Here is a 72089-nt window from a genome sequence, read left to right as displayed (position 1 = left end):
ACATATGTCAGCTGGCATCAGATAGGAGAGGGTCCTAGGTCAGCTGGCATCAGGGAGAAGAGAGTGTCATATGTCAGCTGGCATCAGAGAGGAGAGGGTCATAGGTCAGCTGGCATCAGAGAGGAGAGGTTCATATGTCAGCTGGCATCAGAGAGGAGAGGGTCATAGGTCAGCTGACATCAGGGAGGAAAGGGTCATAGGTCAGCTGGCATGAGAGAGGAGAGGGTCATAGGTCAGCTGATATCAGAGAGGAGAGGGCCATAGGTCAGCTGGCATCAGAGAGGAGAGGTTCATATGTCAGCTGGCATCAGTGAGGAGAGGTTCATAGGTCAGCTGACATCAGATAGGTGAGAGTCAGCTGGCATCAGAGAAAAGAGGTTCATCGGTCAGCTGGCATCAGAGAGGAGAGGTTCATAGCTCAGCTGGCATCAGATAGGTGAGTGTCATAGGTCAGCTGGCATCAGAGAGGAGAGGGTCATAGGTCAGCTGATATCAGAGAGGAGAGGGTGATAGGTCAGCTGGCATCAGAGAGAAGAGGTTCATATGTCAGCTGGCATCAGAGAGGAGAGGGTTATAGGTCAGCTGGTATCAGAGAGGAGAGGTTCATATGTCAGCTGGCATCAGAGAAGAGTTCATCGGTCAGCTGGCATCAGAGAGGAGAGGTTCATAGGTCAGCTGGCATCAGATAGGTGACTTTCATAGGTCAGCTGGCATCAGAGATGAGAGGGTCATAGGTCAGCTGGCATCAGAGAGGAGAGGGTCAAAGGTCAGCTGATTTCAGAGCGGAGAGGGTGATAGGTCAGCTGGCATCAGAGAGGAGAGGTTCATATGTCAGCTGGCATCAGAGAGGAGAGGTTCATAGGTCAGCTGGCATCAGATAGGTGAGGGTCAGCTGGCATCAGAGAAGAGAGGTTCATCGGTCAGCTGGCATCAGAGAGGAGAGGGACATAGGTCAGCTGGCATCAGATAGGTGAGGGTCAAAAGGTCAGCTGGCATCAGAGAGGAGAGGGTCATAGGTCAGCTGGCGTCAGATAGGTGAGGGTCATAGGTCAGCTGGCATGAGAGAGGAGAGGTTCATAGGTCAGCTGGCATCAGAGAGGAGAGGGTCATAGGTCAGCTGGCATCAGAGAGGAGAGGTTCATATGTCAGCTGGCATCAGGGAGGAGAGGGTCATAGGTCAGCTGGCATCAGAGAGGAGAAGGTCATAGGTCAGCTGGAATCAGATAGGTGAGGGTCATTGGTCAGCTGGCATCAGAGAGGACAGGGTCATAGGTCAGCTGGCATCAGAGAGGAGAGGCTGGTAGGTCAGCTGATATCAGAGAGGAGAGGGTCATATGTCAGCTCATATCAGAGAGGAGAGGGTCATAGGTCAGCTGATATCAGAGAGGAGAGGTTCGTAGGTCAGCTGGTATCAGAGAGGTGAGGGTCATAGGTCAGCTGGCATCAGAGAGGAGAGGGTCATAGGTCAGCTGGCATCAGATAGGTGAGTGTCATAGGTCAGCTGGCATTGGAGAGGACAGGGTCATAGGTCAGCTGGCATCAGAGAGGAGAGGGTCATAGGTTAGCTGGCATCAGAGAGAAGAGGGTCATAGGTCAGCTGGCATCAGAGAGGAGAGGGTCATAGGTCAGCTGGCATCAGAGAGGAGAGGTTCATATGTCAGCTGGCATCAGAGAGGAGAGGGTCATAGGTCAGCTGGCATCAGAGAGGAGAGGGTCATAGGTCAGCTGGCATCAGAGAGGAGTTGGTCATAGGTCAGCTGGCATCAGAGAGGAGAGGTTCATATGTCAGCTGACATCATAGAGGAGAGGTTCATAGGTCAGCTGGCATCAGAGAAGAGAGGTTCATCGGTCAGCTGGCATCAGAGAGGAGAGGTTCATAGGTCAGCTGGCATCAGAGAGGACAGGGTCTTAGGTCAGATGGCATCAGAGAAGAGAGGCTGGTAGGTCAGCTGATATCAGAGAGGAGAGGGTCATATGTCAGCTCATATCAGAGAGGAGAGGGTCATAGGTCAGCTGGCATCAGAGAGGAGAGGTTCATATGTCAGCTGGCATCAGAGAGGAGAGGGTCATAGGTCAGCTGGCATCATAGAGGAGAGGGTCATAGGTCAGCTGATATCAGAGAGGAGAGGGTCATAGGTCAGCTGGCATCAGAGAGGAGAGGTTCATATGTCAGCTGGCATCAGAGAGGAGAGGTTCATAGGTCAGCTGGAATCAGATAGGTGAGGGTCAGCTGGCATCAGAGAAGAGAGGTTCATCGGTCAGCTGGCATCAGAGAGGAGAGGTTCATAGCTCAGCTGGCATCAGATAGGTGAGTGTCATAGGTTCAGCTGGCATCAGAGATGAGAGGGTCATAGGTCAGCTGGCATCAGAGAGGAGAGGGTCATAGGTCAGCTGATATCAGAGAGGAGAGGGTGATAGGTCAGCTGGCATCAGAGAGAAGAGGGTTATATGTCAGCTGGCATCAGAGAGGAGAGGTTCATATGTCAGCTGGCATCAGAGGAGAGAGGTTCATCGGTCAGCTGGCATCAGAGAGGAGAGGTTCATAGGTCAGCTGGCATCAGGTAGGTGAGTTTCATAGGTCAGCTGGCATCAGAGAGGAGAGGGTCATTGGTCAGCTGGCATCAGAGAGGAGTTGGTCATAGGTCAGCTGGCATCAGAGAGGAGAGGTTCATATGTCAGCTGACATCATAGAGGAGAGGTTCATAGGTCAGCTGGCATCAGAGAAGAGAGGTTCATCGGTCAGCTGGCATCAGAGAGGAGAGGTTCATAGGTCAGCTGGCATCAGAGAGGACAGGGTCATAGGTCAGCTGGCATCAGAGAGGAGAGGCTGGTACTTCAGCTGATATCAGAGAGGAGAGGGTCATATGTCAGCTCATATCAGAGAGGAGAGGGTCATAGGTCAGCTGGCATCAGAGAGGAGAGGTTCATATGTCAGCTGGCATCAGAGAGGAGAGGGTCATAGGTCAGCTGGCATTGGAGAGGACAGGGTCATAGGTCAGCTGATATCAGAGAGGAGAGGGTCATAGGTTAGCTGGCATCAGAGAGAAGAGGGTCATAGGTCAGCTGGCATCAGAGAGGAGAGGTTCATAGGTCAGCTGGCATCAGAGAGGTGAGGGTCATAAGTCAGCTGGCATCAGAGAGGAGAGGTTCATATGTCAGCTGGCATCAGAGAGGAGAGGGTCATAGGTCAGCTGGCATCAGAGAGGAGAGGGTCATAGGTCAGCTGGAATCAGATAGGTGAGGGTCATTGGTCAGCTGTTATCAGAGAGGACAGGGTCATAGGTCAGCTGGCATCAGAGAGGAGAGGCTGGTAGGTCAGCTGATATCAGAGAGGAGAGGGTCATATGTCAGCTCATATCAGAGAGGAGAGGGTCATAGGTCAGCTGATATCAGAGAGGAGAGGTTCGTAGGTCAGCTGGTATCAGAGAGGTGAGGGTCATAGGTCAGCTGGCATCAGAGAGGAGAGGTTCATCGGTCAGCTGGCATCAGAGATGAGAGGGTCATAGGTCAGCTGGCATCAGAGAGGAGAGTGTCATAGGTCAGCTGATTTCAGAGCGGAGAGGGTGATAGGTCAGCTGGCATCAGAGAGGAGAGGTTCATATGTCAGCTGGCATCAGACAGGAGAGGTTCATAGGTCAGCTGGCATCAGATAGGTGAGGGTCAGCTGGCATCAGAGAAGAGAGGTTCATCGGTCAGCTGGCATCAGAGAGGAGAGGGACATAGGTCAGCTGGCATCAGATAGGTGAGGGTCAAAAGTTCAGCTGACATCAGAGAGTAGAGGGTCATAGGTCAGCTGGCGTCAGATAGGTGAGGGTCATAGGTCAGCTGGCATCAGAGAGGAGAGGGTCATAGGTCTGCTGGCATCAGATAGGTGAGTGTCATAGGTCAGCTGGCATTGGAGAGGACAGGGTCATAGGTCAGCTGGCATCAGAGAGGAGAGGGTCATAGGTTAGCTGGCATCAGAGAGAAGAGGGTCATCGGTCAGCTGGCATCAGAGAGGAGAGGGACATAGGTCAGCTGGCATCAGATAGGTGAGGGTCAAAAGTTCAGCTGGCATCAGAGAGTAGAGGGTCATAGGTCAGCTGGCGTCAGATAGGTGAGGGTCATAGGTCAGCTGGCATCAGAGAGGAGAGGGTCATAGGTCAGCTGGCATCAGATAGGTGAGTGTCATAGGTCAGCTGGCATTGGAGAGGACAGGGTCATAGGTCAGCTGGCATCAGAGAGGAGAGGGTCATAGGTTAGCTGGCATCAGAGAGAAGAGGGTCATAGGTCAGCTGGCATCAGAGAGGAGAGGTTCATAGGTCAGTTGGCATCAGAGAGGAGAGGGTCATAGGTCAGCTGTCATCAGAGAGGAGAGGTTCATATGTCAGCTGGCATCAGAGAGGAGAGGGTCATAGGTCAGCTGGCATCAGAGAGGAGAGGGTCATAGGTCAGCTGGAATCAGATAGGTGAGGGTCATTGGTCAGCTGGCATCGGAGAGGACAGGGTCATAGGTCAGCTGGCATCAGAGAGGAGAGGCTGGTAGGTCAGCTGATATCAGAGAGGAGAGGGTCATATGTCAGCTCATATCAGAGAGGAGAGGTTCGTAGGTCAGCTGGTATCAGAGAGGTGAGGGTCATAGGTCAGCTGGCATCAGAGAGGAGAGGTTCATCGGTCATCTGGCATCAGAGAGGAGAGGGTGATAGGTCAGCTGGCATCAGAGAGGAGAGGTTCATAGGTCAGCTGGCATCAGAGAGGAGAGGGTCATAGGTCAGCTGGCATCAGAGAGGAGAGGTTCATATGTCAGCTGGCATCAGAGAGGAGAGGTTCATAGGTCAGCTGTCATCAGATAGGTGAGGTTCAGCTGGCATCAGAGAAGAGAGGTTCATCGGTCAGCTGGCATCAGAGAGGAGAGGGTCATAGGTCAGCTGGCATCAGAGAGGAGTTGGTCATAGGTCAGCTGGCATCAGAGAGGAGAGGTTCATTGGTCAGCTGGCATCAGAGAGGAGAGGGTCATAGGTCAGCTGGCATCAGAGAGGAGAGGGTCATAGGTCAGCTGGCATCAGAGAGGAGTTGCTCATAGGTCAGCTGGCATCAGAGAGGAGAGGTTCATTGGTCAGCTGGCATCAGAGAGGAGAGGGTCATAGGTCAGCTGGCATCAGAGAGGAGAGGGTCATAGGTCAGCTGGCATCAGAGAGGAGTTGCTCATAGGTCAGCTGGCATCAGAGAGGAGAGGTTCATATGTCAGCTGACATCATAGAGGAGAGGTTCATAGGTCAGCTGGCATCAGAGAAGAGAGGTTCATCGGTCAGCTGGCATCAGAGAGGAGAGGTGCATAGGTCAGCTGGCATCAGAGAGGAGAGGGTCATAGGTCAGCTGGCATCAGAGAGGAGAGGTTCATAGGTCAGCTGGCATCAGAGAGGTGAGGGTCATATGTCAGCTGGCATCAGAGAGGAGAGGTTCATCGGTCAGCTGGCATCAGAGAAGAGAGGGTCATAGGTCAGCTGGCATCAGAGAGGAGAGGTTCATAGGTCAGCTGGCATCAGAGAGGAGAGGGTCATAGGTCAGCTGGCATCAGAGAGGAGAGGGTCATAGGTCAGCTGGCATCAGAGAGGAGAGGGTCATAGGTCAGCTGGCATCAGAGAGGAGTTGCTCATAGGTCAGCTGGCATCAGAGAGGAGAGGTTCATTGGTCAGCTGGCATCAGAGAGGAGAGGGTCATAGGTCAGCTGGCATCAGAGAGGAGAGGGTCATAGGTCAGCTGGCATCAGAGAGGAGTTGCTCATAGGTCAGCTGGCATCAGAGAGGAGATGTTCATATGTCAGCTGACATCATAGAGGAGAGGTTCATAGGTCAGCTGGCATCAGAGAAGAGAGGTTCATCGGTCAGCTGGCATCAGAGAGGAGAGGTTCATAGGTCAGCTGGCATCAGAGAGGAGAGGGTCATAGGTCAGCTGGCATCAGAGCGGAGAGGTTCATAGGTCAGCTGGCATCAGAGAGGTGAGGGTCATATGTCAGCTGGCATCAGAGAGGAGAGGTTCATCGGTCAGCTGGCATCAGAGAAGAGAGGGTCATAGGTCAGCTGGCATCAGAGAGGAGAGGTTCATAGGTCAGCTGGCATCAGAGAGTTGAGGGTCATAGGTCAGCTGGCATCAGAGAGGAGAGGGTCATAGGTCAGCTGGCATCAGAGAGGAGTTGGTCATAGGTCAGCTGGCATCAGAGAGGAGAGGTTCATATGTCAGCTGACATCATAGAGGAGAGGTTCATAGGTCAGCTGGCATCAGAGAGGAGACGGTCATATGTCAGCTGGCATCACATCTGACCCCTGATGTGTTATTTAGTGATAGCTTTTACTCTTTCTTTCAAGGGCCCTATTCACAAGCGCCTGGAGTAGTAGTGTGGGGTTGAGTTTTGCCTTTCAAGTCATAATATATGAGAAGGTGGACCTGATCCGAGATCAGTACTCATAGACTGAATGAGAAGGTGGACCTGATCCGAGATCAGCACTCCTAGACTGAATGAGGGTCACATCTATCCACATCGATGGAACAGTAGTGGAGAGGGTAGCAAGTTTTAAGTTCCTCGGCATACACATCACAGACAAACTGAATTGGTCCACTCACACAGACAGCATCGTGAAGAAGGCGCAGCAGCGCCTCTTCAACCTCAGGAGGCTGAAGAAATTCGGCTTGTCACCAAAAGCACTCACAAACTTCTACAGATGCACAATCGAGAGCATCCTGGCGGGCTGTATCACCGCCTGGTATGGCAACTGCACCGCCCTCAACCGTAAGGCTCTCCAGAGGGTAGTGAGGTCTGCACAACGCATCACCGGGGGCAAACTACCTGCCCTCCAGGACACCTACACCACCCCATGTCACAGGAAGGCCATAAAGATCATCAACGACATCAACCACCCGAGCCACTGCCTGTTCACCCCGCTATCATCCAGAAGGCGAGGTCAGTACAGGTGCATCAAAGCTGGGACCGAGAGACTGAAAAACAGCTTCTATCTCAGGGCCATCAGACTGTTAAACAGCCACCACTAACACTGAGTGGCTGCTGCCAACACACTGACACTGACTCAACTCCAGCCACTTTAATAATGGGAATTGATGGGAAATGATGTAAATATATCACTAGCCACTTTAAACAATGCTACCTTAAATAATGTTACTTACCCTACATTATTCATCTCATATGCATACGTATATACTGTACTCTATATCATCGACTGTATCCTTATGTAATACATGTATCACTAGCCACTTTAAACTATGCCACTTTGTTTACATACTCATCTCATTTGTACATACTGTACTCCATCTCTGAAATTTGTGGTTAACCATGTCTGCTCTCTGCCTCTCCTCTGTTCTGCTTTCTGTCTCTCCTCTGTTCTGCTCTCTGTCTCTCCTCTGTTCTGCTCTCTGTCTCTCCTCTATTCTGCTCTCTGTCTCTAATAGCCTCTGTTCTGCTCTCTGTCTCTCCTAGCCTCTGTTCTGCTCTCTGTCTCTAATAGCCTCTGTTCTGCTCTCTGTCTCTCCTAGCCTCTGTTCTGCTCTCTGTCTCTCCTAGCCTCAGTTCGGATCTCCGTCTCTCCTAGCCTCTCTTCTGATCTCTGTCTCTCCTAGTCTCCGTTCTGCTCTCTGTCTCTCCTAGCCTCTGTTCTGCTCTCTGTCTCTCCTAGCCTATTTTCTGCTCTGTCTCTCCTAGTCTCTGTTCTGCTCTCTGTCTCTCCTAGCCTCTGTTCTGCCCTCTGTCTCTCCTAGCCTCTGTTCTGCTCTCTGTCTCTCCTAGCCTCTCTTCTGCTCTGTATCTCCTAGTCTCTGTTCTGCTCTCTGTCTCTCCTAGCCTCTGTTCTGATCTCCTTATCTCCTAGCCTCTGTTCTGTTCTCTGTCTCTCCTAGCCTCTGTTCTGCTCTCTGTCTCTCCTAGCCTCTGTTCGGATCTCTGTCTCTCCTAGCCTCTGTTCTGATCTCTGTCTCTCCTAGCCTCTTTTCTTATCTCTGTCTCTCCTAGCCTCTGTTCTGCCCTCTGTCTCTCCTAGCCTCTGTTCTGCTCTCTGTCTCTTCCAGCCTCTGTTCTGCTCTCTGTCTCTCATAGCCTCTGTTCTGCTCTCGGTCTCTCCTAGCCTCTGTTCGGATCTCCGACTCTCCTAGCCTCTGTTCTGATCTCTGTCTCTCCTAGCCTCTATTCTGTTCTCTGTCTCTCCTAGTCTCTGTTCTGCCCTCTGTCTCTCCTAGCCTCTGTTCTGCTCCCTGTCTCTCCTAGCCTCTGTTCTGCTCTATGTCTCTCCTAGCCTCTCTTCTGCTCTGTCTCTTCCAGCCTCTGTTCTGCTCTCTGTCTCTCATAGCCTCTGTTCTGCTCTCTGTCTCTCCTAGCCTCTGTTCGGATCTCCGACTCTCCTAGCCTCTGTTCTGCTCTCTGTCTCTCCTAGCCTCTATTCTGTTCTCTGTCTCTCCTAGCCTCTATTCTGTTCTCTGTCTCTCCTAGCCTCTGTTCTGATCTCTGTCTCTTCTAGCCTCTGTTCTGATCTCTGTTTCTCCTAACCTCTGTTCTGTTCTCTGTCTCTCCTAACCTCTGTTCTGTTCTCTGTCTCTCCTAGCCTCGGTTCTGTTCTCTGTCTCTCCTAGCCTCTGTTCTGCTCTCTGTCTCTCCTAGCCTCTGTTCTGTTCTCTGTCTCTCCTAGCCTCTGTTCTGCTCCCTGTCTCTCCTAGTCTCTGTTCTGTTTACTGTGATTGGTTACTGTGTCTGGTTACTGTGTCTGGTTACTGTGATTGGTTACTGTGATTGGTAACTGTGTCTGGTTACTGTGTCTGGTTACTGTGATTGGTTACTGTGACTGGTTTCTGTGATTGGTTACTGTGACTGGTTACTGTGTCTGGTTACTGTGACTGGTTACTGTGTCTGGTTACTGTGATTGGTTACTGTGTCTGGTTACTGTGATTGGTTACTGTGTCTGGTTACTTTGTCTGGTTTCTGTGATTGGTTACTGTGTCTGGTTACTGTGTCTGGTTACTGTGATTGGTTACTGTGACTGGTTACTGTGTCTGGTTACTGTGTCTGGTTACTGTGTCTGGTTACTGTGATTGGTTACTGTGTCTGGTTACTGTGATTGGTTACTGTGTCTGGTTACTGTGATTGGTTACTGTGATTGGTTACTGTGATTTACTGTGATTGGTTACTGTGTCTGGTTACTGTGTCTGGTTACTGTGATTGGTTACTGTGACTGGTTACTGTGTCTGGTTACTGTGATTGGTTACTGTGATTGGTTACTGTGTCTGGTTACTGTGTCTGGTTACTGTGTCCGGTTACTGTGTCTGTTTACTGTGATTGGTTACTGTGATTGGTTACTGTGTCTGGTTACTGTGTCTGGTTACTGTGACTGGTTACTGTGTCTGGTTACTGTGATTGGTTACTGTGATTGGTTACTGTGTCTGGTTACTGTGTCTGGTTACTGTGTCCGGTTACTGTGTCTGTTTACTGTGATTGGTTACTGTGATTGGTTACTGTGTCTGGTTACTGTGTCTGGTTACTGTGACTGGTTACTGTGTCTGGTTACTGTGATTGGTTACTGTGATTTACTGTGTCTGGTTACTGTGACTGGTTACTGTGTCTGGTTGATGTGATTGGTTACTGTGATTTACTGTGATTGGTTACTGTGATTGGTTACTGTGATTTACTGTGATTGGTTACTGTGTCTGGTTACTGTGATTGGTTACTGTGTCTGGTTACTGTGATTGGTTACTGTGATTTACTGTGATTGGTTACTGTGTCTGTTTACTGTGTCTGCTTACTGTGATTGGTTACTGTGTCTGGTTACTGTGATTAGTTACTGTGTCTGGTTACTGTGTCTGGTTACTGTGTCTGGTTACTGTGATTGGTTACTGTGTCTGGCTACTGTGTCTGGTTACTGTGATTGGTTACTGTGACTGGTTACTGTGTCTGGTTACTGTGTCTGGTTACTGTGATTGGTTACTGTGTCTGGTTACTGTGATTGGTTACTGTGTCTGGTTACTGTGATTGGTTACTGTGATTGATTACTGTGATTTACTGTGATTGGTTACTGTGTCTGGTTACTGTGTCTGGTTACTGTGATTGGTTACTGTGATTTACTGTGATTGGTTACTGTGTCTGGTTACTGTGATTGGTTACTGTGTCTGGTTACTGTGATTGGTTACTGTGATTTACTGTGATTGGTTACTGTGTCTGTTTACTGTGTCTGCTTACTGTGATTGGTTACTGTGTCTGGTTACTGTGATTAGTTACTGTGTCTGGTTACTGTGTCTGGTTACTGTGTCTGGTTACTGTGATTGGTTACTGTGTCTGGCTACTGTGTCTGGTTACTGTGATTGGTTACTGTGACTGGTTACTGTGTCTGGTTACTGTGTCTGGTTACTGTGATTGGTTACTGTGTCTGGTTACTGTGATTGGTTACTGTGTCTGGTTACTGTGATTGGTTACTGTGATTGATTACTGTGATTTACTGTGATTGGTTACTGTGTCTGGTTACTGTGTCTGGTTACTGTGATTGGTTACTGTGACTGGTTACTGTGTCTGGTTACTGTGTCTGGTTACTGTGATTGGTTACTGTGTCTGGTTACTGTGATTGGTTACTGTGATTGGTTACTGTGATTTACTGTGATTGGTTACTGTGTCTGGTTACTGTGTCTGGTTACTGTGTCTGGTTACTGTGTCTGGTTACTGTGTCTGTTTACTGTGATTGGTTACTGTGATTGGTTACTGTGATTGGTTACTGTGACTGGTTAATGTGATTGGTTACTGTGTCTGGTTACTGTGTCTGGTTACTGTGACTGGTTACTGTGTCTGGTTACTGTGATTGGTTACTGTGATTTACTGTGGCTAGTTACTGTGACTGGTTACTGTGTCTGGTTGATGTGATTGGTTACTGTGATTTACTGTGATTGGTTACTGTGATTGGTTACTGCGATTTACTGTGATTGGTTACTGTGTCTGGTTACTGTGATTGGTTACTGTGTCTGGTTACTGTGATTGGTTACTGTGATTTACTGTGATTGGTTACTGTGTCTGTTTACTGTGTCTGGTTACTGTGATTGGTTACTGTGTCTGGTTACTGTGATTAGTTACTGTGTCTGGTTACTGTGTCTGGTTACTGTGTCTGGTTACTGTGATTGGTTACTGTGTCTGGTTACTGTGATTGGTTACTGTGATTGGTTACTGTGTCTGGTTACTGTGATTGGTTACTGTGGCTGGTTACTGTGTCTGTTTACTGTGTCTGGTTACTGTGATTGGTTACTGTGTCTGGTTACTGTGACTAGTTACTGTGTCTGTTTACTGTGATTGGTTGAGTGTCATAGGTCAGCTGGCATCAGAGAGGAGAGGGTCATAGGTCAGCTGGCATCAGAGAGGAGAGGTTCATATGTCAGCTGGCATCAGAGAGGAGAGGGTCATAGGTCAGCTGGCATCAGAGAGGAGAGGGTCATAGGTCAGCTGGCATCAGAGAGGAGTTGGTCATAGGTCAGCTGGCATCAGAGAGGAGAGGTTCATATGTCAGCTGACATCATAGAGGAGAGGTTCATAGGTCAGCTGGCATCAGAGAAGAGAGGTTCATCGGTCAGCTGGCATCAGAGAGGAGAGGTTCATAGGTCAGCTGGCATCAGAGAGGACAGGGTCTTAGGTCAGATGGCATCAGAGAAGAGAGGCTGGTAGGTCAGCTGATATCAGAGAGGAGAGGGTCATATGTCAGCTCATATCAGAGAGGAGAGGGTCATAGGTCAGCTGGCATCAGAGTGGAGAGGTTCATATGTCAGCTGGCATCAGAGAGGAGAGGGTCATAGGTCAGCTGGCATCATAGAGGAGAGGGTCATAGGTCAGCTGATATCAGAGAGGAGAGGGTCATAGGTCAGCTGGCATCAGAGAGGAGAGGTTCATATGTCAGCTGGCATCAGAGAGGAGAGGTTCATAGGTCAGCTGGCATCATATAGGTGAGGGTCAGCTGGCATCAGAGAAGAGAGGTTCATCGGTCAGCTGGCATCAGAGAGGAGAGGTTCATAGCTCAGCTGGCATCAGATATTTGAGTGTCATAGGTCAGCTGGCTTTAGAGATGAGAGGGTCATAGGTCAGCTGGCATCAGAGAGGAGAGGGTCATAGGTCAGCTGATATCAGAGAGGAGAGGGTGATAGGTCAGCTGGCATCAGAGAGAAGAGGTTCATATGTCAGCTGGCATCAGAGAGGAGAGGGTCATATGTCAGCTCATATCAGAGAGGAGAGGGTCATAGGTCAGCTGGCATCAGAGAGGAGAGGTTCATATGTCAGCTGGCATCAGAGAGGAGAGGGTCATAGGTCAGCTGGCATTGGAGAGGACAGGGTCATAGGTCAGCTGATATCAGAGAGGAGAGGGTCATAGGTTAGCTGGCATCAGAGAGAAGAGGGTCATAGGTCAGCTGGCATCAGAGAGGAGAGGTTCATAGGTCAGCTGGCATCAGAGAGGTGAGGGTCATAAGTCAGCTGGCATCAGAGAGGAGAGGTTCATATGTCAGCTGGCATCAGAGAGGAGAGGGTCATAGGTCAGCTGGCATCAGAGAGGAGAGGGTCATAGGTCAGCTGGAATCAGATAGGTGAGGGTCATTGGTCAGCTGTTATCAGAGAGGACAGGGTCATAGGTCAGCTGGCATCAGAGAGGAGAGGCTGGTAGGTCAGCTGATATCAGAGAGGAGAGGGTCATATGTCAGCTCATATCAGAGAGGAGAGGGTCATAGGTCAGCTGATATCAGAGAGGAGAGGTTCGTAGGTCAGCTGGTATCAGAGAGGTGAGGGTCATAGGTTGCTGGCATCAGAGAGGAGAGGTTCATCGGTCAGCTGGCATCAGAGATGAGAGGGTCATAGGTCAGCTGGCATCAGAGAGGAGAGGGTCATAGGTCAGCTGATTTCAGAGCGGAGAGGGTGATAGGTCAGCTGGCATCAGAGAGGAGAGGTTCATATGTCAGCTGGCATCAGACAGGAGAGGTTCATAGGTCAGCTGGCATCAGATAGGTGAGGGTCAGCTGGCATCAGAGAAGAGAGGTTCATCGGTCAGCTGGCATCAGAGAGGAGAGGGACATAGGTCAGCTGGCATCAGATAGGTGAGGGTCAAAAGTTCAGCTGGCATCAGAGAGGAGAGGGTCATAGGTCAGCTGGCGTCAGATAGGTGAGGGTCATAGGTCAGCTGGCATCAGAGAGGAGAGGGTCATAGGTCAGCTGGCATCAGATAGGTGAGTGTCATAGGTCAGCTGGCATTGGAGAGGACAGGGTCATAGGTCAGCTGGCATCAGAGAGGAGAGGGTCATAGGTTAGCTGGCATCAGAGAGAAGAGGGTCATAGGTCAGCTGGCATCAGAGAGGAGAGGTTCATAGGTCAGCTGGCATCAGAGAGGAGAGGGTCATAGGTCAGCTGGCATCAGAGAGGAGAGGTTCATATGTCAGCTGGCATCAGAGAGGAGAGGGTCATAGGTCAGCTGGCATCAGAGAGGAGAGGGTCATAGGTCAGCTGGAATCAGATAGGTGAGGGTCATTGGTCAGCTGTTATCAGAGAGGACAGGGTCATAGGTCAGCTGGCATCAGAGAGGAGAGGCTGGTAGGTCAGCTGATATCAGAGAGGAGAGGGTCATATGTCAGCTCATATCAGAGAGGAGAGGGTCATAGGTCAGCTTATATCAGAGAGGAGAGGTTCGTAGGTCAGCTGGTATCAGAGAGGTGAGGGTCATAGGTCAGCTGGCATCAGAGAGGAGAGGTTCATCGGTCAGCTGGCATCAGAGATGAGAGGGTCATAGGTCAGCTGGCATCAGAGAGGAGAGGGTCATAGGTCAGCTGATTTCAGAGCGGAGAGGGTGATAGGTCAGCTGGCATCAGAGAGGAGAGGTTCATATGTCAGCTGGCATCAGACAGGAGAGGTTCATAGGTCAGCTGGCATCAGATAGGTGAGGGTCAGCTGGCATCAGAGAAGAGAGGTTCATCGGTCAGCTGGCATCAGAGAGGAGAGGGACATAGGTCAGCTGGCATCAGATAGGTGAGGGTCAAAAGTTCAGCTGGCATCAGAGAGGAGAGGGTCATAGGTCAGCTGGCGTCAGATAGGTGAGGGTCATAGGTCAGCTGGCATCAGAGAGGAGAGTTTCATAGGTCAGCTGGCATCAGATAGGTGAGTGTCATAGGTCAGCTGGCATTGGAGAGGACAGGGTCATAGGTCAGCTGGCATCAGAGAGGAGAGGGTCATAGGTCAGCTGGCATCAGAGAGGAGAGGTTCATAGGTCAGCTGGCATCAGAGAGGAGAGGTTCGTAGGTCAGCTGGTATCAGAGAGGTGAGGGTCATAGGTCAGCTGGCATCAGAGAGGAGAGGTTCATCGGTCAGCTGGCATCAGAGAGGAGAGGGTGATAGGTCAGCTGGCATCAGAGAGGAGAGGTTCATAGGTCAGCTGGCATCAGAGAGGAGAGGGTCATAGGTCAGCTGGCATCAGAGAGGAGAGGTTCATATGTCAGCTGGCATCAGAGAGGAGAGGTTCATAGGTCAGCTGTCATCAGATAGGTGAGGTTCAGCTGGCATCAGAGAAGAGAGGTTCATCGGTCAGCTGGCATCAGAGAGGAGAGGTTCATAGGTCAGCTGGCATCAGAGAGGAGAGGGTCATTGGTCAGCTGGCATCAGAGAGGAGAGGTTCATTGGTCAGCTGGCATCAGAGAGGAGAGGGTCATAGGTCAGCTGGCATCAGAGAGTAGAGGGTCATTGGTCAGCTGGCATCAGAGAGGAGAGGTTCATATGTCAGCTGACATCATAGAGGAGAGGTTCATAGGTCAGCTGGCATCAGAGAAGAGAGGTTCATCGGTCAGCTGGCATCAGAGAGGAGAGGTTCATAGGTCAGCTGGCATCAGAGAGGAGAGGGTCATAGGTCAGCTGGCATCAGAGAGGAGAGGTTCATAGGTCAGCTGGCATCAGAGAGGTGAGGGTCATATGTCAGCTGGCATCAGAGAGGAGAGGTTCATCGGTCAGCTGGCATCAGAGAAGAGAGGGTCATAGGTCAGCTGGCATCAGAGAGGAGAGGTTCATAGGTCAGCTGGCATCAGAGAGGAGAGGGTCATAGGTCAGCTGGCATCAGAGAGGAGAGGGTCATAGGTCAGCTGGCATCAGAGAGGAGTTGGTCATAGGTCAGCTGGCATCAGAGAGGAGAGGTTCATATGTCAGCTGACATCATAGAGGAGAGGTTCATAGGTCAGCTGGCATCAGAGAGGAGACGGTCATATGTCAGCTGGCATCACATCTGACCCCTGATGTGTTATTTAGTGATAGCTTTTACTCTTTCTTTCAAGGGCCCTATTCACAAGCGCCTGGAGTAGTAGTGTGGGGTTGAGTTTTGCCTTTCAAGTCATAATATATGAGAAGGTGGACCTGATCCGAGATCAGTACTCATAGACTGAATGAGAAGGTGGACCTGATCCGAGATCAGCACTCCTAGACTGAATGAGGGTCACATCTATCCACATCGATGGAACAGTAGTGGAGAGGGTAGCAAGTTTTAAGTTCCTCGGCATACACATCACAGACAAACTGAATTGGTCCACTCACACAGACAGCATCGTGAAGAAGGCGCAGCAGCGCCTCTTCAACCTCAGGAGGCTGAAGAAATTCGGCTTGTCACCAAAAGCACTCACAAACTTCTACAGATGCACAATCGAGAGCATCCTGGCGGGATGTATCACCGCCTGGTATGGCAACTGCACCGCCCTCAACCGTAAGGCTCTCCAGAGGGTAGTGAGGTCTGCACAACGCATCACCGGGGGCAAACTACCTGCCCTCCAGGACACCTACACCACCCCATGTCACAGGAAGGCCATAAAGATCATCAAGGACATCAACCACCCGAGCCACTGCCTGCTCACCCCGCTATCATCCAGAAGGCGAGGTCAGTACAGGTGCATCAAAGCTGGGACCGAGAGACTGAAAAACAGCTTCTATCTCAAGGCCATCAGACTGTTAAACAGCCACCACTAACACTGAGTGGCTGCTGCCAACACACTGACACTGACTCAACTCCAGCCACTTTAATAATGGGAATTGATGGGAAATGATGTAAATATATCACTAGCCACTTTAAACAATGCTACCTTAAATAATGTTACTTACCCTACATTATTCATCTCATATGCATACGTATATACTGTACTCTATATCATCGACTGTATCCTTATGTAATACATGTATCACTAGCCACTTTAAACTATGCCACTTTGTTTACATACTCATCTCATTTGTACATACTGTACTCCATCTCTGAAATTTGTGGTTAACCATGTCTGCTCTCTGCCTCTCCTCTGTTCTGCTTTCTGTCTCTCCTCTGTTCTGCTCTCTGTCTCTCCTCTGTTCTGCTCTCTGTCTCTCCTCTATTCTGCTCTCTGTCTCTAATAGCCTCTGTTCTGCTCTCTGTCTCTCCTAGCCTCTGTTCTGCTCTCTGTCTCTAATAGCCTCTGTTCTGCTCTCTGTCTCTCCTAGCCTCTGTTCTGCTCTCTGTCTCTCCTAGCCTCAGTTCGGATCTCCGTCTCTCCTAGCCTCTCTTCTGATCTCTGTCTCTCCTAGTCTCTGTTCTGCTCTCTGTCTCTCCTAGCCTCTTTTCTGCTCTGTCTCTCCTAGTCTCTGTTCTGCTCTCTGTCTCTCCTAGCCTCTGTTCTGCCCTCTGTCTCTCCTAGCCTCTGTTCTGCTCTCTGTCTCTCCTAGCCTCTCTTCTGCTCTGACTCTCCTAGTCTCTGTTCTGCTCTCTGTCTCTCCTAGCCTCTGTTCTGATCTCCGTCTCTCCTAGCCTCTGTTCTGTTCTCTGTCTCTCCTAGCCTCTGTTCTGCTCTCTGTCTCTCCTAGCCTCTGTTCGGATCTCTGTCTCTCCTAGCCTCTGTTCTGATCTCTGTCTCTCCTAGCCTCTTTTCTTATCTCTGTCTCTCCTAGCCTCTGTTCTGCACTCTGTCTCTCCTAGCCTCTGTTCTGCTCTCTGTCTCTCCTAGCCTCTGTTCTGCTCTCTGTCTCTCCTAGCCTCTCTTCTGCTCTGTCTCTTCCAGCCTCTGTTCTGCTCTCTGTCTCTCATAGCCTCTGTTCTGCTCTCTGTCTCTCCTAGCCTCTGTTCGGATCTCCGACTCTCCTAGCCTCTGTTCTGATCTCTGTCTCTCCTAGCCTCTATTCTGTTCTCTGTCTCTCCTAGTCTCTGTTCTGCCCTCTGTCTCTCCTAGCCTCTGTTCTGCTCTCTGTCTCTCCTAGCCTCTGTTCTGCTCTATGTCTCTCCTAGCCTCTCTTCTGCTCTGTCTCTTCCAGCCTCTGTTCTGCTCTCTGTCTCTCATAGCCTCTGTTCTGCTCTCTGTCTCTCCTAGCCTCTGTTCGGATCTCCGACTCTCCTAGCCTCTGTTCTGCTCTCTGTCTCTCCTAGCCTCTATTCTGTTCTCTGTCTCTCCTAGCCTCTGTTCTGATCTCTGTCTCTCCTAGCCTCTATTCTGTTCTCTGTCTCTCCTAGCCTCTGTTCTGATCTCTGTCTCTCCTAGCCTCTGTTCTGATCTCTGTTTCTCCTAACCTCTGTTCTGTTCTCTGTCTCTCCTAGCCTCTGTTCTGTTCTCTGTCTCTCCTAGTCTCGGTTCTGTTCTCTGTCTCTCCTAGCCTCTGTTCTGTTCTCTGTCTCTCCTAGCCTCTGTTCTGTTCTCTGTCTCTCCTAGCCTCTGTTCTGCTCCCTGTCTCTCCTAGTCTCTGTTCTGTTTACTGTGATTGGTTACTGTGTCTGGTTACTGTGTCTGGTTACTGTGATTGGTTACTGTGATTGGTAACTGTGTCTGGTTACTGTGTCTGGTTACTGTGATTGGTTACTGTGACTGGTTTCTGTGATTGGTTACTGTGACTGGTTACTGTGTCTGGTTACTGTGTCTGGTTACTGTGTCTGGTTACTGTGATTGGTTACTGTGTCTGGTTACTGTGATTGGTTACTGTGTCTGGTTACTTTGTCTGGTTTCTGTGATTGGTTACTGTGTCTGTTTACTGTGTCTGGTTACTGTGATTGGTTACTGTGACTGGTTACTGTGTCTGGTTACTGTGTCTGGTTACTGTGATTGGTTACTGTGTCTGGTTACTGTGATTGGTTACTGTGTCTGGTTACTGTGATTGGTTACTGTGATTGGTTACTGTGATTGGTTACTGTGATTGGTTACTGTGTCTGGTTACTGTGTCTGGTTACTGTGATTGGTTACTGTGACTGGTTACTGTGTCTGGTTACTGTGTCTGGTTACTGTGATTGGTTACTGTGTCTGGTTACTGTGATTGGTTACTGTGTCTGGTTACTGTGATTGGTTACTGTGATTGGTTACTGTGATTTACTGTGATTGGTTACTGTGATTGGTTACTGTGTCTGGTTACTGTGTCTGGTTACTGTGTCTGGTTACTGTGTCTGTTTACTGTGATTGGTTACTGTGATTGGTTACTGTGATTGGTTACTGTGATTGGTTACTGTGACTGGTTAATGTGATTGGTTACTGTGTCTGGTTACTGTGTCTGGTTACTGTGACTGGTTACTGTGTCTGGTTACTGTGATTGGTTACTGTGATTTACTTTGTCTGGTTACTGTGACTGGTTACTGTGTCTGGTTGATGTGATTGGTTACTGTGATTTACTGTGATTGGTTACTGTGATTTACTGTGATTGGTTACTGTGTCTGGTTACTGTGATTGGTTACTGTGTCTGGTTACTGTGATTGGTTACTGTGATTTACTGTGTCTGGTTACTGTGTCTGGTTACTGTGTCTGGTTACTGTGATTGGTTACTGTGTCTGGTTACTGTGATTGGTTACTGTGATTGGTTACTGTGTCTGGTTACTGTGATTGGTTACTGTGGCTGGTTACTGTGTCTGTTTACTGTGTCTGGTTACTGTGATTGGTTACTGTGTCTGGTTACTGTGTCTGGTTACTGTGTCTGTTTACTGTGATTGGTTACTGTGATTGGTTACTGTGATTGGTTACTGTGATTGGTTACTGTGACTGGTTAATGTGATTGGTTACTGTGTCTGGTTACTGTGTCTGGTTACTGTGACAGGTTACTGTGTCTGGTTACTGTGATTGGTTACTGTGATTTACTTTGTCTGGTTACTTTGACTGGTTACTATGTCTGGTTGATGTGATTGGTTACTGTGATTTACTGTGATTGGTTACTGTGATTGGTTACTGTGATTTACTGTGATTGGTTACTCTGTCTGGTTACTGTGATTGGTTACTGTGTCTGGTTACTGTGATTGGTTACTGTGATTTACTGTGATTGGTTACTGTGGCTGTTTACTGTGTCTGGTTACTGTGATTGGTTACTGTGTCTGGTTACTGTGATTAGTTACTGTGTCTGGTTACTGTGTCTGGTTACTGTGTCTGGTTTCTGTGATTGGTTACTGTGACTGGTTACTGTTTCTGGTTACTGTGACTGGTTACTGTGTCTGCTTACTGTGATTGGTTACTGTGTCTGGTTACTGTGATTGGTTACTGTGTCTGGTTACTGTGATTGGTTACTGTGTCTGGTTACTGTGATTGGTTACTGTAACTGGTTACTGTGTCTGGTTACTGTATCTGGTTACTGTGATTGGTTACTGTGTCTGGTTACTGTGATTGGTTACTGTGTCTGGTTACTGTGATTGGTTACTGTGATTGGTTACTGTGATTTACTGTGATTGGTTACTGTGTCTGGTTACTATGATTGGTTACTGTGTCTGGTTACTGTGATTGGTTACTGTGTCTGGTTACTGTGATTGGTTACTGTGTCTGGTTACTGTGATTGGTTACTGTGATTGGTTACTGTGTCTGGTTACTGTGTCTGGTTACTGTGATTGGTTACTGTGTCTGGTTACTGTGTCTGGTTACTGTGATTGGTTACTGTGACTGGTTACTGTGTCTGGTTACTGTGTCTGGTTTCTGTGATTGGTTACTGTGTCTGGTTACTGTGATTAGTTACTGTGTCTGGTTACTGTGGCTGGTTACTGTGATTGGTTACTGTGATTGGTTACTGTGATTTACTGTGATTGGTTACTGTGTCTGGTTACTGTGATTGGTTACTGTGTCTGGTTACTGTGATTGGTTACTGTGTCTGGTTACTGTGATTGGTTACTGTGTCTGGTTACTGTGATTGGTTACTGTGATTGGTTACTGTGTCTGGTTACTGTGTCTGGTTACTGTGATTGGTTACTGTGTCTGGTTACTGTGTCTGGTTACTGTGATTGGTTAGTGTGACTGGTTACTGTGTCTGGTTACTGTGTCTGGTTTCTGTGATTGGTTACTGTGTCTGGTTACTGTGATTAGTTACTGTGTCTGGTTACTGTGATTGGTTACTGTGTCTGGTTACTGTGATTGGTTACTGTGTCTGGTTACTGTGATTGGTTACTGTGATTGGTTACTGTGTCTGGTTACTGTGTCTGGTTACTGTGTCTGCTTACTGTGATTGGTTACTGTGTCTGGTTACTGTGATTGGTTACTGTGTCTGGTTACTGTGATTGGTTACTGTGTCTGGTTACTGTGATTGGTTACTGTGTCTGGTTTCTGTGATTGGTTACTGTGACTGGTTACTGTTTCTGGTTACTGTGACTGGTTACTGTGTCTGCTTACTGTGATTGGTTACTGTGTCTGGTTACTGTGATTGGTTACTGTGTCTGGTTACTGTGATTGGTTACTGTGTCTGGTTACTGTGATTGGTTACTGTGACTGGTTACTGTGTCTGGTTACTGTGTCTGGTTACTGTGATTGGTTACTGTGTCTGGTTACTGTGATTGGTTACTGTGATTGGTTACTGTGATTTACTGTGATTGGTTACTGTGTCTGGTTACTGTGATTGGTTACTGTGTCTGGTTACTGTGATTGGTTACTGTGTCTGGTTACTGTGATTGGTTACTGTGTCTGGTTACTGTGATTGGTTACTGTGATTGGTTACTGTGTCTGGTTACTGTGTCTGGTTACTGTGATTGGTTACTGTGTCTGGTTACTGTGTCTGGTTACTGTGATTGGTTACTGTGACTGGTTACTGTGTCTGGTTACTGTGTCTGGTTTCTGTGATTGGTTACTGTGTCTGGTTACTGTGATTAGTTACTGTGTCTGGTTACTGTGATTGGTTACTGTGTCTGGTTACTGTGATTGGTTACTGTGTCTGGTTACTGTGATTGGTTACTGTGATTGGTTACTGTGTCTGGTTACTGTGTCTGGTTACTGTGATTGGTTACTGTGGCTGGTTACTGTGTCTGGTTACTGTGTCTGGTTACTGTGATTGGTTACTGTGTCTGGTTACTGTGATTAGTTACTGTGTCTGGTTACTGTGATTGGTTATTGTGATTGGTTACTGTGATTTACTGTGATTGGTTACTGTGATTGGTTACTGTGATTGGTTACTGTGTCTGATTTTTTTTATTTTTTTTATTTTTTTTGATTTACTGTGATTGGTTACTGTGATTGGTTACTGTGATCGGTTACTTTGTCTGGTTTCTGTGATTGGTTACTGTGACTGGTTACTGTGTCTGGTTACTGTGACTGGTTACTGTGTCTGCTTACTGTGATTGGTTACTGTGTCTGGTTACTGTGATTGGTTACTGTGTCTGGTTACTGTGATTGGTTACTGTGTCTGGTTACTGTGATTGGTTACTGTGTCTGGTTACTGTGATTGGTTACTGTGTCTGGTTACTGTGATTGGTTACTGTGTCTGGTTACTGTGATTGGTTACTGTGATTGGTTACTGTGATTTACTGTGATTGGTTACTGTGTCTGGTTACTGTGATTGGTTACTGTGTCTGGTTAATGTGATTGGTTACTGTGTCTGGTTACTGTGATTGGTTACTGTGTCTGGTTACTGTGATTGGTTACTGTGATTGGTTACTGTGTCTGGTTACTGTGTCTGGTTACTGTGATTGGTTACTGTGACTGGTTACTGTGTCTGGTTACTGTGTCTGGTTACTGTGATTGGTTACTGTGTCTGGTTACTGTGATTGGTTACTGTGTCTGGTTACTGTGATTGGTTACTGTGTCTGGTTACTGTGATTGGTTACTGTGTCTGGTTACTGTGATTGGTTTCTGTGATTGGTTACTGTGTCTGGTTACTGTGTCTGGTTACTGTGATTGGTTACTGTGACTGGTTACTGTGTCTGGTTACTGTGTCTGGTTACTGTGATTTACTGTGATTGGTTACTGTGTCTGGTTACTGTGATTGGTTACTGTGTCTGGTTACTGTGATTGGTTACTGTGATTTACTGTGATTGGTTACTGTGTCTGTTTACTGTGTCTGGTTACTGTGATTGGTTACTGTGTCTGGTTACTGTGATTAGTTACTGTGTCTGGTTACTGTGTCTGGTTACTGTGTCTGGTTACTGTGATTGGTTACTGTGTCTGGTTACTGTGATTGGTTACTGTGATTGGTTACTGTGTCTGGTTACTGTGATTGGTTACTGTGGCTGGTTACTGTGTCTGTTTACTGTGTCTGGTTACTGTGATTGGTTACTGTGTCTGGTTACTGTGACTAGTTACTGTGTCTGGTTACTGTGATTGGTTACTGTGATTGCTTACTGTGATTTACTGTGATTGGTTACTGTGATTGGTTACTGTGATTGGTTACTGTGTCTGGTTACTGTGATTGGTTACTGTGTCTGGTTACTTTGTCTGGTTTCTGTGATTGGTTACTGTGACTGGTTACTGTGTCTGGTTACTGTGATTGGTTACTGTGTCTGGTTACTGTGATTGGTTACTGTGATTTACTGTGATTGGTTACTGTGTCTGTTTACTGTGTCTGGTTACTGTGATTGGTTACTGTGTCTGGTTACTGTGATTAGTTACTGTGTCTGGTTACTGTGTCTGGTTACTGTGTCTGGTTACTGTGATTGGTTACTGTGTCTGGTTACTGTGATTGGTTACTGTGATTGGTTACTGTGTCTGGTTACTGTGATTGGTTACTGTGGCTGGTTACTGTGTCTGTTTACTGTGTCTGGTTACTGTGATTGGTTACTGTGTCTGGTTACTGTGACTAGTTACTGTGTCTGGTTACTGTGATTGGTTACTGTGATTGCTTACTGTGATTTACTGTGATTGGTTACTGTGATTGGTTACTGTGATTGGTTACTGTGTCTGGTTACTGTGATTGGTTACTGTGTCTGGTTACTTTGTCTGGTTTCTGTGATTGGTTACTGTGACTGGTTACTGTGTCTGGTTACTGTGATTGGTTACTGTGATTGGTTACTGTGATTTACTGTGATTGGTTACTGTGATTGGTTACTGTAATTGGTTACTGTGTCTGGTTACTGTGATTGGTTACTGTGTCTGGTTACTTTGTCTGGTTTCTGTGATTGGTTACTGTGACTGGTTACTGTGTCTGGTTACTGTGATTGGTCACTGTGTCTGGTTACTGTGATTGGTTACTGTGATTGGTTACTGTGTCTGGTTACTGTGTCTGGTTACTGTGATTGGTTACTGTGTCTGGTTACTGTGTCTGGTTACTGTGATTGGTTACTGTGACTGGTTACTGTGTCTGGTTACTGTGTCTGGTTTCTGTGATTGGTTACTGTGTCTGGTTACTGTGATTAGTTACTGTGTCTGGTTACTGTGATTGGTTACTGTGTCTGGTTACTGTGATTGGTTACTGTGTCTGGTTACTGTGATTGGTTACTGTCATTGGTTACTGTGTCTGGTTACTGTGTCTGGTTACTGAAATTGGTTACTGTGTCTGGTTACTGTGTCTGGTTACTGTGATTGGTTACTGTGACTGGTTACTGTGTCTGGTTACTGTGTCTGGTTTCTGTGATTGGTTACTGTGTCTGGTTACTGTGATTAGTTACTGTGTCTGGTTACTGTGATTGGTTACTGTGTCTGGTTACTGTGATTGGTTACTGTGTCTGGTTACTGTGATTGGTTACTGTGATTGGTTACTGTGTCTGGTTACTGTGTCTGGTTACTGTGATTGGTTACTGTGGCTGGTTACTGTGTCTGGTTACTGTGTCTGGTTACTGTGATTGGTTACTGTGTCTGGTTACTGTGATTAGTTACTGTGTCTGGTTACTGTGATTGGTTACTGTGATTGGTTACTGTGATTTACTGTGATTCGTTACTGTGATTGGTTACTGTGATTGGTTACTGTGTCTGGTTACTGTGATTGGTTACTGTGTCTGGTTACTGTGATTTACTGTGATTGGTTACTGTGATTGGTTACTGTGATCGGTTACTTTGTCTGGTTTCTGTGATTGGTTACTGTGACTGGTTACTGTGTCTGGTTACTGTGACTGGTTACTGTGTCTGCTTACTGTGATTGGTTACTGTGTCTGGTTACTGTGATTGGTTACTGTGTCTGGTTACTGTGATTGGTTACTGTGACTGGTTACTGTGTCTGCTTACTGTGATTGGTTACTGTGTCTGGTTACTGTGATTGGTTACTGTGTCTGGTTACTGTGATTGGTTACTGTGTCTGGTTACTGTGATTGGTTACTGTGTCTGGTTACTGTGATTGGTTACTGTGTCTGGTTACTGTGATTGGTTACTGTGTCTGGTTACTGTGATTGGTTACTGTGATTGGTTACTGTGATTTACTGTGATTGGTTACTGTGTCTGGTTACTGTGATTGGTTACTGTGTCTGGTTACTGTGATTGGTTACTGTGTCTGGTTACTGTGATTGGTTACTGTGTCTGGTTACTGTGATTGGTTACTGTGATTGGTTACTGTGTCTGGTTACTGTGTCTGGTTACTGTGTCTGGTTACTGTGTCTGGTTACTGTGATTGGTTACTGTGATTGGTTACTGTGTCTGGTTACTGTGTCTGGTTACTGTGTCTGGTTACTGTGATTGGTTACTGTGTCTGGTTACTTTGTCTGGTTTCTGTGATTGGTTACTGTGACTGGTTACTGTGTCTGGTTACTGTGATTGGTTACTGTGATTGGTTACTGTGATTTACTGTGATTGGTTACTGTGATTGGTTACTGTGTCTGGTTACTGTGATTGGTTACTGTTTCTGGTTACTTTGTCTGGTTTCTGTGATTGGTTACTGTGACTGGTTACTGTGTCTGGTTACTGTGATTGGTTACTGTGTCTGGTTACTGTGTCTGGTTACTGTGATTGGTTACTGTGGCTGGTTACTGTGTCTGGTTACTGTGTCTGGTTACTGTGATTGGTTACTGTGTCTGGTTACTGTGATTAGTTACTGTGTCTGGTTACTGTGATTGGTTACTGTGATTGGTTACTGTGATTTACTGTGATTCGTTACTGTGATTGGTTACTGTGATTGGTTACTGTGTCTGGTTACTGTGATTGGTTACTGTGTCTGGTTACTGTGATTTACTGTGATTGGTTACTGTGATTGGTTACTGTGATCGGTTACTTTGTCTGGTTTCTGTGATTGGTTACTGTGACTGGTTACTGTGTCTGGTTACTGTGACTGGTTACTGTGTCTGCTTACTGTGATTGGTTACTGTGTCTGGTTACTGTGATTGGTTACTGTGTCTGGTTACTGTGATTGGTTACTGTGACTGGTTACTGTGTCTGCTTACTGTGATTGGTTACTGTGTCTGGTTACTGTGATTGGTTACTGTGTCTGGTTACTGTGATTGGTTACTGTGTCTGGTTACTGTGATTGGTTACTGTGTCTGGTTACTGTGATTGGTTACTGTGTCTGGTTACTGTGATTGGTTACTGTGTCTGGTTACTGTGATTGGTTACTGTGATTGGTTACTGTGATTTACTGTGATTGGTTACTGTGTCTGGTTACTGTGATTGGTTACTGTGTCTGGTTACTGTGATTGGTTACTGTGTCTGGTTACTGTGATTGGTTACTGTGATTGGTTACTGTGTCTGGTTACTGTGTCTGGTTACTGTGTCTGGTTACTGTGTCTGGTTACTGTGATTGGTTACTGTGATTGGTTACTGTGTCTGGTTACTGTGTCTGGTTACTGTGTCTGGTTACTGTGATTGGTTACTGTGTCTGGTTACTTTGTCTGGTTTCTGTGATTGGTTACTGTGACTGGTTACTGTGTCTGGTTACTGTGATTGGTTACTGTGATTGGTTACTGTGATTTACTGTGATTGGTTACTGTGATTGGTTACTGTGATTGGTTACTGTGTCTGGTTACTGTGATTGGTTACTGTTTCTGGTTACTTTGTCTGGTTTCTGTGATTGGTTACTGTGACTGGTTACTGTGTCTGGTTACTGTGATTGGTTACTGTGTCTGGTTACTGTGATTGGTTACTGTGATTGGTTACTGTGTCTGGTTACTGTGTCTGGTTACTGTGATTGGTTACTGTGTCTGGTTACTGTGTCTGGTTACTGTGATTGGTTACTGTGACTGGTTACTGTGTCTGGTTACTGTGTCTGGTTACTGTGATTGGGTTCTGTGTCTGGTTACTGTGATTGGTTACTGTGTCTGGTTACTGTGATTGGTTACTGTGTCTGGTTACTGTGATTGGTTTCTGTGATTGGTTACTGTATCTGGTTACTGTGTCTGGTTACTGTGATTGGTTACTGTGACTGGTTACTGTGTCTGGTTACTGTGTCTGGTTACTGTGATTGGTTACTGTGTCTGGTTACTGTGATTGGTTACTGTGTCTGGTTACTGTGATTGGTTACTGTGTCTGGTTACTGTGATTGGTTACTGTGATTGGTTACTGTGATTTACTGTGATTGGTTACTGTGTCTGGTTACTGTGATTGGCTACTGTGATTGGTTACTGTGTCTGGTTACTGTGATTGGTTACTGTGTCTGGTTACTGTGATTGGTTACTGTGTCTGGTTACTGTGATTGGTTACTGTGATTTACTGTGATTGGTTACTGTGATTGGTTACTGTGTCTGGTTACTGTGATTGGTTACTGTGTCTGGTTACTGTGGTTTACTGTGATTGGTTACTGTGATTGGTTACTGTGATTGGTTACTGTGACTGGTTACTGTGACTGGTTACTGTGTCTGGTTACTGTGATTGGTTACTGTGATTTACTGTGATTGGTTACTGTAATTGGTTACTGTGATTTACTGTGATTGGTTACTGTGTCTGGTTACTGTGATTGGTTACTTTGTCTGGTTACTGTGTCTGGTTACTGTGATTGGTTACTGTGACTGGTTACTGTGTCTGGTTACTGTGTCTGGTTACTGTGATTGGTTACTGTGTCTGGTTACTGTGATTAGTTACTGTGTCTGGTTACTGTGATTGGTTACTGTGATTTACTGTGATTGGTTACTGTGATTGGTTACTGTGATTGGTTACTGTGATAGGTTACTTTGTCTGGTTTCTGTCATTGGTTACTGTGACTGGTTACTGTGTCTGGTTATTGAGACTGGTTACTGTGTCTGCTTACTGTGATTGGTTACTGTGTCTGGTTACTGTGATTGGTTACTGTGTCTGGTTACTTTGTCAATCACTGGTTACTGTGTCTGGTTACTGTGATTGGTTTCTGTGATTTACTGTGATTGGTTACTGTGATTGGTTACTGTGTCTGGTTACTGTGTCTGGTTACTGTGATTGGCTACTGTGATTGGTTACTGTGTCTGGTTACTGTGTCTGGTTACTGTGATTGGTTACTGTGTCTGGTTACTGTGATTGGTTACTGTGTCTGGTTACTGTGATTGGTTACTGTGATTTACTGTGATTGGTTACTTTGATTGGTTACTGTGTCTGGTTACTGTGATTGGTTACTGTGTCTGGTTACTGTGGTTTACTGTGATTGGTTACTGTGATTGGTTACTGTGATTGGTTACTGTGACTGGTTACTGTGATTGGTTACTGTGCCTGGTTACTGTGTCTGGTTACTGTGACTGGTTACTGTGTCTGGTTACTGTGATTGGTTACTGTGATTTACTGTGATTGGTTACTGTAATTGGTTACTGTGATTTACTGTGATTGGTTACTGTGATTAGTTACTGTGTCTGGTTACTGTGGTTTACTGTGATTGGTTACTGTGATTGGTTACTGTGATTGGTTACTGTGACTGGTTACTGTGATTGGTTACTGTGCCTGGTTACTGTGTCTGGTTACTGTGATTGGTTACTGTGTCTGGTTACTGTGATTGGTTACTGTGATTTACTGTGATTGGTTACTGTAATTGGTTACTGTGATTTACTTTGTCTGGTTACTGTGTCTGGTTACTGTGATTGGTTACTGTGACTGGTTACTGTGTCTGGTTACTGTGTCTGGTTACTGTGATTGGTTACTGTGTCTGGTTACTGTGATTAGTTACTGTGTCTGGTTACTGTGATTGGTTACTGTGATTTACTGTGATTGGTTACTGTGATTGGTTACTTTGATTGGTTACTGTGATAGGTTACTGTGTCTGGTTACTGTGATTGGTTACTGTGTCTGGTTACTGTGATTGGTTACTGTGTCTGGTTACTGTGATTGGTTACTGTGATTGGTTACTGTGTCTGGTTACTGTGTCTGGTTACTGTGATTGGTTACTGTGACTGGTTACTGTGATTGGTTACTGTGTCTGGTTACTGTGATTGGTTACTGTGTCTGGTTACTGTGATTGGTTACTGTGTCTGGTTACTGTGATTGGTTACTGTGATTGGTTACTGTGTCTGGTTACTGTGTCTGGTTACTGTGATTGGTTACTGTGACTGGTTACTGTGATTGGTTACTGTGTCTGGTTACTGTGATTGGTTACTGTGTCTGGTTACTGTGATTGGTTACTGTGATTGGTTACTGTGTCTGGTTACTGTGTCTGGTTACTGTGATTGGTTACTGTGACTGGTTACTGTGTCTGGTTACTGTGTCTGGTTACTGTGATTGGTTACTGTGTCTGGTTACTGTGATTGGTTACTGTGTCTGGTTACTGTGATTGGTTACTGTGTCTGGTTACTGTGATTGGTTTCTGTGATTGGTTACTGTGTCTGGTTACTGTGTCTGGTTACTGTGATTGGTTACTGTGACTGGTTACTGTGTCTGGTTACTGTGTCTGGTTACTGTGATTGGTTACTGTGTCTGGTTACTGTGATTGGTTACTGTGATCGGTTACTTTGTCTGGTTTCTGTCATTGGTTACTGTGACTGGTTACTGTGTCTGGTTATTGAGACTGGTTACTGTGTCTGCTTACTGTGATTGGTTACTGTGTCTGGTTACTGTGATTGGTTACTGTGTCTGGTTACTTTGTCAATCACTGGTTACTGTTATTGGTTACTGTGATTGGTTACTGTGATTGGTTACTGTGATTGGTTACTGTGATTTACTGTGATTGGTTACTGTGTCTGGTTACTGTGATTGGTTACTGTGTCTGGTTACTGTGATTGGTTACTGTGATTGGTTACTGTGTTTGGTTACTGTGTCTGGTTACTGTGATTGGTTACTGTGACTGGTTACTGTGATTGGTTACTGTGTCTGGTTACTGTGTCTGGTTACTGTGATTGGTTACTGTGTCTGGTTACTGTGATTGGTTACTGTGTCTGGTTACTGTGATTGGTTACTGTGTCTGGTTACTGTGTCTGGTTACTGTGATTGGTTACTGTGACTGGTTACTGTGATTGGTTACTGTGTCTGGTTACTGTGTCTGGTTACTGTGATTGGTTACTGTGTCTGGTTACTGTGTCTGGTTACTGTGATTGGTTACTGTGTCTGGTTACTGTGATTGGTTACTGTGTCTGGTTACTGTGATTGGTTACTGTGTCTGGTTACTGTGTCTGGTTACTGTGTCTGGTTACTGTGATTGGTTACTGTGACTGGTTACTGTGTCTGGTTACTGTGTCTGGTTACTGTGATTGGTTACTGTGATTTACTGTGATTGGTTACTGTGATGGGTTACTGTGATTGGTTACTGTGATAGGTTACTTTGTCTGGTTTCTGTCATTGGTTACTGTGACTGGTTACTGTGTCTGGTTATTGAGACTGGTTACTGTGTCTGCTTACTGTGATTGGTTACTGTGTCTGGTTACTGTGATTGGTTACTGTGTCTGGTTACTTTGTCAATCACTGGTTACTGTGTCTGGTTACTGTGATTGGTTTCTGTGATTTACTGTGATTGGTTACTGTGATTGGTTACTGTGTCTGGTTACTGTGTCTGGTTACTGTGATTGGCTACTGTGATTGGTTACTGTGTCTGGTTACTGTGTCTGGTTACTGTGATTGGTTACTGTGTCTGGTTACTGTGATTGGTTACTGTGTCTGGTTACTGTGATTGGTTACTGTGATTTACTGTGATTGGTTACTGTGATTGGTTACTGTGTCTGGTTACTGTGATTGGTTACTGTGTCTGGTTACTGTGGTTTACTGTGATTGGTTACTGTGATTGGTTACTGTGATTGGTTACTGTGATTGGTTACTGTGACTGGTTACTGTGATTGGTTACTGTGCCTGGTTACTGTGTCTGGTTACTGTGACTGGTTACTGTGTCTGGTTACTGTGATTGGTTACTGTGATTTACTGTGATTGGTTACTGTAATTGGTTACTGTGATTTACTGTGATTGGTTACTGTGTCTGGTTACTGTGATTAGTTACTTTGTCTGGTTACTGTGTCTGGTTACTGTGATTGGTTACTGTGACTGGTTACTGTGTCTGGTTACTGTGTCTGGTTACTGTGATTGGTTACTGTGTCTGGTTACTGTGATTAGTTACTGTGTCTGGTTACTGTGATTGGTTACTGTGATTTACTGTGATTGGTTACTGTGATTGGTTACTGTGATTGGTTACTGTGATAGGTTACTTTGTCTGGTTTCTGTCATTGGTTACTGTGATTTACTGTGATTGGTTACTGTGTCTGGTTACTGTGATTGGTTACTGTGTCTGGTTACTGTGATTGGTTACTGTGTCTGGTTACTGTGATTGGTTACTGTGTCTGGTTACTGTGATTGGTTACTGTGATTGGTTACTGTGTCTGGTTACTGTGTCTGGTTACTGTGATTGGTTACTGTGACTGGTTACTGTGATTGGTTACTGTGTCTGGTTACTGTGATTGGTTACTGTGTCTGGTTACTGTGATTGGTTACTGTGATTGGTTACTGTGTCTGGTTACTGTGTCTGGTTACTGTGATTGGTTACTGTGACTGGTTACTGTGTCTGGTTACTGTGTCTGGTTACTGTGATTGGTTACTGTGTCTGGTTACTGTGATTGGTTACTGTGTCTGGTTACTGTGATTGGTTTCTGTGATTGGTTACTGTGTCTGGTTACTGTGTCTGGTTACTGTGATTGGTTACTGTGACTGGTTACTGTGTCTGGTTACTGTGTCTGGTTACTGTGATTGGTTACTGTGTCTGGTTACTGTGATTGGTTACTGTGATCGGTTACTTTGTCTGGTTTCTGTCATTGGTTACTGTGACTGGTTACTGTGTCTGGTTATTGAGACTGGTTACTGTGTCTGCTTACTGTGATTGGTTACTGTGTCTGGTTACTTTGTCAATCACTGGTTACTGTTATTGGTTACTGTGATTTACTGTGATTGGTTACTGTGATTGGTTACTGTGATTGGTTACTGTGATTTAATGTGATTGGTTACTGTGTCTGGTTACTGTGATTGGTTACTGTGTCTGGTTACTGTGATTGGTTACTGTGATTGGTTACTGTGTTTGGTTACTGTGTCTGGTTACTGTGATTGGTTACTGTGACTGGTTACTGTGATTGGTTACTGTGTCTGGTTACTGTGTCTGGTTACTGTGATTGGTTACTGTGTCTGGTTACTGTGTCTGGTTACTGTGATTGGTTACTGTGACTGGTTACTGTGATTGGTTACTGTGTCTGGTTACTGTGTCTGGTTACTGTGATTGGTTACTGTGTCTGGTTACTGTGATTGGTTACTGTGTCTGGTTACTGTGATTGGTTACTGTGTCTGGTTACTGTGATTGGTTACTGTGTCTGGTTACTGTGATTGGTTACTGTGTCTGGTTACTGTGTCTGGTTACTGTGATTGGTTACTGTGACTGGTTACTGTGTCTGGTTACTGTGTCTGGTTACTGTGATTGGTTACTGTGTCTGCTTACTGTGATTGGTTACTGTGTCTGGTTACTGTGATTGGTTACTGTGTCTGGTTACTGTGATTGGTTACTGTGATTGGTTACTGTGATTAACTGTGATTGGTTACTGTGATTGGTTACTGTGTCTGGTTACTGTGTCTGGTTACTGTGATTGGCTACTGTGATTGGTTACTGTGTCTGGTTACTGTGTCTGGTTACTGTGATTGGTTACTGTGTCTGGTTACTGTGATTGGTTACTGTGATTGGTTACTGTGATTGGTTACTGTGATTTACTGTTATTGGTTACTGTGATTGGTTACTGTGTCTGGTTACTGTGGTTTACTGTGATTGGTTACTGTGATTGGTTACTGTGATTGGTTACTGTGATTGGTTACTGTGACTGGTTACTGTGATTGGTTACTGTGTCTGGTTACTGTGACTGGTTACTGTGTCTGGTTACTGTGTCTGGTTACTGTGATTGGTTACTGTGTCTGGTTACTGTGATTGGTTACTTTGTCTGGTTACTGTGTCTGGTTACTGTGATTGGTTACTGTGACTGGTTACTGTGTCTGGTTACTGTGTCTGGTTACTGTGATTGGTTACTGTGTCTGGTTACTGTGATTAGTTACTGTGTCTGGTTACTGTGATTGGTTACTGTGATTTACTGTGATTGGTTACTGTGATTGGTTACTGTGATTGGTTACTGTGATAGGTTACTTTGTCTGGTTTCTGTCATTGGTTACTGTGACTGGTTACTGTGTCTGGTTATTGAGACTGGTTACTGTGTCTGCTTACTGTGATTGGTTACTGTGTCTGGTTACTGTGATTGGTTACTGTGTCTGGTTACTTTGTCAATCACTGGTTACTGTGTCTGGTTACTGTGATTGGTTTCTGTGATTTACTGTGATTGTTTACTGTGATTGGTTACTGTGTCTGGTTACTGTGTCTGGTTACTGTGATTGGCTACTGTGATTGGTTACTGTGTCTGGTTACTGTGTCTGGTTACTGTGATTGGTTACTGTGTCTGGTTACTGTGATTGGTTACTGTGTCTGGTTACTGTGATTGGTTACTGTGATTTACTGTGATTGGTTACTGTGATTGGTTACTGTGTCTGGTTACTGTGATTGGTTACTGTGTCTGGTTACTGTGGTTTACTGTGATTGGTTACTGTGATTGGTTACTGTGATTGGTTACTGTGATTGGTTACTGTGACTGGTTACTGTGATTGGTTACTGTGTCTGGTTACTGTGTCTGGTTACTGTGATTGGTTACTGTGATTTACTGTGATTGGTTACTGTAATTGGTTACTGTGATTTACTGTGATTGGTTACTGTGTCTGGTTACTGTGATTAGTTACTTTGTCTGGTTACTGTGTCTGGTTACTGTGATTGGTTACTGTGACTGGTTACTGTGTCTGGTTACTGTGTCTGGTTACTGTGATTGGTTACTGTGTCTGGTTACTGTGATTAGTTACTGTGTCTGGTTACTGTGATTGGTTACTGTGATTTACTGTGATTGGTTACTGTGATTGGTTACTGTGATTGGTTACTGTGATAGGTTACTTTGTCTGGTTTCTGTCATTGGTTACTGTGACTGGTTACTGTGTCTGGTTATTGAGACTGGTTACTGTGTCTGCTTACTGTGATTGGTTACTGTGTCTGGTTACTGTGATTGGTTACTGTGTCTGGTTACTTTGTCAATCACTGGTTACTGTGTCTGGTTACTATGATTGGTTTCTGTGATTTACTGTGATTGGTTACTGTGATTGGTTACTGTGTCTGGTTACTGTGATTGGTTACTGTGATTGGTTACTGTGATTTACTGTGATTGGTTACTGTGATTGGTTACTGTGATCGGTTACTTTGTCTGGTTTTTGTGATTGGTTACTGTGACTGGTTACTGTGTCTGGTTACTGTGACTGGTTACTGTGATTGGTTACTGTGTCTGGTTACTGTGTCTGGTTACTGTGATTGGTTACTGTGTCTGGTTACTGTGTCTGGTTACTGTGATTGGTTACTGTGTCTGGTTACTGTGATTGGTTACTGCGTCTGGTTACTGTGATTGGTTACTGTGTCTGGTTACTGTGATTGGTTACTGTGATTGGTTACTGTGTCTGGTTACTGTGTCTGGTTACTGTGATTGGTTACTGTGACTGGTTACTGTGTCTGGTTACTGTGATTGGTTACTGTGTCTGGTTACTGTGATTGGTTACTGTGATTGGTTACTGTGATTTACTGTGATTGGTTACTGTGTCTGGTTACTGTGATTGGTTACTGTGTCTGGTTACTGTGATTGGTTACTGTGTCTGGTTACTGTGATTGGTTACTGTGATTGGTTACTGTGATTTACTGTGATTGGTTACTGTGATTGGTTACTGTGATTTGTTACTGTGATTGGTTACTGTGATTGGTTACTGTGTCTCTTTACTGTGTCTGGTTACTGTGATTGGTTACTGTGATTGGTTACTGTGTCTGGTTACTGTGTCTGGTTACTGTGATTGGTTACTGTGTCTGGTTACCGTGATTGGTTACTGTGATTGGTTACTGTGATTTACTGTGATTGGATACTGTGATTTACTGTGATTGGTTATTGTGATTGGTTACTGTGACTGGTTACTGTGATTGGTTACTGTGTCTGGTTACTGTGTCTGGTTACTGTGAATGGTTACTGTGTCTGGTTACTGTGATTGGTTACTGTGATTTACTGTGATTGGTTACTGTGATTGGTTACTGTGATTTACTGTGATTGGTTACTGTGTCTGGTTACTGTGATTGGTTACTGTGTCTGGTTACTGTGATTGGTTACTGTGATTGGTTACTGTGTCTGGTTACTGTGTCTGGTTACTGTGATTGGTTACTGTGACTGGTTACTGTGATTGGTTACTGTGTCTGGTTACTGTGATTGGTTACTGTGATTGGTTACTGTGATTTACTGTGATTGGTTACTGTGATTGGTTACTGTGATTGGTTACTGTGTCTGGTTACTGTGATTGGTTTCAGTGTCTGGTTACTGTGGTTTACTGTGATTGGTTACTGTGACTGGTTACTGTGATTGGTTACTGTGTCTGGTTACTGTGATTGGTTACTGTGTTAGGTTACTGTGATTGGTTACTGTGATTGGTTAATGTGATTTGTTACTGTGATTGGTTATTGTGACACTCTCCTGGTCAACAGCAGTATATTGGACCGCATCATTAGAACACCCGCTTTCATTGGACTGCATCATTAGAACACACGCTGTCATTGGACCGCATCATTAGAACACCCGCTTTCATTGGACTGCATCATTAGAACACCCGCTGTCATTGGACTGCATCATTAGAACACCCGCTGTCATTTGACCGCATCATTAGAACACCCGCTGTCATTGGACTGCATCATTAGAACACCCACTGTCATTGGACTGCATCATTAGAACACCCGCTGTCATTGGACCGCATAATTAGAACACCCACTGTCATTGGACTGCATCATTAGAACACCCGCTGTCATTGGACTGTATCATTAGAACACCCGCTGTCATTGGACCGCATCATTAGAACACCCGCTGTCATTGGACCGCATCATTAGAACACCCGCTGTCATTGGACCGCATCATTAGAACACCCGCTGTCATTGGACTGCATCATTAGAACACCCGCTGTCTTTGGACTGCATCATTAGAACACCCGCTGTCATTGGACCGCATCATTAGAACACCCGCTGTCATTGGACCAGCAACATTTTACTGCCTCAGTAGAAAGAATACAGCCTGTTTCAACAACGGCACTGTGTCCCGAATGACACCCTACTCTAATGCTTTATACAGAGCCCTAAAAGCCCTGGTCTAAAGTAGTGTGCTTCATAGGGAATAGGGTGCATTTGGGACGCTCTCTTCAGAAAGGAACAGGTGTACCACAGATCCACAGCTATGAACCATGTTTTAGAAATGTCACGTTTTTCATTTATCTATTTTGCCGTTATTTACAGGTAAATTCATTGAGAATACAGTATATCATTTGACACAAATAACGAGATGAAGTCTAGTCCCGGACACAGATTATTTTCAGATTATTTGAGATGATTTCCATTGAGCATGATTTTAGTCTAGGACTGGGTTTAAGATGAATCTGTGTCTGCCCGGGAAACTGTCCCATTTGAGTTTTGACGCAGTAAAGACTGTATTTATTTAAACTACTGTAGATTTTAAAAGGAGGGAAAAACGACTGCAATACTGTATGTAATTGTGGAGGCTTGGTTGGTGCTGTTGCCTGTAGGGAGAGAGGCGACCTCTACTGGGGGTAAATAATGACATTCTGCTACACTACTGTGACGCCGATGCGGCATGAACTCACAGGGGTCAGTGTTCTGCATACTGTCTCTTCATCCCAGGCCTGGTTTCAAACACTATTCAAAATCCTTCAAATACTCTCCTGGGCGTTTGCTTGAGTCTGCACGGGTTGCCAGATATGCAAAAATATAGGACTGTTCCATTCGATTGTTATCACGCGGGTTGCCAGATAAGCAGAACAGCTGTGGAGCCTAGTGGTTAGAGAGGCAGGTAGCCTAGTGGTTAGAGAGGCAGGTAGCCTAGTGGTTAGAGAGTCAGGTAGCCTAGTGGTTAGAGAGGCAGGTAGCCTAGTGGTTAGAGTGGCAGGTAGCCTAGTGGTTAGAGAGGCAGGTAGCCTAGTGGTTAGAGAGGCAGGTAGCCTAGTGGTTAGAGAGGCGTGTAGCCTAATGGTTAGAGCGGCAGGTAGCCTAGTGGTTAGAGCGGCAGGTAGCCTAGTGGTTAGAGAGGCAGGTAGCCTAGTGGTTAGAGCAGGTAGCCTAGTGGTTAGAGTGGCAGGTAGCCTAGTGGTTAGAGTGGCAGGTAGCCTAGTGGTTAGAGAGGCAGGTAGCCTAGCGGTTAGAGAGGCAGGTAGCCTAGCGGTTAGAGGCAGGTAGCCTAGTGGTTAGAGCGGCAGGTAGCCTAGTAGTTAGAGGCAGGTAGCCTAGTGGTTAGAGAGGCAGGTAGCCTAGTTATTAGAGAGGCAGGTAGCCTAGTGGTTAGAGTGGCAGGTAGCCTAGTCTGTGTGTCTCTGTCTTTCCCTGTCTGTGTCTCTACCTGTCTGTGTGTCTCCCAGTTTGTGTCTCTACCTGTCTGTGTGTCTACCTGTTTGTGTGTCTACCTGTCTGTGTGTCTACCTGTCTGTGTGTCTACCTGTCTGTACCCGGACACAGATTAGGCCTAGGGGTTAAAGTCAGGCAGCCTAGTGGTTAGAGGCAGGTAGCCCAGTGGTTAGAGGCAGGTAGCCTAGTGGTTAGAGGCAGGTAGCCTAGTGGTTACACAGATTAGGCCTAGTGGTTAGAGGCAGGTAGCCCAGTGGTTACACAGATTAGGCCTAGTGGTTAGAGACAGGTAGCCCAGTGGTTTGAGGCAGGTAGCCTAGTGGTTAGAGGCAAGTAGCCCAGTGGTTAGAGGCAGGTAGCCTAGTGGTTGGAGCAGCAGGTAGCCTAGTGGTTAGAGCAGGTAGCCTAGTGGTTAGAGAGGCAGGTAGCCTAGTGGTTAGAGCGGCAGGTAGCCTAGTGGTTAGAGCAGGTAGCCTAGTGGTTAGAGAGGCAGGTAGCCTAGTGGTTAGAGCAGGTAGCCTAGTGGTTAGAGCAGGTAGCCTAGTGGTTAGAGAGGCAGGTAGCCTAGTGGTTAGAGAGGCAGGTAGCCTAGTTATTAGAGAGGCAGGTAGCCTAGTGGTTAGAGCAGGTAGCCTAGTGGTTAGAGTGGCAGCTAGCCTAGTGGTTAGAGCAGGTAGCCTAGTGGTTAGAGTGGCAGGTAGCCTAGTGGTTAGAGAGGCAGGTAGCCTAGTGGTTAGAGAGGCAGGTAGCCTAGTAGTTAGAGGCAGGTAGCCTAGTGGTTAGAGAGGCAGGTAGCCTAGTGGTTAGAGAGGCAGGTAGCCTAGTGGTTAGAGTGGCAGGTAGCCTAGTCTGTGTGTCTGTGTCTCTACCTGTCTGTGTGTCTCCCAGTTTGTGTCTCTACCTGTCTGTGTGTCTACCTGTATGTGTGTCTACTTGTCTGTGTGTCTACCTGCCTGTGTCTCTACCTGTCTGTGTGTCTACCTGTCTGTGTGTCTACCTGTCTGTACCCGGACATAGATTAGGCCTAGGGGTTAGAGGCAGGTAGCCTAGTGGTTAGAGGCAGGTAGCCCAGTGCTTAGACGCAGGTAGCCCAGTGGTTAGAGGCAGGTAGCCTAGTGGTTACACAGATTAGGCCTAGTGGTTAGAGGCAGGTAGCCCAGTGGTTAGAGGCAGGTAGCCTAGTGGTTAGAGGCAGGTACCCTAGCTGTTAGAGAGGCAGGTAGCCTAGTGGTTAGAGCAGGAGCCTAGTGGTTAGAGGCATGTAGCCTAGTGGTTGGAGCAGCAGGTAGCCTAGTGGTTAGAGCAGGTAGCCTAGTGGTTAGAGAGGCAGGTAGCCTCGTGGTTAGAGCAGGTAACCTAGTGGTTAGAGAGGCAGGTAGCCTAGTGGTTAGAGCAGGTAGCCGAGTGGTTAGAGAAGCAGGTAGCCTAGTGGTTAGAGAGGCAGGTAGCCTAGTGTTTAGAGTGGCAGCTAGCCTAGTGGTTAGAGTGGCAGGTAGCCTAGTGGTTAGAGAGGCAGGTAGCCTAGTGGTTAGAGAGGCAGGTAAACCTAGTTATTAGAGAGGCAGGTAGCCTAGTGGTTAGAGAGGCAGGTAGCCTAGTGGTTAGAGAGGCAGGTAGCCTAGTGGTTAGAGTGGCAGGTAGCCTAGTGGTTAGAGAGGCAGGTAGCCTAGTGGTTAGAGAGGCAGGTAGCCTAGTGGTTAGAGAGTCAGGTAGCCTAGTGGTTAGAGCGGCAGGTAGCCTAGTGGTTAGAGCAGGTAGCCTAGTGGTTAGAGAGGCAGGTAGCCTAGTGGTTAGAGCAGGTAGGCTAGTGGTTAGAGTGGCAGGTAGCCTAGTGGTTAGAGTGGCAGGTAGCCTAGTGGTTAGAGAGGCAGGTAGCCTAGTGGTTAGAGAGGCAGGTAGCCTAGTGGTTAGAGAGGCAGGTAGCCTAGTGGTTAGAGTGGCAGGTAGCCTAGTGGTTAGAGAGGCAGGTAGCCTAGTGGTTAGAGAGGCAGGTAGCCTAGTGGTTAGAGAGTCAGGTAGCCTAGTGGTTAGAGCGGCAAGTAGCCTAGTGGTTAGAGCAGGTAGCCTAGTGGTTAGAGAGGCAGGTAGCCTAGTGGTTAGAGCAGGTAGCCTAGTGGTTAGAGGGGCAGGTAGCCTAGTGGTTAGAGTGGCAGGTAGCCTAGTGGTTAGAGAGTCAGGTAGCCTAGTGGTTAGAGAGGCAGGTAGCCTAGTTATTAGAGAGGCAGGTAGCCTAGTGGTTAGAGTGGCAGGTAGCCTAGTCTGTGTGTCTCTGTCTCTCCCTGTCTGTGTCTCTACCTGTCTGTGTGTCGCAGGTAGCCTAATGGTTAGAGGCAGGTAGCCCAGTGGTTAGAGGCAGGTAGCCTAGTGGTTAGAGGCAGATAGCCCGAGTGGTTACACAGATTAGGCCTAGGGGTTAGAGGCAGGTAGCCCAGTGGTTACACAGATTAGGCCTAGTGGTTAGAGGCAGGTAGCCCAGTGGTTAGAGGCAGGTAGCCCAGTGGTTAGAGGCAGGTAGCCTAGTGGTTAGAGGCAGGTAGCCCAGTGGTTAGAGGCAGGTAGCCTAGTGGTTAGAGGCAGGTAGCCCAGTGGTTAGAGTCAGGTAGCCTAGTGGTTAGGGGCAGGTAGCCCGAGTGGTTACACAGATTAGGCCTAGGAGTTAGAGCGTTGGACTAGCAACCGAAAGGTCGCAAGATCGAATCCCCTTAGCTGACATGATAATAATCTGTCGTTCTGCCCCTGAACAGGCAGTTAACCCACTGTTCCTTGGCCGTCATTCTAAATAACAATGTGTTCTTAACTGACTTGCCTAGTTAAATAAAGGTTACATAGACGTTAAATAACACAGCTCCTGTGGATTTACAAAAGAGGCAACAGTTCTGTGTCTTTGAATCCACACGGATAAAAATCAACCATTTTATTTGGATGGAAATAGCAGCACCCATGTCATTGTCATCTCTACAATGAATATGTTACACACCATCTCTGTTCGCCAGTTGAAATGATATTATGGGTATTCAATGGGCGAGCTGATATCTGACTTTTGTACCTTGAGCGTCAGTGTCTGAGGTTAAACCTGTGGAAGAGAGGAACAGAGGAAGTTTAAAGGGAGGCATGTGAGATACAACATTTCTGTCATAACAGCATATAACAAGAATATAGTGGTATAGTGTTAAACGCTCTACCTACCTGTCTGTCTCTCCATGTCTGTCTCTCCCTGTCTGTCTCTCCCTGTCTGTGCTCTACCTGTCTGTCTCTCTACCTACCTGTCTGTCTCTCCCTGTCTGTGTCTCTACCTACCGGTCTGTCTTTCCCTGTCTGTCTCTCCCTGTCTGTGTCTATCTGTCTGTCTCTACCTGTCTGTCTCTCCCTGTCTGTGTCTCCCTGTCTGTGTCTACCTATCTGTCTCTCCCTGTCTGTCTCTCCCTGTCTGTGTCTCCCTGTCTGTGTCTCTACCTACCGGTCTGTTTCTCCCTGTCTGTCTCTCCCTGTCTGTGTCTCCCTGTCTGTGTCTCCCTGTCTGTCTCTCCCTGTCTGTGTCTCCCTGTCTGTGTCTACCTATCTGTCTCTCCCTGTCTGTCTCTCCCTGTCTGTCTCTCCCTGTCTGTGTCTCCCTGTCTGTGTCTCTACCTACCGGTCTGTTTCTCCATGTCTGTCTCTCCCTGTCTGTGTCTCCCTGTCTGTGTCTATCTGTCTGTCTCTCCCTGTCTGTCTCTCCCTGTCTGTGTCTCCCTGTCTGTGTCTACCTATCTGTCTCTCCCTGTCTGTCTCTCCCTGTCTGTGTCTCCCTGTCTGTGTCTCTACCTACCGGTCTGTTTCTCCCTGTCTGTCTCTCTCTGTCTCTGTCTCCCTATCTGTCTCTCCCTGTCTGTGTCTCCCTGTCTGTGTCTCCCTGTCTGTGTCTCTACCTACTGGTCTGTCTATCCCTGTCTGTGTCTACCTGTCTGTGTCTCTACCTACCGGTCTGTCTCTCCCTGTCTGTCTCTTCCTGTCTGTGTCTACCTGTCTGTCTCTCCCTGTCTCTGTCTCTCCCTGTCTGTGTCTCTCCCTGTCTGTGTCTCTACCTACCAGTCTGTCTCTCCCTGTCTGTCTCTTCCTGTCTGTGTGTCTCCCAGTCCGTCTCTACCTGTCTGTGTGTCTACCTGTCTGTGTCTCTACCAGTCTGTGTCTACCAGTCTGTGTCTACCTGTCTGTGTCTACCTGTCTGTGTCTACCTGTCTGTGTCTCTACCTGTCTGTGTCTACCTGTCTGTGTCTATCTGTCTGTGTCTCTACCTGTCTGTGTCTCTACCAGTGTAACCATTGGTCCTGTGCTTGTGTCTACCTGTCTGTGTCTCTACCAGTGTAACCATTGGTCCTGTGCTTGTGTCTACCTGTCTGTGTCTCCCAGTCTGTCTCTACCTGTCTGTCTCTACCAGTCTGTGTCTACCTGTCTGTGTCTCCCAGTCTGTCTCTACCTGTCTGTCTCTACCAGTCTGTCTCTACCAGTCTGTGTCTACCTGTCTGTGTCTACCTGTCTGTGTCTCTACCTGTCTGTGTCTACCTGTCTGTGTCTACCTGTCTACCTATTGGTCCTGTGCTTGTCTCTACCTGTCTGTGTCTCTACCAGTGTAACCATTGGTCCTGTGCTTGTGGATGCCTCCCCTTGTCCAGCCTTCTCTTAGCTTCTCCAGCGCTGGAACGTCACAGAACCTGAAACATATTGTAGCGACCTCAGTACAACACCTAGGGGCGGTTTCCTGGACACAGAACCTGGAACATATTGTAGCGACCTCAGTACAACACCTAGGGGCGGTTTCCTGGACACAGAACCTGGAACATATTGTAGCGACCTCAGTACAACACCTAGGGGCGGTTTCCTGGACACAGAACCTGAAACATATTGTAGCGACCTCAGTACAACACCTAGGGGCGGTTTCCTGGACACAGATTAGAACTTTTCCTGGATTTAAAGCTGAATGAAGAATCTCTATTGAAAATGCTTTTTGGTCCAGGATAAAGCTTATTCTGTGTCCGGGTAACTAGCCCGTAAAGACCTTGTCAAGAGGTTTGGACCTCCTAGATGTAACAGTTAACTGACAGTCACAGGGACCAAGGTTCAAGTCTCGATGAGGACTACCCCCTGAATTCACCACAACTGACGTTCATCTCATTTTACATCTACATGTTAGTCATTTAGCAGACACTCTTATCCAGAGAGACAGTTAGTGAGTGCAGACATTTTCAAACTTTCTTCATCTCAAATCCCATGTTTTTTATATATTCAAACCAAAACAATAATGACATTAATACACAATACAACATTAGATATTTGACAACATGATGTAAGTATAAAGAGACGTACTTACTTGGACTGGTAGTGAGTGCGGACGCTTGACGGGTCAGATGGTGTGTGTGACAGGGTTTTCAGATTTGGTGAGTTGAGGATGAATCCTGAAAGCTCCTGGAAACCAAAATACACTTTACCCTGCCAGTAACTAACGGTAACACTTTACCCTGCCAGTAACTAACGGTAACACTTTACCCTGCCAGTAACTACGGTAACACTTTACCCTGCCAGTAACTAACAGTAACACTTTACCCTGCCGGTAAATAACGGTAACACTTTACCCTGCCAGTAACTAACGGTAACACTTTACCCTGCCGGTAACTAACGGTAACACTTTACCCTGCCAGTAACTAATGGTAACACTTTACCCTGCCAGTAACTAATGGTAACACTTTACCCTGCAGGTAACTACGGTAACACTTTACCCTGCCAGTTACTAATGGTAACACTTTACCCTGCCAGTAACTAATGGTAACACTTTACCCTGCCAGTAACTAACGGTAACACTTTACCCTCCCGGTAAATAACGGTAACACTTTACCCTGCCAGTAACTAACGGTAACACTTTACCCTGCCAGTAACTAACGGTAACACTTTACCCTCCCGGTAACTAACGGTAACACTTTACCCTGCCAGTAACTAACGATAACACTTTACCCTGCCAGTAACTAATAGTAACACTTTACCCTGCCAGTAACTAACGATAACACTTTAACCTGCCAGTAACTAATGGTAACACTTTACCCTGCCAGTAACCAACGGTAACACTTTACCCTGCCAGTAACTAACGGTAACACTTTACCCTGCAGGTAACTACAGTAACACTTTACCCTGTCGGTAACTAACGGTAACACTTTACCCTGCCAGTAACTAACGGTAACACTTGATACTGCCAGTAAATAACGGTTTCACTTTACCCTGCCAGTAACTAACGGTAACACTTTACCCTGCCAGTAACTAACGGTAACACTTTACCCTGCCAGTAACTAACGGTAACACTTTACCCTGCCTGTAACTAACGGTAACACTTTACCCTGCCGGTAACTAACTTTAATACTTTACCCTGCCGGTAACTAGGGGTAACAATTTACCCTGCCAGTAACTAACGGTAACACTTTTACCTGCCAGTAACTAACGCTAACAAGTTACCCTGCCAGTAACTAACGGTAACACTTGATACTGCCAGTAACTAACGGTAACACTTTACCCTGCCAGTAACTAACGGTAACACTTTAACCTGCCAGTAACTAACGGTAACACTTTACCCTGCAGGTAACTAACGGTAACACTTTACCCTGCCGGTAACTAACGGTAACACTTTAACCTGCCAGTAACTAACGGTAACACTTTACCCTGCCAGTAACTAATGGAAACACTTTACCCTTCCAGTAACTAACGGTAACACTTTACCCTGCCAGTAACTAATGGTAACACTTTACCCTGCCAGTAACTAACGGTAACACTTTACCCTGCCGGTAACTAACGGTAACAATTTACCCTGCCGGTAACTAACGGTAACACTTTACCCTACCAGTAACTAACGGCAACACTTTATCCTGCCAGTAACTAACGGTAACACTTTACCCTGCCAGTAACTAACTGTAACACTTTACCCTGCCAGTAACTAATGGCAACACTTTACCCTGCCAGTAACTACGGTAACACTTTACCCTGCCAGTAACTAACGGTAACACTTGATACTGCCAGTAACTACGGTAACACTTTACCCTGCCAGTAACTAACGGTAACACTTTACCCTGCCGGTAACTAACGGTAACACTTTACCCTGCAGGTAACTAACGGTAACACTTTACCCTGCTAGTAACTAATGGCAACACTTTACCCTGCCAGTAACTACCAGTAACACTTTACCCTGCCAGTAACTAACGGTAACACTTTACCCTGCCGGTAACTAATGGTAACACTTTACCCTGCAGGTAACTAACGGTAACACTTTACCCTGCTAGTAACTAACGGTAACACTTTAACCTGCCAGTAACTAATGGTAACACTTTACCCTGCCAGTAACTACCAGTAACACTTTACCCTGCAGGTAACTACGGTAACACTTTACCCTGCCAGTAACTAATGGCAACACTTTACCCTGCCAGTAACTAACGGTAACACTTTACCCTCCCGGTAACTAACTGTAACACTTTACCCTGCCAGTAACTAACGGTAACACTTTACCCTGCCAGTAACTAACGGTAACACTTTACCCTGCCAGTAACTAACGGTAACACTTTACCCTCCCGGTAACTAACGGTAACACTTTACCCTGCCAGTAACTATTAGTAACATTTTACCCTGCAGGTAACTACAGTAACACTTTACCCTGCCGGTAACTAACGGTAACAATTTACCCTGCCGGTAACTAACGGTAACACTTTACCCTGCCAGTAACTAACGGTAACACTTGATACTGCCAGTAACTAACGGTAACACTTTACCCTGCCAGTAACTAATGGTAACACTTTACCCTGCCAGTAACTAATGGTAACACTTTACCCTGCAGGTAACTACGGTAACACTTTACCCTGCCAGTAACTAATGGTAACACTTTACCCTGCCAGTAACTAACGGTAACACTTTACCCTGCCAGTAACTGACGGTAACACTTTACTCTGCCAGTAACTAACGGTAACACTTTACCCTGCCAGTAACTAATAGTAACACTTTACCCTGCCAGTAACTAACGGTAACACTTTACCCTGCCGGTAACTAACGGTAACGCTTTACCCTGCCAGTAACTAATGGTAACACTTTACCCTGCCAGTAACTACGGTAACACTTTACCCTGCCAGTAACTAATGGTAACACTTTACCCTGCCAGTAACTAACGGTAACACTTTACCCTGCCGGTAACTAATGGTAACACTTTACCCTGCCAGTAACTAATGGTAACACTTTACCCTGCCGGTAACTACGGTAACACTTTACCCTGCCAGTAACTAACGGTAACACTTTACCCTGCCAGTAACTAACGATAACACTTTACCCTGCCAGTAACTAATAGTAACACTTTACCCTGCCAGTAACTAACGATAACACTTTAACCTGCCAGTAACTAATGGTAACACTTTACCCTGCCAGTAACCAACGGTAACACTTTACCCTGCCAGTAACTAACGGTAACACTTTACCCTGCAGGTAACTACAGTAACACTTTACCCTGTCGATAACTAACGGTAACACTTTACCCTGCCAGTAACTAACGGTAACACTTGATACTGCCAGTAAATAACGGTGTCACTTTACCCTGCCAGTAACTAACGGTAACACTTTACCCTGCCAGTAACTAACGGTAACACTTTACCCTGCCAGTAACTAACGGTAACACTTTACCCTGCCGGTAACTAACGGTAACACTTTACCCTGCCGGTAACTAACGGTAATACTTTACCCTGTCGTTAACTAGGGGTAACAATTTACCATGCCAGTAACTAACGGTAACACTTTTACCTGCCAGTAACTAACGCTAACAATTTACCCTGCCAGTAACTAACGATAACACTTTACCCTGCCAGTAACTAATGGTAACACTTTACCCTGCCAGTAACTAACGATAACACTTTACCCTGCCGGTAACTACGGTAACAATTTACCCTCCCGGTAACTAACGGTAACACTTTACCCTGCCGGTAACTAATGGTAACACTTTACCCTGCCGGTAACTAACGGTAACAGTTTACCCCACCGGTAACTAACGGTAACAATTTACCCTAACAGTATAATGCTTTAGAAAATGTTATCGGCATGTAAGAGCTTTCAGATTGTCTTATTAAGGGTTGTATGATATAGCTCTAGCTAACCTTCATCCCAATCAACTTCTGGTCAGCAGGTGAGCTGATCTTCTGAGTCCCAGAGCCAGGTAACACAGAGACCTAGAGGTAATACACAGGAAGTGACATCATACAGTATAACAGAGCAGCTTATAGGTAACACACAGGAAGTGACATCATACAGTATAACAGAGCAGCTTATAGGTAACACACAGGAAGTGAGTCATTTTAGTATAGACATTGCCGTTGAGAACTTCCAACATTGAAAAGTAGTCAACTGGGTGGGGATTCCTATCTCACTAGGTCAGGATATTAAACCTCCTCCATGTATATCTCACTAGGTCAGGATATTAAACCTCCTCCATGTATATCTCACTAGGTCAGGATATTAAACCTCCATGTATATCTCACTAGGTCAGGATATTAAACCTCCATGTATATCTCACTAGGACAGGATATTAAACCTCCTCCATCTATATCTCACTAGGTCAGGATATTAAACCTCCTCCATGTATATCTCACTAGGTCAGGATATTAAACCTCCTCCATGTATATCTCACTAGGTCAGGATATTAAACCTCCTCCATGTATATCTCACTAGGTCAGGATATTAAACCTCCATGTATATCTCACTAGGTCAGGATATTAAACCTCCATGTGTAACAGTATAATTTTAAACCGTCCCCTCGCCCATACCCGGGCGCGAACTAGGGACCTTCTGCACACATCAACAACTGACACCTACGAAGCGTCGTTACCCATCGCTCCACAAAAGCCGCGGCCCTTGCAGAGCAAAGGGGAACTACTACTTCAAGGTCTCAGAGCAAGTGACGTCACTGATTGAAACGCTATTTAGCGCCCACGCTAACTAAGCTAGCCGTTTCACATCCGTTACACATGTATATCTCACTAGGTCAGGATATTAAACCTCCTCCATGTATATCTCACTAGGTCAGGATATTAAACCTCCTCCATGTATATCTCACTAGGTCAGGATATTAAACCTCCATGTATATCTCACTAGGTCAGGGTATTAAACCTCCATATAGATGATCAGCCAAATCTGTTTATGGTTCATAACTCAAAATAATCCATGTACCTTGTGGATCTGTTTGGACAGTGTGCACATTTGGATCAAAATATCAAAATATATGTTAATTAATATCATCACCAATTTTTGAATTTCTTTGCCTATGGGAGAAATATCAAATCAAATCAAATTTATTTATATAGCCCTTCTTATATCAGCTGATATCTCAAAGTGCTGTACAGAAACCCAGCCTAAAACCCCAAACAGCAAGCAATGCAGGTGTAGAAGCACGGTGGCTAGGAAAAACTCCCTAGAAAGGCCAGAACCTAGGAAGAAACCTAGAGAGGAACCAGGCTATGAGGGGTGGCTAGGAAAAACTCCCTAGAAAGGCCAGAATCTAGGAAGAGACCTAGAGAGGAACCAGGCTATGAGGGGTGGCTAGGAAAAACTCCCTAGAAAGGCCAGAACCTAGGAAGAAAATATATTTCCTTTCTCCAAACAACTTCATCTATTATTGTTGAATGAGTTTCCTGTAAACAATATATATTATATTTCTTATTTTTTAGTCAGGTAAATACGGATCGTCGTATTATCTGCTAAGCCGTTACAATTATAATTGGCTATACTTATTTCAACATTTACAAGTTTCAATTATATGTTTGTAAACTTACAATTAGAAAGTACCATAGTGATTGAGTGTCCATATAGCCATGCCATGGTATTTGCACTGCTACTGAGTAAACCTCCCATTGTTCTCCACTATTCCACCTGCTAAAACCTCCCCACATCCCAATTTGGATTGTCGTCCCAGTGACTGGCAGACCCTGTCCACCTGTATCCCAGGGCCTCTGAGTATTTCGTTTTTTTTTTTACATTGAGAGAGATCGTCTACAGTACATACTAGACAGGCCAGAGGGTCCAAGGTGTCCCTGGTGAAGCCTGTTTCTCTGGGGACTCTACTGACCAGCCTGGGGAGCATCTCAGAGCCCTGGAACACAAAGAATATGTCTTGATTATTGTGCCAAAGGAAATGTTGATTTTTGTCCTCTGCTCTGAAACCCAAGGACACACAAAACGAAAAGACAAGACACAAAACAAAAAGACAACACACAAAACGAAAAGACAACACACAAAACGAAAAGACAACACACAAAACGAAAAGACAACACACAAAACGAAAAGACAACACACAAAACAAAAGACAACACACAAAACGAAAAGACAACACACAAAACGACAACACACAAAACGAAAAGACAACACACAAAAAACGAAAAGACAAGACACACAAAACGAAAAGACAACACACAAAACGAGAAAGACAACACACAAAACGAAAAGACAACACACAAAACGAAAAGACAACACACAAAATGAAAAGACAACACACAAAACGAAAAGACAAGACATAAACACACATTCATCCTCTAATAATAGAAGAGATGGTTTGAGAGACGGACATATATTCTAATCTACTGTGACACATCGGCAGACAGAGAACCGGACAAATAAAAACATGTTAGAGCCAACCTGAAGAAAGGAAATAGGCAGGAAGTCATCTCTCATCACAGAGTTCTCAGTCCTCCTAGGATTGACCTAGTAACACACACACACACACACACACTCACACTCACACACACACACACACACACACACACACACACACACACACACACACACACACACACACACACACACACACACACACACACACACACACACACACACACACACACATTTTAATAACAGGAACAAAGACACAACGAAGATGAAAAATGATCAGCTGTGTGGTTACATTGATAGAATACTACATAACAACAAAATGGAGGATGAACGAGGCGCTACGTAAAGTTGTTTACCTCACATCGGGCGCGTCCCAAAAGGCGCCCTATCCTCTGTATAGTGAATGACTTCTGACCAAATCCCTAGGGGTCCTGGTCAAACGTAGTGCACTAAATAGGGAACAGGGAGCCGTTTTGGGACGCGCCCATGATGTTTACCCTTTTGGTTGGACGCAGACTGCCCTGGGGTTAAGTGACTGCTCATGCTAAAGTGAGATAACGTCAACCTCGGGGTGAGCACAGACTACTCAGGGCATGAATATCACAGAGTTACGCCGTCACTTCATTTGAATATTCTACTCCCTTCCTGTTTTGATTTGTTTCATTAACAGATTAACAATTTCTTCTTACGCACAGGTAAAACCGTCAGTGTCTTGGTCAGTTTTTTTGGGGGGCGTTGATGTGGTGTTACTATGCCAGCTGGTGTTGCTTTGAAGCTCTTAAGAAATACTGTTGTTCAATCAGGGTGTCAAACTGGACAGTTGCTTAGTAAGAGTTGATTATTCAGTCAGGGTGTCAAACTGGACAGTTGCTTAGTAAGAGTTGATTATTCAATCAGGGTGTCAAACTGGACAGTTGCTTAGTAAGAGTTGATTATTCAATCAGGGTGTCAAACTGGACAGTTGCTTAGTAAGAGTTGATTATTCAATCAGGGTGTCAAACTGGACAGTTGCTTAGTAAGAGTTGATTATTCAATCAGGGTGTCAAACTGGACAGTTGCTTAGTAAGAGTTGATTATTCAGTGTAACATTTCTCGTGTTGAATCAGGTGTTAAATTAAATCTGTAAGTGTTAAATTAACTATTTGTTTAAATAAAAGAACCCCAGTGTAGATGTTAATAACCAGTGGCAAACCAAAACCACGCTCCTCATTGTCATATTTCCCAGCATGCTCTATTGCACGTTGATTTTTAGAATTGTTTGTCTCAATATCTATGTTTTTTTTTGCATGTACATTGATTGATTAATAATCTGATGCTACTCGAATATCCAATAACATACATTTATAAACTAATCCAATCTGTTATATGGATTTATTGCACCTGTTACTGGTTGTTCCAGTTTAGTCTCAAATCTTAGTCATCACAACAATCATTCTGAATGCAGATTGAGGGTGAATAAAAACATGAAATGTTGGATATCTCCACTCTGGCTGCATTCCAATAGCAACTACACATCACTTTGCAAGCCAGAATCATTTTATTTGAATGACAGGGTAGCCTAGTGGTTAGAGCGTTGGACGAGTAACCGGAAGGTTGCAAGTTCAAACCCCCGAGCTGACAAGGTACAAATCTGTCGTTCTGCCCCTGAACAGGCAGTTAACCCGCTGTTCCTAGGTCGTCATTGAAAATAAGAATTTGTTCTTAACTGACTTGCCTGGTTAAATAAAAAAAAATTTTTTTAAAGTACTTGTGACCCTTGGTGAAGGGCACAAGTACTGGAAACCAGGCCCGGTTTTCATAGTTGACTTTGAAAAGACATTTGATAAAGTAAGACTGGAATTTATGTATAAATGCCTGGACTATTTTTCATTTTTGGAGAATTTCTTATACAGTGGCAAGAAAAAGTATGTGAACCCATTGGAAATACCTGGACATCTGCATAAACACCTGTACATCTGCATAAATACCTGGACATCTGCATAAATACCTGGACATCTGCATAAATACCTGGACATCTGCATAAATACCTGGACATCTGCATAAACACCTGGACATCTGCATAAACACCTGGACATCTGCATAAATACCTGGACATCTGCATAAACACCTGGACATCTGCATAAACACCTGGACATCTGCATAAATACCTGGACATCTGCATAAATACCTGGACATCTGCATAAACACCTGGACATCTGCATAAACACCTGGACATCTGCATAAATACCTGTACATCTGCATAAATACCTGGATTTCTGCATAAATACCTGGACATCTGCATAAATACCTGGATTTCTGCATAAATACCTGAATTTCTGCATAAATTGGTCATCAAATTGGATCTGATCTTTATCTAAGTCACAACGATAGACAAACACGGTCTGCTTGAACTAATAACACACAAATGATTGTATTTTTCTTGCCTATATTGAATACATTATTTAAAATGTCAAGAGGAGAAAAACATGGTTGTTCACTATCGGCAAATCTATTATTTCTTATTTTTAATCTATTCTTTATCGCCATTGAAATGTTAACTATTAAAATCATCATAATAATCAGCTAAAATGATCCAGGGCTTAAAAACAAAAGTGTCATTGTTCGCTGATGATTCATGTTTTCTTCTAAATCCACAATTTGGATCCACGGCCTCATAGAGGATCTACTTTCCCTGATCTCTCTGGATTAAAACCTAATCATGTTAAGTGTTCTCTATTACGTATTGGATGACAACAACAACAAAGTACCTTCACATTACCGTGTAGTTTACCAATAAAACCTTCTGATGATAGTGCAGTGAAAATACTCTGTATTCACATTGGAAATAAATAAATCATCTCACTACAATACATTTTGGGTTCCCGAGGGGCGGAGTGGTCAAAGGCACTGCATCTCAGTGCAAGAGGCATCACTACAGTCCCCGGTTCGATTCCATCACATCCGGCCGTGATTGGGAGTCCCATAGGGCGGCGCACAATTGCACCAGCGTCGTCCGGGTTTGGCCGCGGGTAGGCCATCATTGTAAATAAGAATTTCTTGTTAACTGACTTGCCTAGTTAAATAAAGGTTAAATAAAAAAAAATTGAATGTTGGTCAAATTAGATAAGATCTTGCTACTGGAAAAATCACCCTGATAATGTCATGTCTGCTTCCAACTCACACTCTAAAACACATAGATCCCCTGAACACAGCTCACTCTCCAGATCCCAATCACCTGAATTCTGATCACCTGTTCACACACCTATGTCATTATCACACACTATGTAGTTCAGTTCTTTGCACCCCGTCACTGTGAGGTCTTGTTGGTTTTGTGACAGAGCACTGTTTATTTAGTGCTGGTTTTCCTGTCATTTAATCCTCCCGTGTTTGATCGTTTCTGCCCGCCTCACTAACGACGTCTTTTGTCTATTCCCTGCCTGTACTTCAGCATATCGGATTTCCTGTTATCTACCTATTGCCTGATCTCCTGTACTACCTTACGAGCCTTTTCACTGCCTGTACTGTTGCCTTTTTGGACCCACTGTGTATGACTTTCTGCCTGCCCCTGGACCCAGCTACCTGCCTCCTCCTGTGTATGGCCTTCTGCCTGCCCCTGGACCCAGCTACCTGCCTCCTCCTGTGTATGACCTTCTGCCTGCCCCTGGACCCAGCTACCTGCCTCCTCCTGTGTATGACTTTCTGCCTGCCCCTGGACCCAGCTACCTGCCTCCTCCTGTGTATGACCTTCTGCCTGCCCCTGGACCCAGCTACCTGCCTCCTCCTGTGTATGACCTTCTGCCTGCCCCTGGACCCAGCTACCTGCCTCCTCCTGTGTATGACCTTCTGCCTGCCCCTGGACCCAGCTACCTGCCTCCTCCTGTGTATGACCTTCTGCCTGCCCCTGGACCCAGCTACCTGCCTCCTCCTGTGGTCCTTTTCAAGAAACACCTGCTGCGCCCTGCGCTTGAGACCAGCTCTCTGTCTCCCCTCGTGTTCATTACAGATTCATTCTTTCATATCCCAGTTTACCTATTTACTTATGGCCCTGCCTACACCTAACAACTTTTTTAATTGTTTTATTTTATTATGTGAGCAAAGAATATTCCATTTTTATTTGGAATGGCAAACCAGACTAAATTAAATGGGCCTATTTATATTACATATTAAAGCATTAGACCTCTCACTAAAGGCGTCAATCAGCTATACTTCAAATAAAATGTTATTTGTCACGTGCCGAATACAACAGGTGTAGTAGACCTTACAGTGAAATACTGAATACAACAGGTGTAGTAGACCTTACAGTGAAATACTGAATACAACAGGTGTAGTAGACCTTACAGTTAAATACTGAATACAACAGGTGTAGTAGACCTCACAGTGAAATGCTGAATACAACAGGTGTAGTAGACCTTACAGTGAAATACTGAATACAACAGGTGTAGTAGACCTCACAGTGAAATACTGAATACAACAGGTGTAGTAGACCTTACAGTGAAATGCTGAATACAACAGGTGTAGTAGACCTCACAGTGAAATACTGAATACAACAGGTGTAGTAGACCTTACAGTGAAATGCTGAATACAACAGGTGTAGTAGACCTCACAGTGAAATACTGAATACAACAGGTGTAGTAGACCTTACAGTGAAATGCTGAATACAACCGGTGTAGTAGACCTCACAGTGAAATACTGAATACAACAGGTGTAGTAGACCTCACAGTGAAATGCTGAATACAACAGGTGTAGTAGACCTCACAGTGAAATGCTGAATACAACAGGTGTAGTAGACCTTACAGTGAAATGCTGAATACAACAGGTGTAGTAGACCTTACAGTGAAATGCTGAATACAACAGGTGTAGTAGACCTCACAGTGAAATACTGAATACAACAGGTGTAGTAGACCTTACAGTGAAATGCTGAATACAACAGGTGTAGTAGACCTTACAGTGAAATGCTGAATACAACAGGTGTAGTAGACCTTACAGTGAAATGCTGAATACAACAGGTGTAGTAGACCTTACAGTGAAATGCTGAATACAACAGGTGTAGTAGACCTTACAGTGAAATGCTGAATACAATAGGTGTAGTAGACCTTACAGTGAAATGCTGAATACAACAGGTGTAGTAGACCTTACAGTGAAATGCTGAATACAACAGGTGTAGTAGACCTTACAGTGAAATGCTGAATACAACAGGTGTAGTAGACCTTACAGTGAAATGCTGAATACAACAGGTGTAGTAGACCTTACAGTGAAATGCTGAATACAACAGGTGTAGTAGACCTTACAGTGAAATGCTGAATACAACAGGTGTAGACCTCACAGTAAAATGCTTACTTACAAGCCCTTAACCAACAATGCAGTTTCATGAAAATACACACAAAAAAGTAAAATATAAGAATAACAAATAATTAAAGAGCAGCAGTAAATAACAATAGCAGGACTATATATAGTATAGTGATACTCTCAATGATCGGCTATGAAAAGCCAACTGACATTTACTCCTGAGGTGCTGACATGTTGCACCCTCTACAACCACTGTGATTATTATTGTTTGATGCTGGTCATGCTGGTCATTTATGAACATTTGAACATCTTGGCCATGTTCTGTTATAATCTCCACCTGGCACAGCCAGAAGAGGACTGGCCACCCCACAGCCTGGTTCCTCTCTAGGTTTCTTCCTAGGTTTTGGCCTTTCTAGGGAGTTTTTCCTAGCCACCGTGCTTCTACACCTGCATTGCTTGCTGTTTGGGGGTTTTAGGCTGGGTTTCTGTACAGCACTTTGAGATATCAGCTGATGTACGAAGGGCTATATAAATACATTTGATTTGATTTGGTTTGATGCACCTGAGCTCAATTTTGAGTCTCATAGCAAAGGGTCTGAATAGTTTGTACACATTTCGTTTTGTCATTATGGGGTGTAGATGGTTTTTATTAAATCCATTTTATATCGTAACAAAACGGGGGAAAGGTGAATGGGTCTGAATGCTGTGAAGGTAACTTTAACCTTTTAATGCCACTGGCGTTGGAAAATAGTGGTGTTAAAAGGGCAACACTTTCTCTTGGTTCACATAAAAAACACCTCGAAAGTGTGAAATTGAACACCCTCAGTGTTTATTTTACTGAGGGTAAAATTCGGTGAGCTCTGGGCTAAGAATTGGCTGTGTGAAAAATGGCCTATTCCCTACATAGTGCACTACTTTATACTATGCTGAGGTCTGTCCAACGCTGGTCCGACCAAGCTGACTCCAAGACACTCCAAGACTGCTTCCATCACGTGGACTGGGAGATGTTTCGTATTGCGTCAGATAACAACATTGACGAATACGCTGATTCGGTGTGCGAGTTCATTAGAACGTGCGTTGAAGATGTCGTTCCCATAGCAACGATTAAAACATTCCCTAACCAGAAACCGTGGATTGATGGCAGCATTCGAGTGAAACTGAAAGCGCGAACCACTGCTTTTAATCAGGGCAAGGTGTCTGGTAACATGACCGAATACAAACAGTGCAGCTATTCCCTCCGCAAGGCTATCAAACAAGCTAAGCGCCAGTACAGAGACAAAGTAGAATCTCAATTCAACGGCTCAGACACAAAAGGCATGTGGCAGGGTCTACAGTCAATCACGGACTACAGGAAGAAATCCAGCCCAGTCACGGACCAGGATGTCTTGCTCCCAGGCAGACTAAATCACTTTTTTGCCCGCTTTGAGGACAATACAGTGCCACTGACACGGCCTGCAACGAAAACATGCGGTCTCTCCTTCACTGCAGCCGAGGTGAGTAAGACATTTAAACGTGTTAACCCTCGCAAGGCTGCAGGCCCAGACGGCATCCCCAGCCGCGCCCTCAGAGCATGCGCAGACCAGCTGGCCGGTGTGTTTACGGACATATTCAATCAATCCCTATACCAGTCTGCTGTTCCCACATGCTTCAAGAGGGCCACCATTGTTCCTGTTCCCAAGAAAGCTAAGGTAACTGAGCTAAACGACTACCGCCCCGTAGCACTCACATCCGTCATCATGAAGTGCTTTGAGAGACTAGTCAAGGACCATATCACCTCCACCCTACCTGACACCCTAGACCCACTCCAATTTGCTTACCGCCCAAATAGGTCCACAGACGATGCAATCTCAACCACACTGCACACTGCCCTAACCCATCTGGACAAGAGGAATACCTATGTGAGAATGCTGTTCATCGACTACAGCTCGGCATTCAACACCATAGTACCCTCCAAGCTCGTCATCAAGCTCGAGACCCTGGGTCTCGACCCCGCCCTGTGCAACTGGGTTCTGGACTTCCTGATGGGCCGCCCCCAGGTGGTGAGGGTAGGCAACAACATCTCCTCCCCGCTGATCCTCAACACTGGGGCCCCACAAAGGTGCGTTCTGAGCCCTCTCCTGTACTCCTTGTTCACCCACGACTGCGTGGCCACGCACGCCTCCAACTCAATCATCAAGTTTGCGGACGACACAACAGTGGTAGGCTTGATTACCAACAACGACGAGACGGCCTACAGGGAGGAGATGAGGGCCCTCGGAGTGTGGTGTCAGGAAAATAACCTCACACTCAACGTCAACAAAACTAAGGAGATGATTGTGGACTTCAGGAAACAGCAGAGGGAACACCCCCCTATCCACATCGATGGAACAGTAGTGGAGAGGGTAGCAAGTTTTAAGTTCCTCGGCATACACATCACAGACAAACTGAATTGGTCCACTCACACAGACAGCATCGTGAAGAAGGCGCAGCAGCGCCTCTTCAACCTCAGGAGGCTGAAGAAATTCGGCTTGTCACCAAAAGCACTCACAAACTTCTACAGATGCACAATCGAGAGCATCCTGGCGGGCTGTATCACCGCCTGGTATGGCAACTGCACCGCCCTCAACCGTAAGGCTCTCCAGAGGGTAGTGAGGTCTGCACAACGCATCACCGGGGGCAAACTACCTGCCCTCCAGGACACCTACACCACCCCATGTCACAGGAAGGCCATAAAGATCATCAAGGACATCAACCACCCGAGCCACTGCCTGTTCACCCCGCTATCATCCAGAAGGCGAGGTCAGTACAGGTGCATCAAAGCTGGGACCGAGAGACTGAAAAACAGCTTCTATCTCAAGGCCATCAGACTGTTAAACAGCCACCACTAACACTGAGTGGCTGCTGCCAACACACTGACACTGACTCAACTCCAGCCACTTTAATAATGGGAATTGATGGGAAATGATGTAAATATATCACTAGCCACTTTAAACAATGCTACCTTATATAATGTTACTTACCCTACATTATTCATCTCATATGCATACGTATATACTGTACTCTATATCATCGACTGTATCCTTATGTAATACATGTATCACTAGCCACTTTAAACTATGCCACTTTGTTTACATACTCATCTCATTTGTACATACTGTACTCGATACCATCTACTGTATCTTGCCTATGCTGCTCTGTACCATCACTCATTCATATATCCTTATGTACATATTCTTTATCCCCTTACACTGTGTACAAGACAGTAGTTTTGGAATTGTTAGTTAGATTACTTGTTATTACTGCATTGTCGGAACTAGAAGCACAAGCATTTCGCTACACTCGCATTAACATCTGCTAACCATGTGTATGTGACAAATAAAATTTGATTTGATTTGATTTGATTTGACTAGAGCCCTACGGGCCCTGGTCAATATTAGTGCACTATATAGGGAATAGGTGCCATTAAGGATGCATACTAAGAGATATGACACTAATCATGTGACCAGACCTGGGATGCTGACATCACTAACCATGTGACTAGACCTGGGATACTGACATCACTAACCATGTGACCAGACCTGGGTTACTGACATCACTAACCATGTGACCAGACCTGGGTTACTGAGTGTTGTCTCTATCCTGGAGTGACAGATGGCCGGGGTTTGCAGTTCTTAGACTTTTCTATAGTTTACATTGTGCCAGGCAATCTCAAACAAGGTAGAGTATTTGAAATTATTTCCAATAGTATTTGAACACTTATCTCTAACCATGTGGCAATTTTGTATATTTAGAGGGAGCAACACTAACCATGTGGTACTGGGGCAGAAATGTGTTGGGTTGCAGGGCCGTCCCTTCGGTGAAACCGCTCTGTCCTTGGGCTCCCACTAACTGGTGCTTCTGAGAAACTAAAGGACAATCATGTGTCATTTATGCTCTCTAAACAGCCCCTTCTCTGCAGCGGGCAGAGCTGGGTGACGTCATTGCAATCAGTTTTGCCAGAGGAGTAATACCCTTTTCACACAACAAACGTAGCAGAGCCAAGTTGTGTTCTCCTCATTATGCCCCCCAGCACAGAGCCTGCACAGAGCCAGCACAGAGCCAGCACAGAGCCTGCACAGAGCCAGCACAGAGCCTGCACAGAGCCTGCACAGAGCCAGCACAGAGCCAGCACAGAGCCTGCACACAGCCAGCACAGAGCCAGCACAGAGCCTGCACAGAGCCAGCACAGAGCCAGCACAGAGCCTGCACAGAGCCTGCACAGAGCCTGCACAGAGCCTGCACAGTACAGTTCTGTTCTGGCCTGTTCTGTAAAAAGGGTATTACTAAATCATTCAGCTCCTCAGTATATTACACTGTACCTGGTGGTCTGGGACGATATGGAACAAAGTGTTCCTTATACTCTGTCTGGATGGATACATTCTGGGGGAGAGAGGGAGAGAGGGAGGAAGGAAGGAAGGAAGGAAGGAAGGAAGGAAGGAAGGAAGGAAGGAAGGAAGGAGACAGAAAGACACTTAAAATCAATTTATTCTCAGTCGCTCTCCCTCATCCCTCCCCTCCTCTCTCCTCACTGCTGTAGGCCGTGTCTTCAGCTGTAGATATCCACTCTCTCTGATCTGTCCACTGGGGCAAGGCAGGGTCTCTGACCCATCAGGTCTGGTCAGGGGCTGGAAATGGCGCTTAGTCTGAGACTGGAAACTATCTAGCAGAGAACGCCTGGAGAAGACCCAAAACACACACTTAATGTCACTGTTATAATCCACTGTATATGTCATCCCTGCAGGAATTGAACCTATGACCTTGGCATTCCTATCGCCAAGCTCTTGATAACTGAGCCATACAGGACCACATAATAGTATAGAAATACTATCACTACCAGTAATCACCTCTGGAGGACATATCTGAAATTGCAACATATTTAAATAATGCACTACTTTTAGCCAGAGCTCTGTGGTAGATTAGTGTCCTGTACAGGGGGTCGTTCTGGCTCGGTCAAGGCTACTAGTGTCCTGTACAGGGGGTCGTTCTGGCTCGGTCAAGACTACTAGTGTCCTGTCCAGGGGGTCGTTCTGGCTCGGTCAAGGCTACTAGTGTCCTGTCCAGGGGGTCGTTCTGGCTCGGTCAAGGCTACTAGTGTCCTGTCCAGGGGGTCGTTCTGGCTCGGTCAAGACTACTAGTGTCCTGTCCAGTGGGTCGTTCTGGCTCGGTCAAGGCTACTAGTGTCCTGTCCAGGGGGTCGTTCTGGCTCGGTCAAGGCTACTAGTGTCCTGTCCAGGGGGTCGTTCTGGCTCGGTCAAGGCTACTAGTGTCCTGTCCAGGGGGTCGTTCTGGCTCGGTCAAGGCTACTAGTGTCCTGTCCAGGGGGTCGTTCTGGCTTGGTCAAGACTATTTAATTTCTTTACTTGGGCCAGAGCCCTATGTGGGTCTGATAAAAGAGTGCACTGTGTAGGGACAGACTGGGGCTGTAGTATAATATAATATTGTATAATACAGTATAATATAATATGGTATTGATTAATATAATATAGTATTGTATAATATAATATAGTATTGTATAATATAGTATAATATTGTATAGTATAATATAATATAGTATTGTATAGTATAATATGATATAGTATTGTATAATCTAGTATAATATAGTATTGTATTGTATAATATAGTATTGTATAACATAGTATAGTCTTACCTTAACTGTGGGTTATCAATGTGGTCCAGGCTAGGGCTGTAGTATAATATAGTATAGTATAATATAACATAGTATTGTATAATATAGTATAGTATAATATAGTATTGTATAATATAGTATTGTATAATGTAGTATAATATTGTATAGTATAATATAATATAGTATTGTATAGTATAATATGATATAGTATTGTATAATATAGTATAATATAAAATAGTATTGTATAATATAGTATAATATAATATAGTATTGTATAATATAGTATAGTATAATATAATATAGTATAATATAGTATTGTATAATATAGTATAATATAATATAGTATAGTCTTACCCTAGCTGTGGGTTATCAGTGTGGTCCAGACTAGGGCTGTAGTATAATATAGTATAGTATGATATAGTATTGTATAATATAGTATAGTATAATATAGTATTGTATAATATAGTATAGTATAATATAGTATTGTATAATATAGTATAGTCTTACCCTAACTGTGGGTTATCAGTGTGGTCCAGACTAGGGCTGTAGTAAACAGCAGGTCTCAGGTTGGCAGAATACCCTGTACGGTAATGATGACCTAGACATGGACTGAAGACTTCTTTGCCTGGATAAGATATGACAGTAAGATGGGGAGGGGTTGGGGGGATAGGGAGGGGGGGGATAGGGATAGGGAGGGGGGGATAGGGATAGGGAGGGGGGGATAGGGAGGGGTTGGGGTTGGGGGGATAGGGAGGGGGGATAGGGAGGGGTTGGGGGATAGGGAGGGGGGATAGGGATAGGGAGGGGGGGATAGGGAGGGGGAGGGGGGATAGGGAGGGGGGGGGGATAGGGAGGGGAGGTGGGATAGGGAGGGGGGGTTAGGGATAGGAGGGGGCTTCCCAACAATATCTCTCTTCTCCTGAAGTTTGCACTCATGAGAGTAAAAGATGGCTAGAGTTCTTCCATATTTCCTATGGGAAATTCTTATACCAGTAATTTCCTTTGAAATCAGTGAAAAGAAGTGAACAAGTACACATTTTAGTGAGGTAATTGGGACCAGTGTGTGGCCATGTGAGTGAGTCATTAGGGAATCTGGCTTTGCATTGTTAAAAATCACACAGGCGTATCATTGAGGGTGAAAGCAGAGTATACTTGAGAAAGCAGAACACTTCAGGCAAATGTAGTGGATATTATCTTACCATCAGTAGAATAAAATAAAAATAAAATTCAATACAATAGAGAGTTTATATCAAGTCATATCAGATATCTTGTTCTCACCAAAAGAAGCCCTGTAGGAGGTACAGTAGAGGTTGAGGGAGGTGTTGGCCAGACGGCCTCCTGGGCTTCCCGTTCCTCTTAGAGGGGGCCTGGTGACCAGGTCTACCTGACTAACCATCTGTGAGGGACCAGGATCATGGATAAATACTACAGTTAACTCCACTAGCAACAACGATAGACAGAGAAAAATAGCTGCCTGTAACCGGGAGAGAAGACTGATTTGAGTTCATGTTGAACTTTGACAGTCAAACTCTTTTTTTGTTTGTTTTGTTTTTACACTATTAGAAAATGTATAGCTTTCTCACAGTAGCTTACACTCATTCTACATGTCATCATGTAAGTCATGTATTTTCATCAAGAATGAAGAGAAATGGAAAGTTATCGTAGCGGAAGACGTATAGGAATAACATGCTAAATACCCTTATTATAGGCCTAGCCTACAGATTCATTCATTTATGATCATCTCTGTAATTATAAATATATATTTAAGAACTAGTATGCCTAGTCGACATTCATTTCAGTAAAATATCTGCATCATTATGATAAAAGCGACCCCTCCTCACGCGCTCTACCGTTACCTGTCTGTCGAAGCGGTGTTTCTGCGTACCGGCGGCCTCCTCTCGCCGTGTTAGGTTTTAGAGCCCGGGACCCGTGCCGTCTCCATGATACCGACCGTTGCTACGGTGATTCTCCAAGTGGCGCCAGCAGCACTTCACAATGACGGACGAAATGAGGTCACAAGAGAAGTCATAGAAGCAAACCGTTGCTCCTAATACAAGTAGCTTGCAGTTGCACAGGTTAAGCTCACTCTGCTTGTTCCCTGATCTGTTTCGTGCCTGTTGTGCCTGTTGCTGTTGTCATTGTCATGTTTGGCATGACAATTAGTGTGACAAGGAGTTGGCATGAAATCACAAACAGATTGACACTAAGGCTAAAGCTGGCTACGGTAAAATGACATGATTTAATATATATATATATATATATATATATAATCTGATTGAGGTATCCAGTAAATCAAAGGGCATTTAATTTATGAATGATCCATTTATCATGATTAGAATAATGTACGATCTCCAAGGATATAATCAATACCTTGAGGGAGTTAGGTTACTAATAGCTCATGTTATTGTCAGAGCTGTAGCTACATATAAAGACATCAAGGTCCAGTATACATATACCTATAAATATATAAAACAAATATTTAAAAAATTACTGATATATATATATATATATATATATATATATATACTATTATTATTTTTTACAAAAAATTACTGAGGTGTATATATATATTTGGGGTAGCCTAGTGGTTAGAGCATTTGGGCCAGTAACTGAAAGGTTGCAAGATCAAATCCCAGAGCTGACAAGATAAAAATCTGTCATTCTGCCCCTGAACAAGGCAGTTAACCCACTGTTCCTAGGCTGTCATTGTAAATAAGAATTAGTTCTTAACTTACCTGCCTACTTAATTAAAGGTAATGTATATAAATATATATTCTAACTGTCAACAGTAAGATTAGACCCTGACTGAGTTCCATATTTTAGCATATTCTGAACTTACTGCTGACAGTATAGTGGAATACACAGGGTGCAATTTCTTTGTTGTGCATCAGCAGTTTCCCTCTTGTTATATATCGCTCACTGACAGTCACTCAATTAGCCCATCTCAGTTAAAATGTTTTACATTCGTAAATCTAGTTACTCTAAAATCGTAGTACTGACGGGGCATGCAGAGCACGTGACCAGGGGTCCTGACCACCACCAGGGGTCCTGACCACCACCAGGGGTCCTAACCACCACCAGGGGTCCTGACCACCACCAGGGGTCCTGACCACCACCAGGGGTCCTGACCATCAGGGGTCCTGACCACCACCAGGGGTCCTGACCATCAGGGGTCCTGACCACCAGGGGTCCTGACCATCAGGGGTCCTGACCACCACCAGGGGTCCTGACCATCAGGGGTCCTGACCACCAGGGGTCCTGACCACCACCAGGGGTCCTGACCACCAGGGATCCTGACCACCCACCAGGGGTCCTGACCACCACCAGGGGTCTTGACCACCACCAGGGGTCCTGACCACCAGGGATCCTGACCACCAGGCACCAGGGGTCCTGACCACCAGGGGTCCTGACCACCAGGGGTTCTGACCATCAGAGGTCCTGACCACCACCAGGGGTCCTGACCACCAGGGGTCCTGACCACCACCAGGGGTCCTGACCACCACCAGGGGTCCTGACCACCAGCGTGATAATAACTGAAGCTACTCCAACCAGCGTGATAATATCTGTGCTATTTATTTGGGTGGGTGTTTTTTAGTTTTTAAAGTCGTATAAACATCCCCTCTCAGACCCTGGCTATGGCCCTGTATGGTAAAGAGAAAAATGATACACTTTTAGATCAGATTTCTCCCTTACTTGCGTCACATCTCGTCTCTGCATACGTTAACCTCACTTTTTACAGAACACCACTGAAAAAAACCTACTGGGGCACATTGGGTGTTTATGTGCTGGGCCTGTCTTAAATAAATTACAATACTAAGCATATTACTTTAATATCCTGGGTGTGCTTTTCCCTGTGGATATATTTATACACCCACTTTATGACATCAATTATGTCGGCAATGATTGTACACATTATTAGGCAACACCCAAGTGGCACCTGTGCCAAGAGACTGTTGTTACAGGTTACAGCCACAAGATGGGGGTGTTGCAACACAGTTGTGTTTAAGCAGACCTCAACAACCCCAGTCCTTAGTGTGGCTTCCACACAATCTATCTCGGCAAGGTGAGGTGGTGGCTTTCTGTTCACATAATTAACTAGGTAATAAATGCACTTAATCAACATTAAGTGGAGGGTTGATTACTATGGTAAAGCACTCAGCATTTTCACAAAACACAGTTTGCGTGGCTACCTGCACTGTCATTATGAACACAATTAACCACAACACTGTAGTTTGACAGCTTGGGCTAAGCTTCAATTCATGTCGACATGACCAGTCATACTAAAGAAAGCACGGTCATACATTTTCTGTAGCCCAGTCCAAACATTTAAAATGAAAGACTTGTTATGACCGATGTATTTAATTTCCTCATTAAAGTAAATCTCCACTAGCGTTAGAGAGGCAACCGCAAAAGAACAACAGACGCGCAGAGGGAAAAAAATTGTTTGTTCATCTTGACTCGTTTTATTGTTGTTCAAAATAGTATCATTTTCCACCTCTTTTTCTCTCGGTGAAACAGTGAATGTGGCATATCGAGGTTTGGTTGAAACTGATGAGAGGCGACAGCTTGGAGAGCAGAGGAGGCTCTGTAGAAGGCATACAGCGCAGGAACAGTCATCTGAGACATGGCTCCAGGAGAGGAACACCTTCCCTCCCTCCCTCCCTCCCTCCCTCCCTTTGCCTCACCCAGCCCACAGAGAGAGAGAGAGAGAGAGAGAGGCATGGAGAGAGAGAGAGGCATAGAGAGAGAGAGAGAGAGAGGCATAGAGAGAGAGAGAGGCATAGAGAGAGAGAGGCATAGAGAGAGAGAGGCATAGATAGAGAGAGGCATAGAGAGAGAGGCATAGAGAGAGAGAGAGGCATAGAGAGAGAGAGAGGCATAGAGAGAGAGAGGCATAGAGAGAGGCATAGAGAGAGAGAGGCATAGAGAGAGAGAGAGAGGCATAGAGAGAGAGAGGCATAGAGAGAGAGAGAGGCATAGAGAGAGAGAGAGAGGCATAGAGAGAGAGAGAGGCATAGAGAGAGAGAGGCATAGAGAGAGGCATAGAGAGAGAGGCATAGAGAGAGAGAGAGGCATAGAGAGAGAGAGAGAGGCATAGAGAGAGAGAGAGGCATAGAGAGAGAGGCATAGAGAGAGAGAGAGGCATAGAGAGAGAGAGGCATAGAGAGAGGCATAGAGAGAGAGGCATAGAGAGAGAGAGGGGCATAGAGAGAGAGAGAGAGAGGCATAGAGAGAGAGAGGCATAGAGAGAGAGAGAGGCATAGAGAGAGAGAGAGAGAGAGAGAGAGAGAGAGAGAGGCATAGAGAGAGAGAGAGGCATAGAGAGAGAGAGAAATGGCCTGGAGGGACACAAACCCAGGGACCATATAAACAGTGCGAGCCAGGTTACCCTCAGAAACACTGTCAGTAATGTTGTACATAGACATCCAGGATTGCATGTGTCTGGATTGGCTCGAGATGCTCTAGCTCCACCACTATCTCCAGGTCAACCACCACTATCCCCAGGTCAACCACCACTATCCCCAGGTCAACCACCACTACCCCCAGGTCAACCACCACTATCCCCAGGTCAACCACCACTATCCCCAGGTCAACCACCACTCTCCCCAGGTCAACCACCACTATCCCCAGGTCAACCACCACTATCCCCAGGTCAACCACCACTATCCCCAGGTCAACCACCACTACCCCCAGGTCAATCACCACTATCCCCAGGTCAACCACCACTATCCCCAGGTCAACCACCACTCTCCCCAGGTCAACCACCACTATCCCCAGGTCAACCACCACTACCCCCAGGTCAACCACCACTATCCCCCCAGGTCAACCACCACTATCCCCAGGTCAACCACCACTATCCCCAGGTCAACCACCACTATCCCCAGGTCAACCACCACTACCCCCAGGTCAACCACCACTATCCCCCTGTCAACCACCACTATCCCCAGGTCAACCACCACTATCCCCAGGTCAACCACCACTATCCCCAGTTCAACCACCACTATCCCCAGGTCAACCACCACTACCCCCAGGTCAACCACCACTATCCCCAGGTCAACCACCACTATCCCCAGGTCAACCACCCCTACCCCCAGGTCAACCACCACTATCCCCAGGTCAACCACCACTATCCCCAGGTCAACCACCACTACCCCCAGGTCATCCACCACTATCCCCAGGTCAACCACCACTATCCCCAGGTCAACCACCACTATCCCCAGGTCAACCACCACTATCCCCAGGTCATCCACCACTATCCCCAGGTCAACCACCACTACCCCCAGGTCAACCACCACTATCCCCAGGTCAACCACCACTATCCCCAGGTCAACCACCACTATCCCCAGGTCAACCACCACTATCCCCAGGTCAACCGCCACTATCCCCAGGTCAACCACCACTATCCCCAGGTCAACCACCACTATCCCCAGGTCAACCACCACTCTGCCCAGGTCAACCACCACTATCCCCAGGTCAACCACCACTATCCCCAGGTCAACCACCACTATCCCCAGGTCAACCACCACTATCCCCAGGTCAACCACCACTATCCCCAGGTCAACCAACACTATCCCCAGGGCAACCACCACTATCCCCAGGTCAACCACCACTATCCCCAGGTCAACCACCACTATCCCCAGGTCAACCACCACTACCCCCAGGTCAACCACCGCTATCCCCAGGTCAACCACCACTATCCCCAGGTCAACCACCACTATCCCCAGGTCAACCACCACTAGCCCCAGGTCAACCACCACTATCCCCAGGTCAACCACCACTATCCCCAGGTCAACCACCACTATCCCCAGGTCAACCACCACTACCCCCAGGTCAACCACCACTACCCCCAGGTCAACCACCACTATCCCCAGGTCAACCACCACTACCCCCAGGTCAACCACCACTACCCCCAGGTCAACCACCACTATCCCCAGGTCAACCACCACTATCCCCAGGTCAACCACCACTATCCCCAGGTCAACCACCACTACCCCCAGGTCAACCACCACTATCCCCAGGTCAACCACCACTCTCCCCAGGTCAACCACCACTATCCCCAGGTCAACCACCACTATCCCCAGGTCAACCACCACTACCTTCAGGTCAACCACCACTATCCCCAGGTCAACCACCACTATCCCCAGGTCAACCACCACTATCCCCAGGTCAACCACCACTATCCCCAGGTCAACCACCACTACCCCCAGGTCAACCACCACTATCCCCAGGTCAACCACCACTACCTTCAGGTCAACCACCACTATCCCCAGGTCAACCACCACTATCCCCAGGTCAACCACCACTATCCCCAGGTCAACCACCACTATCCCCAGGTCAACCACCACTACCCCCAGGTCAACCACCACTATCCCCAGGTCAACCACCACTATCCCCAGGTCAACCACCACTATCCCCAGGTCAACCACCACTATCCCCAGGTCAACCACCACTATCCCCAGGTCAACCACCACTATCCCCAGGTCAACCACCACTATCCCCAGGTCAACCACCACTACCCCCAGGTCAACCACCACTATCCCCAGGTCAACCACCACTATCCCCAGGTCAACCACCACTACCCCCAGGTCAACCACCACTATCCCCAGGTCAACCACCACTATCCCCAGGTCAACCACCACTATCCCCAGGTCAACCACAGCTATCCCCAGGTCAACCACCACTCTCCCCAGGTCAACCACCACTATCCCCAGGTCAACCACCACTATCCCCAGGTCAACCACCACTACCCCCAGGTCATCCACCACTCTCCCCAGGTCAACCACCACTATCCCCAGGTCAACCACAACTATCTCCAGGTCAACCACCACTATCCCCAGGTCAACCACAGCTATCCCCAGGTCAACCACCACTATCCCCAGGTCAACCACAGCTAGCTCCAGGTCAACCACAGCTAGCCCCAGGTCAACCACAGCTAGCCCCAGGGCAACCACAGCTAGCCCCAGGTCAACCACAGCTATCCCCGAGTCAAGCTGTGCTGGCTCCACCTAAACCTGCTAGCTGCCAATTTGGTAGACCCCTTCATAGCGTCAGCCTATGGGATACCAAAGCCTTCATAACTAACCTTCAGAAGTGGAAGGGAAAGTGATGAACACTTCTCAAGATGTCATTGGACAGTCTCCTGAACAATCATGCTCACATCATTGAACCATATCAATATCAGTTCCTCTTTGATCGTGTCCAATTCCCAGGTGCACACAAACTGGCCAAGGCCTGTATGCATGATGCCAGACCCTACACCACAGCTCTTCAATCCCTGCAGGACAAATGTAGCCAACCACGTCAACTGAGCAAAATCAGGCTGTCATCTAGTGAATCTAAGTGGATGTAAAGAATCTAGCTAAAGGTTTTAACATTAATGCAAATTGAATAAACAATTTTGTAAGCTTGACTCACTGTTAATTTAAAAAATATATACATAATTCTGACTTGTCATTGTTCTTTATTGTAGTAATGTTAGAGATTGAAAATATTTGATTGCAGCTAAAGTAACGTAGTTGGGGGGGGGGGGGGGGGGTAATGGGATTGAGCCAAAGTGTCTCATCTCTGCACTCACAGGCTGACCACACTTTGCTAAATATATTTAGAAATGTATGTTATTCAATTATTGCACCCACACTGCTGGCGCACGCCAACGAGCAGCTGCGTTGCCAAGGGCTAAAATAGAACTCAGTTCTCTTTCTGAAGCAAATCGCACTGCAAGTCCTGACTCTTCCAAAGACTCATTGGTTTATTGAAGCAGGTACCCACGTGCCATCTCCTCATTGGTTATACCCACGTGGGTGACTGAAAGGCGAACGAGGTGAGTGGCGGTAATGCACCTAATTTATGAAAGTTGCCAATTGCAATATAAAGTCAAGAGAAGAAAAAGCCTGGAAGGAAGAGAGACGACTAGAAACGATTCGGTTGACCGTTTTATTTGTGGATTAATTGGCGGAGTAGAGGACCTTGTGTATTTCAGGTAAAATAACAACTCAATGTTTATATCCCAGGACAAATTAGGTAGCAACAGCAAGCTAGCTAAATAGGACAAATTAGCTAGCAAGTGCAAGCTAGCTAAATAGGACAAATTGGCTAGCAAGTGCAAGCTAACTAAATAGGACAAATTAGCTAGCAACAGCAAGCTAACTAGCTAAATAGGACAAATTAGCTAGCAACAGCAAGCTAACTAGCTAAATAGGACAAATTAGCTAGCAACAGCAAGCTAACTAGCTAAATAGGACAAATTAGCTAGCAACAGCAAGCTAACTAGCTAAATAGGACAAATTAGCTAGCAACAGCAAGCTAACTAGCTAAATTGGACAAATTAGCTAGCAACAGCAAGCTAACTAGCTAAATAGGACAAATTAGCTAGCAACAGCAAGCTAACTAGCTAAATAGGACAAATTAGCTAGCAACAGCAAGCTAACTAGCTAAATTGCCATAAATGTTTAAAACTTCTTGATGACAGGGGGCAGTATTTTCACGTCCGGATGAAATGCATGCCCAAATTCAACTGCCTGCTACTCATCCCCAGAACATAAGATATGCATATTATTAGTGGATTTGGATAGAAAACACTCAGAAGTTTCAAAAACTGTTTGAACCATGTCTGTGAGTATAACAGAACTTATTTAGCAGGCGAAACCCAGAGGACTAACCATTCAGATTATTTTTGTTTTTATGGTCACTGTGACAGTGACACGATCGTTGTAAAGGGGAGACCAAAGCACAGCGTGATTAGAATACATTATTTTATTGAAGGAAGAACACGGAGAACACTTAAACAAAAACAACAAACCGAACGCGACGCTATGCCCAACGAATGCAGACACAGGCAACTACACATACATAATAACCCACGAACCACAATACAAAACAGGCTACCTAAATATGGTTCCCAATCAGAGACAACGACAAACACCTGCCACTGATTGAGAACCATATCAGGCCAAAACACATAGAAACAGACTAACTAGACATGCAACATAGAATGCCCACTCATATCGCACCCTGACCAAACAAAACATAGAAACAAACAACGCAAATAATGGTCAGAGTGTGACAATCACTCACTTTTCAATGGTTTTTCATTGGGAATCCAGATTTCTAAGGGACCTTCTTGCAGTTCCTATCACTTCCACTGGATGGTTGAGGTTTGTGTAATGAAGAAGTACGGCCATCTTGAACGAGGGTCACTTGAAGTGTACTGTTAGATAGAGGCGCATGACCAGAAAGCATGCTTCAGTTTGTTTTTCCTCCTGTATTGAACACAGATCATCCCGTCTTCAATTTTATCGATTATTTACTTTAAAAAATACCTAAAGTTGTATTACAAAAGTAGTTTGAAATGTTTTGGCAAAGTTTACAGGTAACTTTTGAGATATTTTGTGGGGGGGGGCAAGTTGGAACTGGTGTTTTTCTGCATCTAACGCGCCAAATAAAATTGACATTTTGGATAGATATTGACGGAATTAATTGAACAAAAGGACCATTTGTGATGTTTATGGGACATATTGGACAACAAAAGAAGCTCGTCAAAGGTTAGGAATTATTTTTTTATTTCTGCGTCTTGTCTGGTTTGAAATATGTTTTCTCTCTTTGATTACGGAGACAGGAAGGAGTACAGGAACACAGACAGGAAGGAGTACAGGAACACAGACAGGAAGGAGTACAGGAACACAGACAGGAAGGAGTACAGGAACACAGACAGGAAGGAGTACAGGAACACAGACAGGAAGGAGTACAGGAACACAGACAGGAAGGAGTACAGGAACACAGACAGGAAGGAGTACAGGAACACAGACAGGAAGGAGTACAGGAACACAGACAGGAAGGAGTACAGGAACACAGACAGGAAGGAGTACAGGAACACAGACAGGAAGGAGTACAGGAACACAGACAGGAAGGAGTACAGGAACACAGACAGGAAGGAGTACAGGAACACAGACAGGAAGGAGTACAGGAACACAGACAGGAAGGAGTACAGGAACACAGACAGGAAGGAGTACAGGAACACAGACAGGAAGGAGTACAGGAACACAGACAGGAAGGAGTACAGGAACACAGACAGGAAGGAGTACAGGAACACAGACAGGAAGGAGTACAGGAACACAGACAGGAAGGAGTACAGGAACACAGACAGGAAGGAGTACAGGAACACAGACAGGAAGGAGTACAGGAACACAGACAGGAAGGAGTACAGGAACACAGACAGGAAGGAGTACAGGAACACGTACAGGAAGGAGTACAGGAACACGTACAGGAACAGTGACATGAAGCTATCCTCAGATAATAGCATCGTTTGCTTTCGCTGAAAAGCCTTTTTTGAAATCTGACATGTTGGCTGGATTATAGTAATTTATTTGAATTTGGCACTCTGCAGTTTCCCTGGCTTTTGGCCAAGTGGGACGCCACAGGTTAAGGCTTTTTTCAACCTGCCCCCAAATTAATGTAGGTTAGAGTTTGGTTATGATATTTTAACCTGCGTGTCGTGATCACGTTTGGTGTGGGGGGACAAAATACATTTTTGCAAAATGGCGCACAATGGCGCACGGTGGCGCACGGTGGGTTAGGGCAGTGTGGTTGCAATTGCATCGTCTGTGGACCTATTGGGGCGATAAGAAAATTGGAGTGGGTCTAGGGTGTCAGGTAGGGTGGAGGTGATATGGTCCTTGTGTCATGCGTAGGTGTAATAGGTGGCAGGGAAGTCAGGCGCAGGAGAGTCAAATGGAGTGTAAAATGGAGTCTTTTAATAAAGTCCACGGAGTATGCTCCATAACACTAAATGTACATAAACATGGGTACGAGGACCCGACGCACACCTATACAACAATCACACTACACTGACAAATAAAACAATCTCTGACAAAGACATGAGGGGAAACAGAGGGTTAAATACACAACAGGTAATGAATGGGATTGAAAACAGGTGTATGGGAAGACAAGACAAAACCAATGGAAAATGAAAAAAAGGATCAATGATGGCTAGAAGACCGGTGACGTCGAACGCCGAGCACCGCCCGAACAAGGAGAGGCAACGACTTCGGCAGAAGTCGTGACACCTTGACTAGTCTCTCAAAGCACTTCATGATGACGGAAGTGAGAGCTACGGGGCGGTAGTCGTTTAGCTCAGTTACCTTAGCTTTCTTGGGAACAGGAACAATGGTGGCCCTCTTGAAGCATGTGGGAACAGCAGACTGGGATAAGGATTGATTGAATATGTCCGTAAACACACCAGCCAGCTGGTCTGCGCATGCTCTGAGGGCGCGGCTGGGGATGCCATCTGGGCCTGCAGCCTTGCGAGGGTTGACACGTTTAAATGTTTTACTCACGTCGGTTGCAGTGAAGGAGAGTCCACAGGTTTTGGTAGCGGGCCGTGTCAGTGGCACTGTATTGTCCTCAAAGCGAGCAAATAAGTTATTTCGTCTGCCTGGGAAACATCCTGGTCCGCAACGGGGCTGGTTTTCTTTTTGTAATACCTCTTGTGTCTGAGCCGTTGAATTGCAACTCTACTTTGTCTCCACATGAACTATTATTAACCTGGCTAGCTTGAGAGAGAGAGAGAGAGAGAGGGGGAGAGCGAGAGCGAGAGAGGGAGAGAGA

The 72089-nt window shown here is 45.7% G+C and overlaps 1 protein-coding gene across 1 annotated transcript; it reads right to left on the bottom strand.

Annotated features, from left to right (window-relative positions):
- Positions 1-39991: 39991 nt before the first annotated feature.
- Positions 39992-60882, bottom strand: LOC139405200 (stabilizer of axonemal microtubules 4-like). The gene is made up of 11 exons (XM_071147629.1): positions 60765-60882; positions 59994-60111; positions 58390-58534; positions 58180-58240; positions 57629-57726; positions 48605-48670; positions 47976-48062; positions 46075-46146; positions 42282-42376; positions 41524-41625; positions 39992-40010 (listed from the first exon to the last, which is right to left on the bottom strand). The coding sequence occupies exons 1-11, from the start codon at positions 60880-60882 to the stop codon at positions 39992-39994; spliced, it is 981 nt and encodes a 326-aa protein (XP_071003730.1).
- Between the last annotated feature and the right edge of the window lie 11207 nt (positions 60883-72089).

This window comes from Oncorhynchus clarkii, unplaced genomic scaffold, assembly GCF_045791955.1.
Source record: "Oncorhynchus clarkii lewisi isolate Uvic-CL-2024 unplaced genomic scaffold, UVic_Ocla_1.0 unplaced_contig_3503_pilon_pilon, whole genome shotgun sequence".
Classification (NCBI taxonomy): domain Eukaryota; kingdom Metazoa; phylum Chordata; class Actinopteri; order Salmoniformes; family Salmonidae; genus Oncorhynchus; species Oncorhynchus clarkii.
Note: the sequence above shows the minus strand (reverse complement) of the source record. Positions and strands in the feature narration are given on the sequence as shown.

Coding starts and splice junctions, on each gene's coding strand:
- LOC139405200 (XM_071147629.1), bottom strand. CDS start 60,882: ATGGTTAGTCAGGTAGACCTGGTCACCAGGCCCCCTCTAAGAGGAACG. Junction 60,112..60,764: donor CTCCTACAGGGCTTCTTTTG/GTGAGAACAAGA, acceptor TATCTTATCCAG/GCAAAGAAGTCTTCAGTCCA. Junction 46,147..47,975: donor TGGACCCTCTGGCCTGTCTA/GTATGTACTGTA, acceptor TATTACCTCTAG/GTCTCTGTGTTACCTGGCTC.